Raw genomic sequence first — 72,089 nt, 5'->3', positions numbered from 1 at the left:
TCACTGCAGTTTTTGCCCCACTTTTCCTGGACTATTTGAATCTAATGCATTTAGTCCATTCCCGCTTCCCTGAGGACCTATTTGGCATCAAATCATTGTATCGCCTTCATCTATAGCTATACCAGCTTGTCAGTATCAAGTCTTATGACTTTATTTTTATAGCAGCACTGTCCAACAGAACTTCCTGTGATTATTGGAATGTTCTATAGCTGTGCTGTACAATAAGGAAGCCACAAGCCACATGTGACTGTTGAGCACTTGGAATATGGCTAGTGTGATTAAGGAACTGAATTTTTCATTGTATTTAATTTTAATGAATTTAAACATAAATGTAAATAGTCAAATGTGACACTCTATCAGCTACTGTATTGGATAGAGTAGGTTGAGAATATATTCCCACATCCCAACACTTTGCTGTCTTCATGTTACAACCCACTCTAATAGCTACCAACAGATCCCATGCTTCTTCTCTTACCTCTCCATAAGGTCACTTGAAGAGCTGCTGGAGAGATATTTAAAAACACAAATCAGATTTAGACTCCTGTTCAGAACCCTCCTGTGTTTGTATTTAAATGTGGAATGAAATCTAAACTTCTGTAGCCTACAAGGTCCTACCTGACCTGGGGCTTGCCTATCTTTCCCACACTTTTCTTCCCAACTCCCTCCACCATTCTATCCCATACACACAACCCTTCAGCCTCATTGGCCTTCCTCCTGTCCCTTGAACACTTCAGGGTTACCATAAGCTCAGGATCTTCATTTAATGACTTTTCTGCTTGTAATGTCTTCTCCCACGTCTTGCTATGGCTGGCTCTTTCTCATCATTCAGAACTACTCAGTACATGTGTCATTTTCTCAGAGAGGCATTTCCTTCTGGTCACTTTAGCTAAAAAAAGTTTCTGCAATGCTGCAATGGACCTCTCTATTTCTTTTTAAACACTTTTATTTTTATTCAAAGGACTTATCACTTTTCGGAATTTATTTCACACATATATATCAATCAGTCCATCTGCCCATTCATCTATCCATCCAACCACCCATCACCTCTGTATACCCTCAAAGTAACGAAGGCCCTTAAAGAAAGAGGATTTAGGGATTCCTGGGTGGCTCAGTTGGTTAAGCGTCCAACTCTTGGTTTCGGCTCGGATCATGATCTAGCAGTTTTGTGAGTTTGAGCCCCGTGTCAGGCTCTGCTCTGGCAGTGCAGAGCCTGTTTGGGATTCTCTGTCTCTCTCTCTCTGCCCCTCCCCCATTTGTCTCTCTCAAAATAAATAAACTTAAAAAGAATAAAAGAAATAAAGGAAGATTTATCTCTCTTAGTCACTGCTGCAGACCCAGAGACTAGAACCCTGCCTGGCACATGCTAGTCATTCAAAAATATTGGTTGATGGATTGAATGACTACCCATTCAGGGTTTGGACTCCTTGGGTGTGGTCCTCCCAATATTCCCTTCTCAGCCCAACACTGGACCCACTGGGAAGATCCTGATATGTCAAAATCTGAACTTCTGACCTTTCTCCCCAAACTGACTCCTCTGCACTTGTCTCCCTCACAGTGATACGAACATCCTGGTGATTGTGCAGGCAGAACACATCAGTGTCATCATTGACCCCTCACTTTCTCTCACCCCAATCCTATCCATCATCAAATTGTTGGCTCAAATGACCACTTCCTACTACCTGTACCTCTTCCTCCTGATCAAAACCACTATTATGTCTTCATATTTTGTTCAGATCATAGTAGGCCTCTCCAAACTTCCCTAACTTCTCACCTTAGACCCTTCATCCTAACCTTAACAGAATGCATCTGTTAAAATATCAGTCAAATCATGTCACTCATTTGCTCAAAACCCTCCAGTGCCTTCTCATTTTATTCAGGGTAAAAGCCAAAATTACTTCATAGAGATCCACAAGGCCCTACATATCTGTGGCCCTCCCCTCTCAGACATCACCTCTAAAACTGCTTTCTCTGCCTTGGTCCTTATAGCACAATGGCCTCCTGGTACAACAAAAACACCAGGCACACTCCACCTTGGGCACTTTGCCCATGTTGCCTTTTTAACCGGAAGCTTCTACCCAAGCCATCCTTATCCCCCTCCCCCTTTATTGTTCACCACAGAACTTCCTATTTTTGAATATACTACATGGTTATTTATGTATGCTGTCCATTTTTCATATGTTCCCCTAGCATATAAACTCTATGAGGGCAAGGACTTCTACTTGCTTTTGTGTTTGTTTTATTCATGACTGTATCCCCAGTATGTAGAACAGTACTATGCAGCAGAATTCAATTAATATTTGTTGAATAAATGAATACATGAATGATTAAATGAATGACACATGACAGCCAGAAATTTAACTAAAGGTAATTTAAATAGTAAATGAGGTTTAATTTCCTAGATAAAGTGAATTGATTTTCTAGACAGATCAAGATTACATAAATTTATTAAGGGCCAAAAGTTTGACTTACTCAAACACTTATGTCCCAAAGTCTTGAGGTCACTGAGAGACCAGTGGATTGATCCAATTATCCAATTTCAGAGTAGAACATTCTCTTTTGTCATTGTCACTTAACACTGATGGCTTATTCAGACTTCCTTGGCTAACATATATTAGCTAGCTACAAATGCAGGTAGGAGGAGAAATCTATAAATAAGTTAAGAAAGTGAATTAAAATTTTCTTCTGTCATGGTTTTCTTGTTAGCATCGTTTACAAACTGCAGGCTCTTTAGAACTGCTTGCCATACTAGGAGATTACACCAGGGGCCCAGAAAGAATTAAAAGGGATATTGAGAAAATGTGTACTTTGCTCCAGGGTAGGAATTGGTATTCAGACTGCTCTATTCCAAGAAAAGTACCCCTGGCATGTGGACACAGAGCTGTGAACACCTCCAGAAACTAGAGGTCTACTGTCAAGAAGATAGAGGAAATGCAGACAGACCAAGAGCTACATTGTTAGCCTTTCATATCACCTTAGTTGTACCAACACTTTAATACCCACTTTCAACCTTCTTAGAGGAAACTAACAATAAAGCAAGAAATAAGATATATGCAAGCAAGCATTATGTATTCCATTTAAAAATAATAAATCAAGACTTGGAGAGGCCAAAAGTTTAGTTTTAGGAAATATGATTAGTTTATATAGTAGAGCAGCCACAGAAGAACCCCTCATTCACATCTGTGAATCTCCAAACCTCTAACTCACATCCTTGAGGTGTAATGAACTGAAACACCCATATTTTGACCTTAAGTGAACATCCAAGTAAGCCACTGACTTCTCTGGATCCACTATGCATTCCAGTTCTCCATTAGGGGGAGAAAAGAAAATAAATATTTCCTAGGGATTGATGATTTTGTAAAACATTTTGTGGTCTGACTCTACTCTTTTATGTTTTTATTCAATTGTTCAGTAAATTTGTATGGAATATCTATTTGGATTAGATCTACAAGGACAAAGGACAGGAATCTGGTGGTGGAGTCCAACATGTAAACAGTAAAGATAGAGTGACAGCTTCCTTGTGGCTGAACACATTGGAGAGCCATCCTATTTGAAGAGTGGTTTCTAAAGCCTAAAAACATGATTCAAAATAAAAATTATCTTGAAATCCCAAAGAAAACAGCAATTTACAACTTCTCAATATATTCAACTCAGCCAGTTTTTCCACCAGAGAACTGTTCCTTGGCTGGGTACCAGAGAAGTGGTTGGCTTTTGTTTAGGGGTCATGTGGAATACTAAATACAACTCTTCAAACAGCAAAATCCCAGTCAACATGGGAAGATTCTCACAGAATAAGGGTCATGTGAGAACTAAGACCAGCTTGAGGCAGACACTCATTAAGGGAAATGACTACAGAATCACCAAATTTTATAGATTGTTCTCCCCTCTCCCATTCTCTTCTTCCCTCTACCTTCCTCACTATTTTGGCTAAACACATATATTTGAATTTGAGTAATTCCAATGCCTGAGGAAAGCAGCTGGTTGTTACTGTGTATTGGATGCTTTGTATACTTCTCAAATCCTCAAAATAGTTATATAACATATATGTTATTATGTCCAGAATATGAGATACAGACAGGGCAGATAACTTGGCCAAAATCACAGAGCAAATAAACAAAAGTCCTTGTATCAGTCACAGATGGCACAATAAAATTGGGCATTTGAGGATGGTATAATAAAAGAACTATTGTCAAAGGTGTGGGCAAGGTGCAGTGAACTACAGTGAATAGTGCAACACCCTGGTCTAGTGATAGGGGCTGTACTACCACCTGTCAGCCCTAAAGGAGTAAGGGGGAAGGTTGTGGTTACAAGACGCCTAAGGAGAGAGAATGTTGGGAGCAATGCTAACAGGAGCTATGGCTTTAAGTTGAGAAATGCAGCCAGCATAGGTGACCAAGCAAGGAGGGAGCTGGGGGAATAAATATTCCCCAAGTTCTCTCACTCCCAGTCCACTGCCTCTGCAAGGTTCTGCATAAACGAAACCAATCAGAAGACAGAGAGCAAGAGAACTTGATATGGTCCATACTGCTCAGTCTTCTGGGACACTGAAGAGGGTGGGTGGTGAGTCAGGATGGGTAAATGAAAGCTAACCAGCACAGTTCTCTGCTAGAGAATTGGTAACTCCTCCAAATCAATGACAGCAGTGTCTTACTTGTCTTCATATTCCACTGAACAATGCCTGCCATATCATAAATGATCAATAAAAAATGTATTAATACTTTTTTCTTTCTTTCCTCTCCATCCTTCTATCCTCAAAACCTCAGGCCAAAAGTGAGAATGGCATTGCCAGTCAACTGGGGACAGCTGGTGATTATCTAATAAGAGAAAAGTGTTATGTCTTTCCCCACCCCTCATCAGAGTTCAGGTGGTATGAGTGGAGAACATGCTAGAGGATTCCCTCTTATAAAAGACTCCATGTTCCTTGCTCTTTTGCAGTTGCCCTGGAGGCTGGGAACAGGGAGGGTGGACTGTTTCTTTTTCTGGGGAGGTTTCCAAGCCATTTTGTAGAGCATCAGCAACTTTAATTTGGGTCATAACCAATGTTTGAGAACCAAGCTATTCAGTGAACTTCTTTACAAGATGTTGAAAAAAATAAAACAAAACCCACTGTTTTTCAAGCAACCAAAATTGTTGTCAGAAGCATTTCAGATTTGAATCATATTCACGAGAAAAATGTGGCAGAGGAGGTCTGCATATCTGTTCCTTCAATAGGTACTTATTAACTGTCTATCAAGTGCCCTTATACCATAACAATCAGCTAGAGAGGACAATAAGGAATGAATAAACATAGTTTAAAGGCTAACACCTCTTATGATTTTTTTTTCTCAAATCCCCTCCCAAAAATCCAGTGTCTCATAAACAGGTCAGTCCTGCTCTGAGGAGGTCGTCTTGCTCTAGTTGGAATATTTGTTTCTTACAGACCTTTCATATGGTTTTTGATGATCTTTTAACTATAAGCAGCTGGGATCTTGCTATTTGTTAAAATTTCTCTGGACACATTTTGCTCAATAAGAGAATGTGTTATGGAATCTTCAGGCTTGAAGATACTGGGGAGGTCATCTGGTATGTTCCCCTGTCTTTTTGTACTCAGTCTTTCCCACACTAGTTGATAGGACTCTTCCTGAGGGTGAGGGCCCAGAAAAAGAGAAATTATCCTTTCTTCCAATCTGCCTTGCCTTGCTATAAGAAAGCAAGCTACTCTCTTTAATCTTGCCTGTTCAGAATTAAAAATGGAAAGTACAACAGTTTAATACATTTTATGACCTTCATGTTTTATTAAATTTCATAAAGGCATTCCATTTGAAAGAGGGTCAGATTTTAAATTAAGGCTCTACAACAAATATTTAAACTCAGATTTAATAAAAAAGTTATTGTGTATTCATGCAATTGCAATTGATTATAGAAGACTTAGGTATTGAAATTTTAAAAGGGTAATAGATATTGTAAATGGATAATAATGTTTAACAGGATACTGAATTTGGCATTTATTTGGCCTATTTTATGTACATTTTGAAAATTTATGGAACAATGGTACATTGTTTTTTAGATACAAGTGCTTCACATATAGAAGGAGCATAATAAATATTGATAGAAAGAATATGGGGATTATATGAGTGAAAACATATCTGCAAACTTCACATTCTTTTTTTGTTATGAGGACTAATACATTTAATTAATTCAATGTAACAAAACTTCATAGAGAGTATAATTTATTCTAGTATTGCTAAGCTTTAAAGGAGTTATATGAAATGTTTGTGCATCCTTAAGGAGATATAGAATTCCTAAGGAGCTATGTGAAATGTTCATGCATCCTTAAGGACCTGAGCAGTGGAATGAGGAAGCATGATCACTGAGAGAACAAGAAGAAAGAGATACTTCCTGGTTCTATTCCAGTAATCAGGGGAGCTGAAATGGTTAGGTTTAAGACTTTATGAAAGAAGTAAAATTGAGGCAGCTCTTGAGTAACTTCCAAAGGAGCATATAGTCCAATCTCCTATTTTATCTGAACAGACATTTAAAGAATTGTCAAAGAATTAGCCAAAGATTCTCAGCAATGTGGCATACAAAGGTTATTTAAAGAAATTAAGCTCCCTTCTCTACTCCAGTGTCTATCTCTATTGAAATGTTCTCTTTCATTTTGTTTCTGAAAGTTTAACTATATGGTACTTACCTATGATGTTTTTGTATTTTCCCACTTATGCCTCACTGAGCTGTTAAACCTGTGGGTTGGTATCTTTCATCAGTATTAGAACGTTTTTGGCCATTTTTCTCCAAATATCATTTTTTTCCTATTCCTTCTCCTTTCTTCTCCTATGATTGCAATCACATATATGTTAGATAGTTTATTTCATCTTACACATTTCTTTCCACTCTTTCTTACTGTTTTTTTTTTCTTCTTGTGCTTCAGTTTGGGTATATTCTAACAACCTCTCCAATTATCCTATCTTCTATTGTGTCCAGGCTATTGTTAAACCCATCCGATTTCAGATACTGTATTTTGTACTTCTAGAGTGTTCATGTAATTATTTTTTAAAAATAGATTCTGTGGAAATATTTTTTGTTTTTATCCATTCCATCCATTTTCCACTCTAGTTTTTAAATTTAACATAGTTTTTTGATGTCCTTGTCTGTTAATTCCAATATCTAATTCCCTCTGGATTTGCTTCTGTTCCTTGTCTCATCTCTCTATTGTCAGTCACTTTTTTCTGTTTCATTTTATGTCTAGTAAATTTTGATGATATGCTGGACATTTTAAATAATGTTTTGCAGAGGTTTTGAATTATGTTATCTTCTGTTAAAGGGAGTTGAATTTTATTCTGGTAGGTGATTAAATTATTGGTGAATCTCCTTGATTCTGTTCAGAGCCTGGTAAAAGCTCTGGTAAAGCAGATCTTTTTCAGTTTTCCCCCCTTATTGTCAAGGCATGGGCCTTACATAGTAGGGTTTTTTTAGGATCTCTAATTGTCCAAGGTCTTTCCCAAAGTACCCCCACTCTTCTGCGGGGTCTCTGTGATCTCTGATGAGCTCTCAACTCCCCAGCATCTGCTATCACCCAGCCTTCCTATAGTCTCATGTTGTATCTGCAAAGACTGGAGATTGGCTCAGGACCTGGGGCCTATTTCCACATATATTTTTGAAATGCTCTTCCTATTGTTTACCTTTTTCTGACACCCTACTCCAAAATTCCAGTTATGGTAGTAGATCCAGACTTTGAATTTTCTTGTTTTGCCTATAAAGATCACTATTCATTATTTGGGTTTCTCTTTCCTTCATTACAGCCTAGAAAACATCCTCAGGAAGAAAGTCTGAGTGAATGTGGGTATCGTTTTCTCCGCCTTCATTCTCTTAAAGAGCATAACATTTCATGTGATTGTTTCTAAAAATATTCAAATAATTATTTTATATGATCTATTCTGGTTTGTTTTTTTTTAATTTTTTTTTCAACATTTATTTATTTTTGGGACAGAGAGAGACAGAGCATGAACGGGGGAGGGACAGAGAGAGAGGGAGACACAGAATCGGAAACAGGCTCCAGGCTCTGAGCCATCAGCCCAGAGCCTGACGCGGGGCTCAAACTCACGGACCGCGAGATCGTGACCTGGCTGAAGTCGGACGCTTAACCGACTGCGCCACCCAGGCGCCCTTGATCTATTCTGGTTTTATACTTATTTGGCGGGCAGGTGAGTCTAGTACCAGTTACTCTATCATGGCTGGAGTCTCCCTACTAAAGAGAAGTTCAAACTCATATATACACATGCATAACATATGAGTTTACTTGTATACTCACAATCAAATGTTCATACACAGATACATACTTGCATATAGGCTTGCTTATGTGTGTAGATATGTACACATGTGAACGTGTATATTTATATCTATATGTCACATGCATATAAGTTTGCTTGTGCATATTCACATATATGACTATAACTATGCATACATACACACACACATACATGAATGAGGTTTAATTTATGCATCGGAGTTAGCTTTGGGTGATGACAGGTTTGCCTTCTTACTGCCAGATAGTCTACTGGAGATTTATTTGGTAAATTGAGAATTTTTATGAGGGCTAATTCATTGGCCACTGATTCATTTACTGTAAATTCCTTGAAATAAGCTCTCCTTCTGGTAAAGTCCCACATGGGTAAATGCTAGACCTGGCATTCCTGATCAGGTCTCCAGTGTTTCACCCAGTTCTCTTTCCACTATATCAAACTATCTATTTTTAAAAGTCATTAGTCTTTTCCTGGTATTCTTCATTCCACTAGGTACATGATTTCTTGCTGCATTGAGTATTGGCTACTAATTGAGAGGTTCTTGAGTGGCTCTCTGGAGACTCAACTTTATCTTTCTGTTTTGGTTTTAGGCACAGAGTTTCAGAAATCTTTCTTTTAATTCTTTCCATAAACAAAAGAGACTGTTGCTCACTCAAGCAGGGTGAAGAAAAAGATAACTAACATTCAGACAGAAGAAAAGGGTAGAACAAAGCAAAAGTGAATGGCAGTTGTAGGCAACTTGTCTGTTCAGGGGCTTTTCATTTTGATGTCTCCTCTCATCTACATCTGGTCTTGCCCCATCTTTGTAGATCCAGAGGTCCTCAATGTATATCCCATTGACTTCTCTGGCCCTCAATTTCTAATTGTCTAGTTGAGATGCCAGTGACCAAAGACAATAAGCTCCAAGTTACTCCCCTTAGAGACACGTGTTTAACTAGGGGGTCTTAATCTTACATTAATGAAGTAAAAGGTAGTGTTTCCAGCCTCAGAGAGTAAAGCGGGAAGGATTGGGCCAGGACTTGGGAGTGAGGCAGAAAAGTCCTTGTGTACTTCTAAATTAGATGCCTGAGGGACCAAGAATACAAGATGGCTAAAATCCTAAGCTTCTGCCCTCAGTGCCTCCAGGTATCTTGGAGATGAGCATATTACTACACCCAGAGTGAGGTGATGAAGGACTTTGTTAAGTGACATAAGATGAAACTCACTCTTTTGAGTTTTTTTTTTTTTCAAGCAGATAAAATGAGTGTCCTAATCAAAGTTTAGTTTAAGAAAGCTGTTTATAGATCCTAGGAAGCTGTACATGGCAACAAAATCTATTCTCCATATACAGCCAAACTATATCTTAAAAATGTAAATCATGTCATGCCTTCTTGCAGCTTAAAACCCTCTAGTGTTTCTTATTGTGTGGAGACTGAGCTATCAGTCCCTCTGTGATCTGGCCTCTGCGTTCTCCTTCTCTAAGTTCCAGCCACACTGACCTTCTGTTTCATAAAGAAGCGCAGCTTATTCCTGCCTTGGGAATTTTTTACTTTTTGTTTTCAGTGCCTAAATAGATATTCCCTCATGTATTTGTTCCTTCTTGTCATTCAAGACTCACTTCTAATGCTACCTCCTGGGAGACACTTCCAAGACCTACCACATTCTGTTACATTCCCAGGTTGTACTTTTCTTCAGCAATGATCTTGCTTATTTATTTATGTGTTTGTGGCCTGAGCCCTCCTGTCCCATGAAAATGTCCTTTTTGAGGACAGTGACCATTTTTGTTTTGCTCACCATATATGCACTATATGTTTGACTTCCAGAATAGTGACTGGCTCAGAGCAGGTGTTCAATAAGGTACTGAAAAAGGAATTAATGAATCAATGAACAAGTAGTTTACTCTGGTATGTTTATAAGAATTTCACATATAGATTCATAAAATGTCTAAACTGAGAAGCCCACATAAAGCCTCTAGTCCAATTTCTACTTAATGCAGCTCCCACACCACCTACAGCATTCTTGAAGCTACATGTGTATAAGACAACTTTATGCAGTAGCTCATTTCACTCAGGACAGTCTTCCTAGTCCCTCACTCAGTGCAGATTGACTTTTTTTTTACTACACAATTTTCACATGTTCATATGGATTCTAAGTCCTTAGGAGACCTGCAGAATCAAATCAGAAGAGAAGGGAGGGGACTGTCACAGAGAGAGGAGAAAGACAGGACATCTCATAGTTTGACAGTAGAAGAGGAAGACAAAACTCCCTAGATCACATGTGGAAACTCAAAACTTGGAAGCTGCACCCATTTAGGTAAACAAAAAGTTGTGGATGCACTTCAGTACCTGCAGGGCTTCATAATATCACAGAAGAAAAAAGCTCTGATAAGAACCCAGGCACTGCCATTGAACTGACAGGGTTCAAGTCCAGTAGAATGACCTGAGGTAACAACCTTGTAAGCTCCATATTTCTCACTTGAACATTTGGGAAATAAAGTCTCCTTCAGAGAGATATAGTAGGCATGGATATAATCTTTGTAAAATACTTAGCTCTATATACTGACATGGAATAAACCTTCAATAAATGTGAGCTACCCTTATTATAGTAATAATGTTCAGTGTGATGGCCTTATGTTATAAATAAAAGAATAAATTCTGTGCAATAAATTTTATGAATATATCCAACACTATTACTCTTTTTAAGTTTTAGCATAAAGTAAATAAAACTTCAAATATCCAAACAATCTGGCACAATTCATATCAATGCTAATACAACTTTTATTTTGACAATATTTTTTTTTTATTTTTCAAACCCCTTTCATGGATAATCTCTCATTTGATGATTCACAGCTGCTTATTCACTGAATAATATAAAACTTTAGAAGTATTTTGTAATAAAATCTACCTGTATTCCAGTGCAAGAATCTCCTCAGTCTTAATGTTTTGTTTGGCCAAATCTGATTTCCTATGCCAGAAACTACAGAGCCAATTTGTTCTCTTGAAAGCTCAAATATTAAACGTAGGGAAGAAAAGTCTTTATCTTAAAAAGGCAGCTTGGAGGTGTCAGTTAAATTCGCTGCCGCCCACAGATGCTTAACCTGGAGAAATCAGAAATAATGGAGGATTAAAGATTATGCGCCTACAGTAATTTTGGAAAATGAAGGAGTCCCTCAGGTAGAAACATGATCCATTAGCCCAAAACTTTTCAAGTTACAGCCTATAAATATTTGAAGTGTTTAACTTCTAAGGAGGCAAAGGAATTATTCAACCCAGTACAAGGAAAGGTGATGAGGAGTAATGGCATGACATTAACAAAGAGAGCATTTTTTCAGTAGGGAGAACAGGTAACGCAAAGGCTCCACTGAAAATGGAGACTCCTTGATTTAGCAGTTAAAAACAAGATGGCACTTTATAGCAAGAGCTGATGGCTAGTTCCATTTTAAGTTCCTGTGGCTAGTGACCTGCTCATAGTACACTGAGTGATTTTAATGGTTCATTCAGCACCTTTTAAATTGGTTTGAGTGAACTAGTAAAAAGAATAGTCAGAATAAGTAAAAATGTTGATGATTCCCTGGCATGTTGACACCCACTGTTGCTGTTTTCTTTTTTTTTTTTTTATTATTTAACACTGGCATAATGAATACTCACCATTTTGATATTTTATCTATTTACTTGAATCTTCTCAGTGATAATTAAATAAGGGAAGGAAAAGACAAGAGGTGGGCGTGGGGAGTGGGAGAGGGAAAAAGGAGGCTATTAAACGGATCCTCGTGCACATGCAATCAATTGATGAATATGAACATTGCCCTTGTTCAAGCATGAAGGCAACTGTTCCTGTTTGTACATCTAGACATCTTTCTGGTTCCCTTTCCTGAATTTGTACCAGTCAGCCTGCCTTTTATATTACCAAATACAAGGAGAGAAGAAAACAAATATTAAAAATAAGAGGACTAGGGTCAAGATGTCTCTGACCTCTAATTTATCAATCTTGAAGTTGATAATGAGGATTTCAAATATTTAGATGAAGTAAATGTTGTATTAAACAAATATTGCATGATTCCATTTACATGAGGACAGGCAAATTCTTCGAAACACAAAATATAATAGAGGTTGCAGGGGCTAGGGGAGGGGGAATAGGGAATTATTTTTCCTGTTTGAGATGAAAATGTTCTGGAGATAGATGGTGATAGTTGCACATCATTGTGAATGTTTTTAATGCCACTGAATTGTACACTTACAAATGGCTAAAATAGTCACTTTTATGTATGTCTTACTATAATAAAGCTACTGTTGTTATTATTATTTAACTTAAATAATAATAACTTTTGAAGTCAAGGGATTTTGATTGATTTGCTAGCTACAGGAAATCTTTTTCAAGAGACGTCTGTTTTCCAAATTCCTTAGAGATCCAAATCATTCCCTAGTCCTCCCTCTCCCCACTACCACCATCAATAACTTTCTAATATTTAAAGTAAACTTAAAAACTGCACTCAAATATTTATTATAGCCACATATTGATTTTAAATTTATGGTATATTATAACATATAATAAAAAGAATTAATTCATTTACTATTTCATGCCACGAACACATCTAAGCCCTTACTGGCCAAAATCGTATTCTAGGGAGTAAAATAAATAATGGTGGTAGGTGCAAAGATATTAGTGATATTAGTTTCTACTCTTAATGAGCTTAATATCTATTAGGGACAACAAGACATGTACACCAATAATTGAAAAAAATGTATAAAATAACACATGTTGAAGATACTACAAATGTCTTTAAATTAGTATCTTACATTTGAATAAGTTTTACAGTTTGGCAAATATATTTGCCTAAAAGGAGGCAGATTTGGTTTAACAGTGAGTCTTTGTAGAGGACTGGACTTTTATCCAGGCCATAGAAAATAGCAATTATATTTATTGACATTTTATAGGTTATATAGACTTTGCATACCTACATAAAACTTAACAATTTAATGGAGTATAGATATTACATTTTGAAAGGAAGCACTGAGATTTGGAATCAGACCTAGATTTAATTTCTTTCTTTTTAATGTTTACTTTTGAGAGAGAGAGAGAGAGCGAGGGAAGGGCAGAGAGAGAGGGAGACACAGAATCTGAAACAGGCTCCAGGCTCTGAGCTGTCAGCACAGAGCCCGACGTGGGGCTCAAACCCACAAACCGTGAGATCATGACCTGAGCCGAAGTCAGAAGCTTAACCAACTGAGCCACCCAGGTGCCCCAGACCTAGATTTAATTTCTAACTGTACTGATTACAACTATGGGATTGCGTGTAACTTAATTATTCTCTTAGAGTTTCAGTGTTGTTTCCAGAAAATGGAGGCAGTAACTCCATCATGGTCATGTACTGATAACTGAGATTATACATGTAAGGCACTCAGATGTAGCAGCTGCTCAATAAATAGGAGTTGCCTTTTCTAGTTGCGGATGCCATAGCCTTTAGGCTGTTATGACCAAATGCTGATTGAATACATGATTTACTTAGTGTGATCTCTGGGCCTGGCATACCAGTTCCAATCATAACATTGTTCCTATCTGAAAATATAATTTGGCTCTCAGTGATCTGTGTTTGATAATCCTTTCTGGTGTGGTTTCCAGGAATATGGTTTGATGAAAAACAAGGACTGTCTTATATGAGTGTGTGTGAATACCTATATACATATATAAAATATATTTGTACTATTTTCAAGTACTTTAAGTAATGCAGTCTAGTGTCTAGCAATGTATTACAGAACAGGGTTCCTACCAGATGTGTTTGAATGACTGGCTATCAATCATTTGTAATTAGCACACTGTATGTAAATTTATGCAATTTAAGTGCTTGAAAACAATTTATTCTTGTAAGTAGATTAAATTGTCCTTTTTACAATCCTGTTTACATTGGTAATTTATTTAACAGACCCTCATTTCATTGATGGTAAACTTTACCCCTGCCCAAGTTCAAATTCTCTCATTTTGGCTAAGTGCCATCTGAATTCATGAGGTTATATTGTACTAAGGAAAAAAAAAAAAAAAGGTGGAGTACCAAATTCCATCAATCAAGGGCTGGCTGTCAGTGACAGGAAATTGGCACTTGCACAAGGACCCCTGACCAGATGGTAGACATCTGTGCTTTTCTCATCAGCAGGGCCAGGTCAACTGTGCACCCTCCATAGATAGGCCTCAAAGAGTTAGGGCCCCATAGGTGGAGGGCACCTCAGGGCTATTAAAACATTTGGGTTATGAACAGCAAAGAGGAAACTGACACCTTGGGATGCCTTAAACTTTCTTTTTTTAAATTATGTCTTGGAACTTAGGACAGGTGCCAAGTTTGATCTCCTTGAGAATTTCCAAGACTAAGTCAGTACCTGCATCTTGAGAATACAGAAAAAGAATCAGAGGAGCAGTCTTCCAGTAGAGCATTCTATTAGAAAGTGTCCTGGGAGGGAGATGTGGGGACTCTGGCTCTAACCTGATTTGAGAATGCGGGTTACTTCACAGGTTGGAGTCTCAATTTCTCTGGGAAAAAGAGTTTCAGGGTCCCATGAGCTGAAGGATATGAACGTACTTCTCAAATCCAAACAGAACAGAAGAAAGCATTGCACCACAATCCTCTTCAACTACTTAAATCCAAGTTACCCTTCATGACAAAATTAAGCATTTTGTCCTCCATGAAAACTATCCCCATTCTTGATACCCAGGTCATGCTTTCCAAGTCTAAAGTGCTAGAACCTCTAAGATCTAACAGGTTCTTGTTCTGTTCTTGACTCCGCTCTGAAATGGTAAGAAATCTGAGTGCAGGAGCCATGTCTTCTCATCCTCTTTCACAGGAAGATGCTAAATAAAAATGTGTTAACTGATTCATAGCTCTGACATTTCCACTCATATTCACAGCCCACTAGGCTGCAGTACTTTTCCCTGAAATCTCTGGCTGAAATCCTGTTAAAAGGACAAGCAGGATATTTCCATTCTGGGGCCTTGTCAGTAAGCATCAGCTCTGCCAATGCCCACAGATGAATCTCTGCCTCTTCTGTTCTATGAAAGTAAAGGGACCCTGTCAACAGCCTCTTGCTCTCTGAGAAAGTCATCACTGAGCCTCAAATGCACTTGAAACTCTGACTCTCTTTAAAGACTACTGCTGTTGGATTTTCATCAGAAAAGTGGTAGCAAGGACAATGAGAGAACGGAATAGAGAGATTCCTTATCCTTGTGCTGGTAGGAAAAAAAGCAGTGGGCATAAAGATTATAATTATCTGCTTTTAACCAGCTCTGTAACCTTGAGGAAGTTATTTCATGAGCCTGAGCCTCAGCTTCTGCTCTTCTGAAATGCTCATTTGGACCAGATGGTCTCGTGACCCTTATTGTTCTACTATTTGACGATTTGCAGTAGAAAAGATCACAGATAGTCCTAAGAGGGTATGGAGCAGTCAAGGAGGCATGCGAACTCTTACAATTTTTCTTGAAAACAAACCAAAAAACCTGGGTAGTTACTTATGTGTTAGAATTAGGTTTCTGGTACAACAACTTTTGAACTCTAACAAAGGTAGAATCTCTGTGGATGAGCAAGACAGGAAGTTTATTTATGTGTTTATTTGCCTGTACATTCATTCATTCATTCATTCACATATTAACTTCTTCAACAAATATTTATTGAATATCTAACATGTTCTAGGCAATCTTTTAGGCACTGGGGATACAGCTGTATACAAATAAATAAGAAATCCTGCCCCCCATGAAGTTATAGTCCAATATTCTAGTAGTGGCGGATAACACACAAACAAAGAAATACATAATATGTGGGGCAGGGTTAATAATCTGAGAAAGTAACAAAGTGGGATAAGGATATACAGTAAGGAATGGGGAAGGTGCTATTTTCAATGTACCTGGGATGTTTAAGGAACAACTAAGCAACTAGTGGCTAGGGCCAAGAGAACATTGAGGAGAGTGGTAGGAAATGAGGTCAGAGCAGTAGTGGGGCCAGACAGAATAGTGTCTTATCATAGGAGGATAGGTCTTGACCTTTTACTCTGAGAGGGGAGCCATTGTAGGGCTTTGAGTGGAGGAGTGTTGTAATCTGACTTACGTTTTAGAAGGATTACTCTGCTGTTTTGTGTTGAGCAGACTATGCAAATGCAAGGATGGAAGCAGGGAGACCAGTTTCGAGGCAATTTAAATAATTCAGGAGGAAATGGATGACTGTTAGAATAGGGAAGCAGTAATGGAAATGGAGAGAAGTGGTCTGGAATCTAAATATATTTCCAAGGTTGAGCTTACAGGAGTTGCTGATGGATTGGATTTGTGGCACCAGAGAAAGACAGATGTCAAAGATGACTCATAACCAGGATGACTCTAAGTTTTTCTGGTCTGAGTAGCTAACTGTTAGAATGGAGTTGCCATGTGTGAGACAAGGAATAGAGTGAGAGCATAAGGACTTTGGTGGAAGGCTCTGAATCAAGAGTTTCATTTCAAACACGTAAAGCTTGAGTTGCCTAGCAATATCCAAGTAGGAATGAGAAGTAGGTAGTTAAAGACATGTGTTTGGGGATCAGAAAGAGAGGTCAGAAGTAAAGATATAAATTTGGGCATAATCAATATAAATGGTATTTAAAGCTATGGGACTGAAGGAGTTTACTAGGTAAAAGAAAATAGAGAAGATAATCAAGAACTGAGCCTTAGAGTTCTGTAATATTTATTTATTTATTTATTTATTTATTTATTTATTTATTTTTTAAATTTTTTTTTCAACGTTTATTTATTTTTGGGACAGAGAGAGACAGAGCATGAACGGGGGAGGGGCAGAGAGAGAGGGAGACACAGAATCGGAAACAGGCTCCAGGCTCCGAGCCATCAGCCCAGAGCCCGACGCGGGGCTCGAACTCACGGACCGCGAGATCGTGACCTGGCTGAAGTCGGACGCTTAACCGACTGCGCCACCCAGGCGCCCCGTAAGAGTTCTGTAATATTTAAAGATCAGGATGATAAGAGAATGATAAACTCTGTCAAATACTGCTGGAAAATCCAACAGGATGAGGGATTTTACTTAGAGTTTCCATTGTGACACAGGTGACTTTTTCTCTCTCACATACAATTATGATTCCCACCAATAGCCTTTCTTGCTAATTTGAATATGAAAAATGACCACTAAAATGAAACCAAATCTTCATCCACTACTTGCATCAAGACTCAGGACTAGCTTCTATTTGAGATGAAGTGTGTGTGTGTGTGTGTGTGTGTGTGTGTGTGTGTGTGTGTGTGTGAGAGAGAGAGAGAGAGAGAGAGAGAGAGACAGAGAAACAGAAATATTATTCAGAGAAGCACAATAGAATTAGACATTGTCCCTCGACTTGAAGAGTTTCTCTAGAAAGATAACAGAACCACTAACAAGTCCATGTGGATTCAAAATATACTTAAATAACTGCCTACAGAAAGCCAAAATGGAAAGATTAAGCAATCAGACAGGTGCTATGGGGCTGGAAAGATCTATAATGCCTGAAAATTATTGTGACTGTCTTTGGGAAAACTAAGGAATTAATTTATTTTCAGGAAGTCATGCCTTAGAGTCTTTTCTCAAGTTACATTATTACATTCTAGCTTTTGCTTAAGAATGTCCAAAGGCGTTCCATTGTTTAGAGGATAATCTCTCCCCATAGCCCTGGCTGGCATTCAAGGTTTTTCAAAAACTCATCACAATCAGTCCTTTTAACTATTCTAACTTACAGTGAGCTCTCCCTACAAAGTCTTAGACCACTAATTATCTACCTCACATTCATTAGTTGTCTTTAAAAAATTATTAAGACTTGGGGCGCCTGGGTGGCTCAGTCGGTTAAGGGTCCGACTTCAGCTCAGGTCACGATCTCACAGTTTGTGGGTTTGAGCCTCACGTCAGTCTCTGTGCTGATAGTGCAGAGCCTGGAGCCTGCTTCAGAGTCTGTCTCTCTTTCTCTCTCTCTCTCTCTGCCCCTCCCCTGCTCAAGCTCTGTTTCTCTCTCTCTCAAAAAGTAAACATTAAAAAAATTTAAAATTATTAAGACTTCATTGTTTTAGAGCAGTTTTAGGTTCATGGCAAAATTGGGAGGAAGGTACACAGATTTTCCATATATCTCCTACTCCCACATATGCATAGCTTCCCCCATCATCAACATCCCCTGCCTGAGGGTACATTTGTTACAACTGATGAACCTACATTGACATGTCATAATCAGCCAAAATCCACAGTTCACATTATGTCTCACTCTTGGTATTATATATTCTATTGGTTTGGACAAATGTATAATGATAGTATTCATCATTATAGTAACATACAGAGTATCTGCACTGCCCTAAAAATACTCTGTGCAGAACCTATTCATCCCTCTCCCCCCCCCCAACCCCTAGCAACCACTAATCTTTTCACTGTCTCCATAGTTTTAGAATGTCATATAATTGGAATTATATAGTATGTAACCTTTTCATATTGGCTTCCATCATTTAATAATATGCATTTATGTTTCTTCCATGTCCTTTCATGTATTGGTAGCTCATTTCTTTCTTAGCAGTGAATAATACTCCATTCCCTGGATGTACCAGTTTATTTATTTGCCTACTGATAGACATCTTGGTTGCTTCTAAGTCTTGGCAATTATCAATCAAGCTATAAACACCAGTATACTGATATTTGTATGGATGAGTTTTCAATTCCTATGGGTAAATACTGAGGGACACAATTGATGGATATGTTTAGTTTTGTAAGAAACCACCAAATTATCTTCCATTTTGCATTTCCACCAGCAATAAATGAGAGTTCCTGTTGCTCCATATTCTTGCCAGCATTTGGTGTTATCAGTGTTCCTGCTTTTGGCTATTCTAATAGGTATATGGTAGTATCTTTTTACTATCTTGTTTTTTAATAAGTGTGAGTCTTATTTCCTCCAACAAATTATAAGCTAAGGGACAAATTAGACCATATGTTACTTTTTTTTCCTCTCCAGTACTACAGAACTATTATTAAATGGGTATTTACTAATGCTACTTGAATGAATGCACAAAATAAAAAACAAATATTTTCTTTACCTGCCATTTCTAGTGTTTACCCAGATGTAATGCAAATAAGAAAAAGATGGACAGAAACATTTTGGAGTGGTGGATGAACCACTGGGCAGATATTCGGCTGCTGTGTTTCTAAATTTAAACAGAATATACAATGAGGGAGTTTAAATCAAGAACTGTATTATTTATATTCAGAGAATTTCATGAAACTTCTCTCAAAGCTGCTCCTCCTGACAAGGGGCATTCCACAAAAAGAGAAAAAGCAATGCCTTGACCCATGGACCTTAAAAAGAGTGACCAAATAATTCATCATCTGAGTTGGGACGACTTTGAGAGTGAAAGGAGATTCTAATAAAAATTATGTCAGAGAAACAGGCATAAGCCAGGACTGTCCTGGATACCCTTTGGGGTCACAGACTCCTTGGAAAAAGGATGGAAACTGTAGTTTCTTTCTATGGAAAATTTTTACCTTAAGTTATAGGATATAACCCCTTAGAGCCTGTCTAATACAGTGTCTGAGAACCTCTAACCCATACTATCTTATGTCCATCTGAGTATGCTGCTCCTTCAGTAACTCACAGCCCACATGAAAGGGTTAAAATGAACTTCAAAGTTCCCCAAATTAAAGCAGAACAACAATATACAGTGATTATTTTCTGTAACCGATATACACTTTCAACAGTTATGCCTATACGGTTCATATCTATGGAGAAAATCCTGTTTTCTATAGTTTGCATTTGAAAGTGGGAGATCTGTTCCTATTTAGGGAAACATGTTAAATGTTTTTCTATCTATAAAAAGCATAGTAATTACTTTCGACATAAATTTCTATTTTTTCAGTACTTTCAAAAGGCAACCTAAGCTCTTTGTCCTTGATCTCCTTTGGGCCTCCTTGACACACAGTTATAAAGTCACCTAGCCTCTCGTAATATCTGAGGGAACTTGGTTACTGTACTACATCAGGCCAGTAAGTGCTGCTGGAACATGCTAGGCTTCTCTGGGAAAATCATTCTTAAATTTTGTATTTTTTGTGTTTTCAAATTTTTTAATGTGATTGTAATAATTTTATTTTAAAGCTTAAATAAGGCTTCAGGGGTATGCCTCCACTCTACCTATTCTGTCCTTTCATTTTCCTAAATATGATGAGCAATGAGCAAAAATGTATGTTTGACAAGAAGCGGTCATAGGATGTCACCAGTCACTCATCCCAAAAGATACACACACACACACATATATATGTGCATTTTGGGGACAGACTTTTATGTCTCAAGGACTATTATTTTTAAACAATTTTTTTTTATCTTTATATAATTCCTTTAAAATGTTTACTTATTTATTTATTTTTGAGAGAGAGCAGGGGATGGACAGAGAGGGGAGGGACAGAGAGAGAAGGAGAAAAGGAATCCCACACAGGTTCCACGCTATCAGCACAAAGCCCAATGTGGGGCTCGAATTCACGAACTGCAAGATCATGACCTGAGCCAAAATCAAAAGTCGGGTGCTTAACTGACTGAGTCACCCAGGCACCCCAACAATACTTTTTTTAAATCTAACGTTACTGCAACTTCATTGTACAAAATCTGAAATCACACACAAAAAATATATAGCAGAATATGTTTAAATCACCCGTAATTCTACCTTCTAGAGATAATCGCTAATAACATAAGCCTATGTATTTTTCCATTTACTTTCTTATGTATAGTAAATGCATTTAAAAAGTCCATATAGGGGCGCCTGGGTGGCGCAGTCGGTTAAGCGTCCGACTTCAGCCAGGTCATGATCTCGCGGTCCGTGAGTTCGAGCCCCGCGTCGGGCTCTGGGCTGATGGCTCAGAGCCTGGAGCCTGTTTCCGATTCTGTGTCTCCCTCTCTCTCTGCCCCTCCCCCGTTCATGCTCTGTCTCTCTCTGTCCCAAAAATAAAATAAACGTTGAAAAAAAAAAAAAGTCCATATATACATATATACATATACACATATATACATATATATGTACTTTATACATACACACACAAACACACACACACACAATCTCCTGCTTATATTTTTTAAACTTATATAAAAGCATAGGCATTTTCCAAAAATCTAGAACTTAGAGTCAGACAACACATTAATGATCTCCTTGTTTAATGTTACATTACAGATGAAGAAATTAAGACATGGATTTTGCATCTACTTTTTTATTTTAAATGAATAAATACACAAAGAACCTATATTTTCAGTAAGTAAATATATTTATTGATGTTCTCAAATTTAGATGTCACATTCAATAAATGTATGGGTTCACTATGATAACTACAACTACACTGTTTTTAATAGTACCTGGAAGATTACAAAGAACTTGCTGGTATATTATTTTCTTTAATCCCTATAGTACAAGAAATACTATTATTATTATTCTTCCCATTTTAGACATCAGAGAACTGAAGTTCAAACAGGTCAAACTGTATGCCAAAGTCATACAAGATGCTTTGATTTCAAACTGCATATTGTTTTTAGTATAGTATTATATTCCAGGCAGTAAAGTTAAGAAATAGAACCGATCCTTAGATGATCTTGCAGTTTTGCTGGAGAGACAAGAATATATGAACAGACACAAACAAGCAAAAATACCTAGAATTCATTGAATATTCACTAGGGACCAAGCCCTGTGCTAAAGAATTTTATGCATTATCTGATTTGATCTGTGAATTATTTCCCCAATTTTACATGTGAAAAAAAACGAAGCTTAGAGAGATCAAATGATAAATTGGTTAAAGTAGGATTCAGTCCCAGGCAGCTGGATGGCATAATCATTAAACTGAATAATGATGTAAATACAATGAAACTTCTTCACTGAACATCTTGAAATTGTTTTTGTGCCATTAAATCTGACATATTTCTGAATGTTGGAGTACTGGGAAGAAGCTTCATAGAAGTTGTAGGGTGTTAGATTATTGATAGTCAAGTAGACACTTAAACTGGACTTTGACATTGAGTAGCAACAAATGGATAAAGTGAGAGTAAGAACAGAACTGTTGTCGTTGCAGATGTGGTAAAAGAGAAGGGTAGAAACAAGAATGTGGCATTTCCATTCAGTACAGAATAGTGTAGCAATCTGTGCAGCCAGAATACTGAGACCCCACCTTGAGTAAGTATTTAGAGCCAGATCAGGAAGGGCCAGGAATGCCTAGATGAAGAGTTTGGGCTTTGCCATTAAAGAAATGAGGACCACTGAAAATTTTTAAACATGAAAGTCTAACAATGGTGTGCCACTGGGGAGATGTGCCTGGAAGGAGAGGATGTCTAGGTTAGTATAATTGACACTGAGCAGGAGCAGCTGTCAGGAGCTTCAGCCTAAAAGCTCATCTTTGGTTTTGCCTACCGAGTTAAGAAAAAGAATCCTTGCTGTCCATGGTTCTACTGCAGCTACAGCCTGAGGCAAGGTTGGAAAAAAAATAGATACCAGTCTGATTTCTTTTGTTGAAAAGCAAAAAAAGAGAGCGTAAACTCTGCTCTGCTTTAGCAGTCTGGATTTTAGGATTCACATTTCAATGGTTCTCAGGCCTGTTACCTGGGGCACTATTCAAAGGCACAAATGCTCTGGATCCACCCCTGGAAACTCTGCTTTGATTTCCTGAGGGAGGAGCCCGAGCATTGAGAATTTTGAAATCTCCCAGATTATTCTAATGTGCAGCAATGGGTCAAGAACCATAGCTGCAATGGAGGAAGTTAAAATTAGTACTGTGTGTCTTTCCTTATGGTCTTAAAACAAAAATGCTTTTCTAAATCTGTTTTTTAAACCTGAGCATCCAGCCTCTTATAGCCAGAAGAACATGGTCAAGTATTTTATTTTATCTCATTTTATTATTTAAAAAAAATTTTTTTAACGTTTTATTTATTTTTGAGAGAGACAGAGACAGAGTGCGAGTGGGGGAGGGCAGAGAGAGAGGGAGACACAGAATCTGAAGCAGGCTCCAGACTCTGAGCTGTCAGCACAGAGCCCGACACGGGGCTCGAACTCACGAGCTGTGAGATCATGACCTGAGCTGAAGTCAGACCCTTAACCGACGGGGCCACCCAGGCGCCCCATGGCCAAGTATTTTAGAGGGTATCTTTGAATGCTTTCTTTTTACATCTCTGTATAACTTTGCTGCAGAGACTAAGAGAAGGGATGGGAAAACTTAATTGTCCTGTCAGGGTTTATTTTTCCCCCTGATTCTACCTGTCTTACATTTCTCAATATATAGGGCAGGAGCTAATGTTACATGAGAACATACCATCCAGACCTACCTTTTTGGCTTATCTTTTTATTTTCCCTCCACTAACTTTGTCTACTCATTCACAATTATCATGTTCTTAGCAATTGGTGCCCAACACAAGTAAAACACTCTTCCTTCCAGAAGTCTTTGGTTGAATTATTCTCCAGGGCTCAGCCAAGGCAAGCCTCAACTCACTCATGAGTCTTTCACTGGTGGACTCTATCCTCAGATATCATTTTTCCTCACTTATTGGTACTTATGTCAGAAACAGGGCCTGGAGGCATCAAGCTTTTTGTATGTAAGGGTTCTATCTCTTCCTCCTCAAAATGCAATGCCTTGGGTACCTTTATATCCTGCTCAGAATAGATGCTCCATGTATCTTCCCTGACAGTCTTCTAAGATAAACTTCTATATTCATCATTCCTTATGTCTGCTTGTGGGTCCGAATGCTCAGGTTGTACAATACTCTCTCACTTTTGTTAATTTTCTGTTTTTCATATGCTCATTTTAAATAGAGTTAGTGATTCATGGACCATAGCTTTTTCAGAGGCAGCTTCCACAGGTTCCTGAATTCCTCCTTTTAGGATAGAACCTGGAAACTTGTATGTTTTTACAGCTCCTAGATGGTTTTGATTGTTAGTCAAGTTTGGAAAGAACTTTCTAGAGCAATATTTTAGTCTTATACTGCTATGAATAGTAAGCAATACATTGTTACACTGTGACTCAATATTCTACACACCCATAACTGAAACAAATATATATCTACCTTTAGTATATGAGGTATTCTCGTATTTTCTATTCTATTCTATTCTATTCTATTCTATTCTATTCTATTCTATTCTATTCAATTCATATATTTTTTTTTAAATCCTGATCTTGCAATTCTCTACTGGATTGCAACTCTTACCTTCAAAAGTACTCTTCCAAAATCTAGCACAGAGTTACTCACATAAGTATTAAAAATGCTAGTGGTATTGATTTATATCTTTTTGTTTTACTTCTAGGGAATGGTTTTTACTTAAAAATCTTTCCCTAACCCATTTCTCTCTCTTTTAAACTAAGTTATGAGTGTGAGCCACTTCCCTGAGGCTACTTACTCCATTCCAGTTCTCCGTTTCTTTAAGTCTTCAGAAGTCTTGGTGCTTCCAAGAAGCATTTGTTTGGAGAACCTCAGCTCCAGCCATGGGACAAGCTCCAGCCTAGAAGGACAGGGAAGTGCTTTCATTCAGCACGATAAGGACCTTACCAATATCTTGGTTTGTGTGTATCATATGTCTTCTTTGGTGGACGTTAGCATTCTAAAGAACACAGACTTTTCCTGCCTCTATCTTTATTTCAAGAAATGGTAATACTGCTGTATACCATTTGTTTGTTCAATGCATAGTTGTTGAGTGGTTGTCTTGTGCCTCCTTGCTTGGTCTATGTGTAATAAAACTTGACATCAATTTATTCAGGCAGAGACCTCTTAATACACCAAGCTGTCACTTCTAGCTTCCCAGTTGAGAGACAAGACGGTTGACACTTGCACCAAGATGGATTGTGTCACCTGTTCTCCAAAGTGACAAAGGAAGGATGAGAGCTAAGCCAAAGGTAATCAGCAATACAGAAACTGATTCTTTTCATAATTGCTGACGAAGCCCTAAAAATAACTGACCAGTCAAATCACTTAACTGCAGAAGTAGAGCAATGAACAGCCCTCTCAGTTGTCCATTCTGTGTTAAGTGGACTAAGGATCATGCTAAGAGGACCCCTCTGAGCTTTAAGGTCTTTCAGACACTTGGCAAAAGCTGGTGCAAAGCACCTTACCTTGCATGTTAGATTTCACATGGATGCTACTCAGAGAAAATGTCTAGATTAAAAACTTGGTTTATGAGTAATATACTGTACTCTGGATGAAATTCCTGGGGTTAAACTTGGGCTTACCCTTTTAAATGTTCCATTTTAGCTATCTAGGTTGTGGTAGACTATATCATGACCATATTACAAAAACTATGCAGGAAAATAATAATAGTTAAGACAGATAGAACATCCCCATGCTGAAAGGCTGATTTTTTATTACAATGAAATCTAGGTAAATTTATAGGACCATATTTTATATACATGCAGAGACACACGTATAGACATATATGTACATATACATATATATACACACATACATATATTTATAGACTAACCAACACCATTAAAAAGGTTCAAATTCTGTTGGGCATGTGTAGTTGTGTAAGGAGGGAGAATGAACTCCTCTAAACTGACTATTGATATTTAAGACTGATAACTTCTTTGAATGAATTGGATTAAATAATTGCATGAAGATCATAAGATACAATTTCCTTTTGATTTTTATAAATTTGCTTTACAGATTTCTTTTCATTCATTCAACAATAATTTATTGAGTACTCATGATGTGTCAGGCAAAATGCCAGGTTCCTGACATTAAGAAGCTCTCAATCTAGTCAGAAAGCATGTAAACAAAAAGGTTTTTTGAATGATAAGGTTCAATAGAAAACATAATAAAAGCCTTCTTGGCTAATGCAACTCAAACCTGTATTTTGTATGTTTGGAAAGTTAAAGAGAAGAACTATAAAAAAATACTAATGCTACAAATGCTATCCATTTTGCTTAAAATGTAATTAACTAGTTTTAATGTAAGTCCAAGGACTTTTTTTATGGGTTCACTAATTGGAGTTTCATATGGTCTTCCTTACACAAATCATATCCATAATGCATTATATACAGTTTCCAATTTTATTTTTCTTTTTTTTTAAAGAAAGGAAAAGTTAAAAATACATCAAAACTATCTGAATTTTGAACACCTCTGGAATTTTATGTTTTTGCTCTTACTCATAATTTTTCACCCATCCCTAATTTGACTTGCTTTTATCAATTCTTTCTAAACCAATTAACTTGATTTTCATAGAAACAATATCTCCTTGTATTTCACACTCATATTTCATCAGTTTAAATAATATGTGATTAAATTACATAATTACAATGAAAAGTTTGATTGTCATAAACAAATTCGGAAAGGAACATGGTTGTTTTTTGGGAAGTGTGCCATTTGAAGGCTGGTAGGAACTAAAGTATGAGAACGCACTAGGTAGTACAGTGCCAGCCTCGCACATTCAATGTACCCTATCTGTTATTGTATAGGAGAAGGAAAACACGTTAATGTGACAAATTAATTATTTGAAAAGCTGGGAGAATTCTTAGGATAGTAGGTACTATAATTGAAAGTCCAGCACAATGAAATAAGGGCATAGAAATGTCTAACTGGCTGGGGAAGTTAGAGACAGCTTCATGGAGGTGATGGTATTAGAACTGGATTTTGAGGCTCGAGTAGGAGTTTTCTACATGAAGGAGGAGGCAAGGGATATTCTAGTCTGAGGAAACATTATGCACAAAGGCAGAGAGTCAAGAAGAATATGGGCTATTTGAGGAGGATTTGGAAGTTGGGGCTGAGTGCACATAGGATTCAATGGGCAGAATAGTAAAAGATGAAGGAGAAGGAGGATGGTGTAGATTGTATAGGAGTATACTAATTAATTAGATGCTTAAAATATATTTAGAAAACATGACTTATTAATTTATAAAAGTAAGCAGGGTACTTATTAGGTATATACTAAATGAATGCAAAGGAAAGCAGTGAAGTGCCTGCTACTGTGCATCACTTTTAGCAGAATAACCAGGTTAAGAGTAAATCTTGCCTAGAATGTAAAGTGTGTGTATATATATATATATATATATATATATATATATACACACACCACACACATATATATACAATTTCTACTATATATATATAAAGTATATATATATATAGTAGAAATTGTCTCTCTCTCTCTCTATATATATAAATTGTCTACTTTATATATATAAAGCATATATATAAAGTAGATATATGTATATATATATAAAGTATATATATAAAGTAGAAATTGTCCTCCAAGTAGAAGGCTTGAAGTAATGCTTGTTACATGAAAAAGTCTTGTGTGTCTTAAAACTCAACATTAATAAAAAATCCAACTACAAAATGGGCAAAAACATGCACAGACATTTCAATGAAGAGGATATACAGATGGCAAATAAACACATGAAAAGATGTTCAACATCATCAGCTATTAGAGAAATGCAAATTTCAAATGCAGTGAGATATCACTACACTCCTATCAGAATGGCTAAAATGAAAAATGGTGGTGAGGATGCAGAGAAACTGGATCACTGCTGGTGGGAATGTAGAATGATACAGCTACGTTAGAAAATGGTTTCTTTCAAAACTAAAAAAATCTACTGAACATCTAACCCAGAAATTTCAGTCTTGAGTATTTACTTCAGAGAAAGGAAGACTTATCTTCATGCAACAACGTTATGCAAATGTTTAGAGCATATTTGAGATACTTCCTGACTGGAAACATGGAAACTACCCATGTATCCTTTAATGGGTGCATGGTTAAATAAACTGTGGTAATCCATACCATAGAATACTATTTAGCAATAACAATGAACAAACTATTGGTATATACAAAATGTAGAAGAAGCTCAAGAAAATTATTCTGAATTTAAAAAATCTCAAAAGGAAGTATAACATGATTCCATTTATGTAACACTCATGCAAAAACATAATTACAGAGATGGAGAACAGATTAGTGGTTTCCAGGGATTAGGGGTATTGAGGAGGGCATGGAAAGTATGGCTCTAAAGGGATAGTATCAGAGAAATCTTTGGTCATAATGGTACAGCTGAGTATACTGATTGTGGTGACAGTTATGCAAGGCTACAATGTGATAATATTCCATAGAACTTTAAACACACACCTAAATAAATTATTGTATCTATAATTGGTACAATTTTAATAAACTCAGTGGATTATGCTAATGTCAAATTCCTGGTTTTAATTATGTAGTAGAGTTGTGTAAGATGTTAACACTGAGGGAGCATGACAGAATGGTGCACTACACTTCCCTGCACATTTCCTTGCAGATTCCTGTGAATATAGTTATTTCAAAATAAAAAGTTTCTTAAAACTCTATGCATATGTTATAATTTTGATACGTCCAATCCATTGTGCCAAGTGTCAATGCTCAATGATCTCTGTCACCTGGTAGTAGCTCTGTGTGGGTAATTCTTTGCTAGGATGTGGAAAATCTATTCAGTATTCAATAGTTCAAAGCCATAATACATGTCATGGGTACATCTGTTACCATTGACAAAGTGACAGGTTCTATGATGGTTGGCTTCACAATTCCCTGCATATCTTGTATAGCATGGATCATGGCAAGATAGAATTGTTCATGGGAAATGCACATTGATTATATATATATAATCATACATAATGAATACATAATCAATACATATACATAATCAATGTATATATTAACAATAAATTTTATACGTGTGTGTGTGTGTGTATACACACACACACACACACACACACACACATCCAAGTTAGCATATAGTGCAATAATTATTTCAGTAGATTCCAGTGATTCATCTCCTATGTATAACACCCAGTGCTTATCCCAACAAGTCTTCCTTACCCATCTCCCCCCACAACTTCTCCAGCAACCCTCCGTTTGTTCTCTGTATTTAAGAGTCTCTTATGTTTTGTCCCCCTCCCTGTTTTTATATTATTTTTGCTTCCCTTCCCTTATGTTCATCTGTTTTGTATCTTAAGTTCCACATGTGAGTGAAGTCATATGATACTTGTCTTTCTCTGATTGACTTATTTCACTTAGCATAATACCCTCTAGTGCCATCCACATTGTTGCAAATGGTAAAATTTCATTTTTTTTGATTGCTGAGTGATTCTCCATTCTTTATCCATTCATCCGTCAATGGACATTTGGGGCTCTTTCCATACTTTGGCTACTGTTGATAGTGCTGCTATAAACATTGTGGTGCATGTTCCCCTTCAAAACAGTACACCTGTATCCTTGGATATATAACTAGTAGTGTAATTGCTGGGTTGTAGGGTAGTTCTATTTTTAACTTTTTGAGGAAACTCCATACTGTTTTCCAGAGTGGCTGCACCAGTCTGCATTCCCACCAGCAGTGCAAAAGAGATCCTCTTTCTCCACATCCTCGCCAACAACTGTTGTTGCCTGAGTTGTTAATTTTAGCCATTCTGACTGGTGTGAGGTGGCATCTCATTGTGGTTTTAATTTGTATTTCTCTGATGATGAGTGATGTTGAGCATTTGTGAGATTATTTGTTTTTTGGGTGTTGAGTTTGATAAGTTCTTTATAGATTTTGGATACTAACCCTTTATCTGATATGTCATTTGCAAATATCTTCTCCCATTCTGTAGGTTGACTTTTAGTTTTGCTGACTGTTTCCTTCACTGTGCAGAAGCTTTTTATCTTGATGAAGTCCCAATAGTTCATTTTTGCTTTTGTTTCCCTTGCCTCCAGAGACATGTTGAGGAAGAAGCTGCTGTGGTTGAGGCCAAAGAGGTTTTTGCCTGTTTTCTCCTCTAGGACTTTGATGGCTTCCTGTCTTACATTGAGGTCTTTCATCCATTTTGAGCTTATTTTTGTGTACGGCGTAAGAAAGTGGTCCAGGTTCATTTTTTTGCATGCACATTGATTATATTGAGTGATATATACCATATGTCCAATCTCAACATATTAATGCATCTTTTCTTTAGAAAAGGGAATATAATATAGCATATTCTAAAACAAACCAACTAAAGCCTAGTATCAACAAAGATGCTTCTCTGACCAATATCATGATAAAAGATATCACTTCATATGAATATATATGAATTCAAGAAAATTCTGAAGTCTCCTGGAGTTTCATTCCATATGTAAAATTAGAGCAATCTTCATTTGCAGGCTTATAAGGTGTGGTTTCAGGGTTGTCCTAAAGATGTTTTTACCTACCCTCCCCCACGCCACCCGGCTCCTTTAGATGCCTAAACTTTCATAGAGAAGGCACAATGCTTTTTCTTTCAGATGCAGGAATCAGATGTTCTGCAAGCACCCCCACATCCACCCAGGGGTAGGGGTGGATAAATGATGACTTAAATTTCTCTTAAGACTTAGGTTACTGGTATAAGGCACTTTAATAATTATAGGTTTGATTCGGAAGGTCAACAATCACCTGAAAAGAGAACAGAGACATGGCCTCTGAAGAAAGACTGACACAGAAAGGAGAGGGAAAAAATGGCTCCCAGCAGGATCTGGAAATAGTCTTGGGGTTTAAATTCAAGCTCTGTTGCTTGTTAGCTGTGCCATGTTTCCCTCCTTTAAAAGGCATATTCATAGAATTACCTTATGGTATAGCCATGAAAAGTATGGAGGCCCAGAGTCACATTCATAGGGGCCTACAGTCAATGACGGGCTATGGTAGTGGTGGCAATGATGGCTGTAGAATTGTCAAATCCCAACTTGACACAGGATGCCTCTCATGTACTCTTTACGTTTCCCACCTTGGCTCCCAGTCCTGAAGGTCTATACAGATTGCTGACCCTGAGCTCCGACAAGTCCCGCTTTCAATAAAGAAAGATGCAACTCTATCCAATACTTAGAAAAATCTTTCCAACTCAAGTTATAACTCCCTAAGAAGCAATAACCCCTTCTTTCAGTTTTGAGTGTCTCTGGCAGGATTTAGTGTGCTACATACAGCAAGTGATCAATAAATGTTTGTTGACAATCATGAAGAAACTAGAGTATCTTATAGGTTTCTTGAGTGCATGAAACAGAAATCTACTAAATCCAGGTTAGCAAAAAGATACAGGAAACATGCATAAAATCCAATTGTCAGATATGCAGTGGGTTTTATGCCCAGGACCTGGAAAGCAGACAGGCAGCCATTCTTTCTCCATCTCTCTGAGACAGCTTCTCTCTACACTTTAATCTTTCATTCTCCTTTCTGCATTAGAACATCTTTCACAAGGCTCTTAGATTCTGCTCCCCCGTAATGTGGGCTTGAATGTGGCTTTGGCATTCTGGCACCCACTCCAACTTAAAGGAGTTACAGTTAGGTGCCTAACAATCTCTGACTGGTTCAATCTCCATTCTCCTGAGAATCTGAGTATGCCTGACCCACCTCATTCAGGTATTCATCTCTTCTTCAATGAATGGTGAAAAGGGAGGGGTCATGTGGTTTGAATGCTGCTCCCAGGGGGCTATGGGAGTAGCAGCTTCTCAACTAGAAAGGATGGGAAGTGAGAGTGTAAAGGGTATTTATAGAACATGGACATAAATATTTCAGGTTTTTTCCCCCTAGAAATCAAAGGAATTTTTAAATTGAATATGAATGCAATTTGCTAAGTAATTTCTAGGATAGGTCTTGAGATTGATCCAATGTTAGATTCAGGTTATAAGGATTGTCCTCATTTCTGTGCGGAATAAATGTTCCTTTGCATTTGTGAATTCAGGGCTAGCAGCAAAAGTCCCTGCTTTAAGCACCTGACCTTAAGATAGGCCCTTCATCCTTTGATAATCCAAATGCTACACTTTTGCTACTTTTGCCCCAAATGTCAATGAATGTACACTTTTCCCTGCCACAGGTTAAGATCTCCCTAGTACCCAGCTCTTTCACCTTCAAAGGCACCAAGTGCCTGCAGCAGCCCTAATGCGCCACCGTGTTGTGGATCCTGACTCTTCATCCAATTCCCCTGGTCTTGTTGTCTCAGTCTCTGGTGCCTCAGCTGCTCTCTGTAGCACATTAAAGACTTGCTGTCTCTATTAGCCACCAATAACGCACTAATACATTCGTTCTCCTATTACCTCGGACACTAATTTGGTGGAATTGGATAGTGACAGCACATTGATGTTGTTGAAGTTAATGACCCAGCAATTTACAAGATAAGTCACATTAGTAGTCAAATTGATTGTAATCATTGTTTCACTGAGCAGAATCTGCATTAAGTACAGTATGTTGTGCTCTGTCCTTCACCACCCCATTAATGGAGAGAAAGAGGCAATCAGAATCTTTGCCTTTCATACCTTCCCTCAAATATTTGCAATGAATACACTGGGACTTCTATCTTCTTTTACATCTTTAACAGAAAGATGCTAGGAACACATGGGAAAAATAGAATTCAACTAGGCCACTCAAATAGTTATTGTTATTTATTTCTTCTTTTATTGGGTACTTACTATTTTCTTAGTCTAATGATTTCCACTGAAGGCTCCAGGACAAAATAAGACATGGTTTCTGCTGTCAAAGAGCTCATGTTTAAGTAAGAATCATGCACCTCATGATGAGATAGTAGAAGACTCTGAAATTCCCAGTGAGTGGAATAATCATTTCTGAGGAGGGAAAGGTTGGAATAGATAGGAAGAATATCATGCTGGAGACAGAATTTCAGATGGGGATGAAAATATTGCTAAGATTTTGATAAATACCAATGATCAAGTCTTTATCCTTTAAACTGTAGCTAGAAAGTAATATTTAAAAATATGCTTACCCTTTGTAGTTGTCTAATTCTGGCAGATTATTGAGCCTTGTTTTCCTCCACTATTAAATGGGAATAATATTGTTAGCTCTATATATCTTTGATAATATATGAATGATCAAAGAGGACATAAATGAATCTTCCTGGCAAAATGTTGGCATATAGTAAGTATTTCAACAGAAGCTCTTTGATTCCATATGTGATTTAATTTTTAAAGAAAATTAAAAGCCAATTGATGCCAAAATAGAAATAAGGTAAATAGTCAGACTTAAATACATCATTTGGGTTATAAATTCACAAGAGGTATCGCTGAAATGATTGCCTCATCTGTGGAATGTGTCTGTGTGCACATGTGTGCTTGTATATGTGTATATGTATGTGTGTCCATGCATGTGGCTGTGGAGGCAAATTAGCTCTAAAGGCAATGGAAAGAGAGATATTCTAGAACTGTTTTGACAGTCAGTCGACTAGCATGGTAGGATGTGAGAGGGTAGGGAGGGCTAAGAAACTGTGTGGTACTACCTCTTAATTTTACACATGAAGAAACTGCAACCCGAAGACAGGAAGAAATGGATTGCTCCATGACACACAATTAGATAGGCATGCGGTGTAGATTAGAACCCTGGTGAACTCACCCCTAGAAAAATATTCTTTCTACCTCTTCAAGACCCTAAGGTATCTCCTATGAAGGTTAATACTGATTATATATTCTGGCCTGTTTTCTGAGTAGTTAGTCTCATTTCTTAATCTTTGTGTACCCTTTTGAAAACCTTTCCTCTCCTCTGGGTCTTATTCTCACTCATTTATTTCTCTAAAACACAGGAATCTCCCCACATTCTAGTCTCTGCTCATCTGAGCTTGAAGACCTTACTTTCTCTGATAGTTATATTGCCAGCTGCCTTGACATGGCAGACAAGCATCCTGATCTGGCCTGAGCCTTGTTTTGCCACCAGTCCTGATTAGTCTTCAAGTGACTTCCCTGTCATCAGGAACTGTCCAATTACAAAGTACCCCATGTCCTTATAAATTAAAATGATGATGTTTGATGTTTCCTCATTTGAACTGCTTTTGTGCTTGTCAGAGAGAGTAAGGCCTGCATAAAACCCTCCTTTTGACTGGGATGTCTGCCTGCTTTGCAAGCCCAAGGACCCTTTAATTAATGCCAATGAAAAACTTAAAAGCAAAGGCAGACACAAACAATATCAATAATAATAATAATAATAATAATAATAATAATAAATGGGTTTCTTCTAGTCCAGAGAAGCCAGAGGGAAGGGCATGTCAGCAACTTACACTGTGATGTATTGTGGGAATGCAACCGCCCACCCCTGAGCAGCAGCACATACCAATTATAAATATAAAACATGCTTCACTGACTGCTGCAAAGGCGGCCTGGCAAAATTGAATGGCAAAATTACTGTCCGCCCATGTTATACTTTTCTATAATCTCATCATAATTAAAAGTTTTTGGGATGCTGTGCTTCCCCTAACCCTTTGTTGGTCTCCTTAGAGTATTTTGTGGTTTAGGATTCAAACTGTCAGGACTGGGTTACTGTAGTATAATGGTGACATGAGCCAGAAAGGACCAAAAAAGTCATGTTCAAAAATGCTGGCAAAATATGGAGGAAGATGCGCAGGCAGGAAATCAAAGTTGAGAGTGTGTGGGGAAAGGCTTGGCTCCCAGAGAGGATATCAGGTAATGTGTGAGCATCAGGACAACAGAAATGGGGTCCCTAAGAGTTACAGGATAAAATAGGCAGAGTGAATAATCAGCCTCAGCATTTAGAGACAGAGATGGTTAAATGGGCAAAGGCAGAAGCAGGTGCCTAGAAGGCTTTAGAGCTTTTTATATACGAAGCTAGACTTCAGAGCTGACACTAGGAAAGTGGGGGTCTAGAAAGAAGAGTATAAGTGCCAATGCCATGCTAAGGTGTGACAAGCTAAAAATGTTAATACTAGGACACCAGAGTAAGCTGCCATTTGCCGTCTAGTGCCATATTTTCTTTCTAATCTAGTGATGAAATCGCTATCTCGAAAAGATAATCTGCACTCCCATGTTCACTGAAGAATTATTTACAATAGTCAAGACATGAAAGCAATCTAAGTGTCCACTGATGAGTGAATGGATAAAGAAAATGTGGTATATATACAAAAAGGAATATTATTCAGCTATAAAAATACAGAAACCTTTCCATTTATGAGACATGGATGGAACTTAAGGGCATTATGCTAATTGAATTAAGACAAAGAAAGAAAATACTGTATGATTTCATTTGTATGTGGAATCTAAAAACACTGAACTCGAAGAAACAGAATAGAATGGTTGTTGCTAGGGGCTGAAGGGTTGGGGAATTGGGGACACATTGGTCAAGGGTATAAATTTTCAGTTACAAGATGAATAATTTCCAGGAGGTTCTAATGTACAGCATGGGGACTATAATCAATATTTTATTATATACTTGGAAGTTTCTATGACAGTAGAGCCTTAATATTCTCACCATAGTGGCAACAATAACAAAATGTCAATTATGTAAGGTGAGGGATGTGGTAACTACCCTTATTGTGATAAACATTTTGATATCTGTCAATCATATCTATTATCTATCTATCTAATCACCACATTGTACACGTTAAATTTACACGTTATGTGTCAACTGTATCTCAATAAAGCTGGAATAAGAAAACATAATCAAACCTGGAAAATAAACCCAGAACACGTACAACAAACGTGTAGCCTCCACACTTTGAGTTTGATACTCAATATGTATCCATTAGACCAAAGGAAATAACGGCAATATAAATATCTTTGCTAATATTTTATAATTTCTGAGAGAAATGTATTGAAATTTCCCACACCTCTAATGATGCATCTGTCAATTTCTCGAGAATTATAAAATTTTTGCTTCAGATCTTTTTAGGCTCTTTTAGAGAACACGTATGAATTTAGAATTGTTATATATCTTCCTGGTGAATTAAATATTTTTGAATCTTTTATCATTGAATTGTGACCAACTTTATTTCTAATAATCTTTGTCTTGAAGTCTGTTGACTTCAATATTGTATCAATATTGCTACATCAGCTTTCTTTTGGTTAGTAACTTCTGGACACATCCCTCTTTTCCCCCTTATATCATCTTTCAAACTTTCTATATCCTTATTAAGGTGTATCTTTTGAAAATAGTCAATAACTAGATTTAGTGTTTATAAAAAAAATGCTGTCTGGCAGTCCTTGCATTTTTTTGCTGTTGTTGAAGTAGGCTTCCTGCCCAGCACAAAGCCCAATCCAGGGCTTAAACTCATGACCCTGAGATCAAGACCTGAGCTGAGACCAAGAGTCAGATGCTTAACCAACTGAGCCATTCAGGCACCCCAATCCTTGCCTTTTGAGAATTTAGTGTACCTAAATTTACTGTGATTACTGATAAAACTGGACTTACGTATATCATCTGATCATGGCTTCTATTTGCCTTGCCTTTTCTTCAGTTTTTCCTTCTTTCTTGCTTTCTGTTGATTTTTTCCCCTTTTCCCCTTTATTAGGTCATTTTTTCATTATATTTATAAACTATTTTTCTGGTGTGTATGCATGTGTATGAGTGTACACATGTGCTTACAGTAACTATTTGAACATGCATTTGTAACAAAGTCTGATGACTAAAATGTTTGCCCACTTCCTAAATAATACAAGGGTCTCAGAATATTTTAAATATGATCAACCTTCCTGAACTAATATTCCATTGTTTCATTGTTGTCCAGCATCTTAGTTTTAGCCAGTTTTCCCTCCAAGTAGATATGTTAATTATATTATAAAGTTAATAGTTTTTTTTTTAGCTTTACGCCCATATGTTCCCCTCTGTATTCATCAGTCTTTTCTTGCATTTCATCCCTTCCATCAGGGGTAATTTTCTTCTGGCCTGAAATACAGCAAATCATCTTTTTGGTGTAGCCTACAAAGTTTTTGTCAGTGAAGGGAGATGAGCCTGGAGTTTCCACTGTTTGACAGTTTTTAAACAACAAATTCAATCTCTTTAATGGATAGAGATATGTCATCATTGGGTCAAGTATTCTATAAAATTCAGTTATATCAAGTTGGTTGATAATGTCGTTCATGTCTTCTATATCCTTACTGATTTTCGGTCTGCTTGTTTTAGTTGATACGGAGAGAGAAGTATTAAACTCTCTAGCTTTAATTGTAGATTCATTTATTACCTTATGCATGGGAGAGGAACTGGTTTTGTCAGACTTATTTTCTCCATGTCTGATTCACCATTAGCACTGAGTCTTCTCTTTGTGTCTGAGACTCACAGAGAGAGGGTCATTCTGGATATTCTTATCCTGCCCCCTCCTCATAAACTACTGTTATTTGTTACTCAGTTCTTGCTAGCCTGGTTGGAAGCAGGAGGAGCAGGTAGGAATTCTCTGTTGCCCTGGACCAGCCTCAGTATTAGGCAGATGCTTTGTCCCTGGGTCTCGTGTGTGGGGCTTTCTCCATGACTCTGCCTCTCTCTCAGTGGTGTGGAATCTCTAGTATTCTGGAAACATGTTTTCTTGTCCCCCCTCTCTTCCCCAGAAATAGAGGGTTTTTTTTTTTTTTTTTCTGTTTTCTTCCCCTAGCCATGATGCATGTTCACTTGTACCTTGAGAGTTACAGGGTCTTACGCTATTCTCCTAGCAGCTTAAGCCTTTTGTCCTGTAGGAAAGACACAGGAGCCAAATCTAGGTGGGACTTTTTGCCTTTCCTGCAGTTGGTGCTGCTCTCCCTTCCAGGCCTGCACCACATCAGTGGGGGGGGGGGGGGGGAAGGGGGCTTCCTCTACTCTCTTACCATCTTTTTTTCTCCCATCTTTCTTGTGAGTTAAGCATCTGACTTTGGCCTAGGTCATGATTTCGCCATTCCCAAGTTTGATCCCGTGTCAGGCTTTGTGCTGACAGCTCAGAGCCTGGAGCCTGTTTCAGATTCTGTGTCTCCCTCCCTCTCTCTGCCCCTCTCCCCCTCTTTCTCTCAAAAATAAATAAACATTAAAAAAAAAGCCTGAAAACAAGTACTCATTTTCTTTGTGTCTGAGGCTTCTGGTGTTTCCATATTCTCATGCTATGCCATACTTAGCCTTTTGCAATAGTTGCAGATGTTAGCTGAGTACTTCCTACCAGCTTGTATGATGCTCAGCACCTGCCCCAGATGCATAAGTGCTGGTGCCCTGCTCTTCTTGGATACTTCTCCTTTCCATGGGTTTCAGGCTATGCTAGCCCTGAAACCTTAGCTCTCTAATGGCTTCAAGAAAAATTTTATTTTCATAGTTTACTCAGCTTTTCTTGTTCTAAAGGTGAGAATGATTTTTTTTTGAGCTTTCTACATCCTACACAGATGCCAACTATTTATTTTTATTGTTGTCTAGTTTGCTAACCTACTTTTTATGGTCTGTTCCCTGAAGATATTTTCAAGAGCTTTTAATATTTTTAGATATAGATATAGTAAACACAGTTATTTGATAGTATTTGTGCAATATTTATAAAACATGACATCTTTGTAACTATATTTTTATTGTCTGTTGTTTCTGCCAGTTTGCAAACATATTCGTTTGTTTGTGTTCTTGTTTATACTGACTGTGGGCTGGTCATTTTCCTTGAAAATTTATTTGTAGTGTCTCCCCAAGTTGTAGGATGAAGATATTTTCCTCCAGAAAAAGTTCATATTTATTTTACTACTTTTTAAGTACTAAAATTGACTTGGGATTGAACTGATTCTCTCTCCTTTCTGTCTCTCATTCATTTCCCCTCTTTTCTCTGGTTCTCCTTGATAACAAGGCAATTATCCCCCAGCTTTAGGAAGGTAAGCTGTCAGGATCAAACACTCCAGAAAGTCTCATTCATACTGACACATCAAGACACAGGAATATGAGACACTTGTATCCAAAGAATAAATTTTTTATGATAAAATATCATACCCTCACTGCATATTATTAAAGGAAATAGTCTGTGGAAGACTGGGAGACAAAAAGGGTCTCTTACAAGGGACCCTCCAGTCTGTGATATTAACCATCTCTCTTACACAGACAAGTAACAGCTGGCCCAGAAGACCAATTCCTGCAATGTAGGCTATAGACAGAAGACAGCTCGATGCTGGATCAACAACTTGCTAAGTGGTCTAAGAAATGGAGGGTAGAAACCTGGGCTAGGGACAGCATTATCACTTTGGGGACTAGGCTGGGAGTTTCAATTGGCTGGAATGCATTCTATAGAAAAGGTCATTGAGACTTGGCCTGAGTCCAGCTTCCTGGAGCCAATCAGTGGTTTCCTGGGCTTTTCTGCATGCTGGTTACTGAAGCCTTTTTTTCAATAAGCATACTCTCCATATTCTCCACAGGCCTTCAGCAAAGAACAAATGTTGATCTTACAAATTTTTTTTGACATAAAAATCTATAGCTCTATAGCTTTCCCTAAAGCAAGACAGAGTTCAGAGTTTATCAAAATCGATAAAATTGAAGGAAAAGAATATCATTACAGCTTGGCAAATCAGGAACATAAATAAGGGTCAGCTTTCCCCATTTCCTACCTTCTAGTAGATGAGAACTTCAAGGCCTGAAATTATATTTTTGTTGCTCAGACTTGAAGACTCCAGTATTGGTCTTTGAAATTCACATCTTGGCTTTGTTTCAATTTGTTAAGATCATGAGACAAAAGAAGAGATTTTTCTCTTGTATTCCTTCAGGGGACTCTGCCTACTTGTATAGCAGCAAAACAGGCAAATAGTTCTCAGGAAATTCACCCCTGAAAGCTGTAATGTAACCCTAGCCTCATGCTAACCCTGGGCTACAGGCTTAGATGATAAAAAAGTAGTGTAAACATGATTCTTATTTAATCAGAAGGGATTGTTCAGTCTAGAAGAGACTTAGGTAGCTTACCAAATTATGCAAAATGGTGAGAAATAAAGAGAAGTTAGGTGAGAAGAGAGAAGGAAGGAAGTAAATGGATCCAAACACCCCACAGATGCTTCCTATGAGTTGGCCACCAATTTGGTTATTAAACATTAAGTCTCCCTTAAAAAGGAAAATCTGATGAATTACAGAAATTATATAGTATCATATCAAGTAAAATTAGATGGACTGTTAGGGAGACCCAGAACTCTCCTAATACTAACACCAGCTAGGAATGTCTCTCATGGAGCACCATGAAGAAGACTCTTGGTAAAAAAATAAACAGCACTTTTTCAAAAGTGATGGGTGGTGACACAGTACATAATCCTTGGAGACTTTTCTCGTGGATCCCTTCAGCATTGACCGATGACACTATATGAAAGTACAATCTATATATGTAATACCATAAGGGAACAAAAAGTATATAATGGGAATCCCAGGCATGTAGGAGTATTTCTGAGTCTTGGGAGATTATAGAATGAATTCATGGAAGACATGTTCTTGAAGATGGATATTTGGATAAAGTAAATGATGATGTTGGAAATCAATATCCTGTACATATTTGAAGTCTTCTAAATGTATCAAGCAAATGCATAGCAGACACAGGAAACAAGTTCTCCCAATAACTCTAAGTTCCTTGAGAGCAAGTGTGGTAAGATTTTGTATCCGTGACGTATATCTAGGACATAGTTAATGCTTGACCAGTAGGAGTCATTGAATTAGAGACAGTAGGAGGCAGAAATGCACATGGCTGGCACAAACAACAGTGAGGAGACTGGCCTGGCTGAAAAGGAGGACTTTTGTTGCAGAAACTTTCACACATCTCTCCTTCCAAGAGGCTTTTCTTGACCACACATCTTCCAACTGAGCCAGTTACTTCTCCAAGGAGCTGTCTCTCTGCTTGCCATAGGCTCCTACAAGGGATTTCCCCATAGATTGTGACTATTTGCTTACTGGTCTCCTCCACTGCCAGATGAGGAGTTCCTTGGGTACAAGGCTCAGAATTTTACACTGTTGTATCCCAAGTCTAAATACTCAAAGTAGTGAATTGAATTAATAGGAATATTGGGTCTGATCACTGGAGAGTCCAAAGGAGTTTTAACTCCATCCCACAGGAAGACTTTGTTCTACAGAAAAATCAATTAAGTCCCTTGAAAAACTGAGTTAAATAGAAAACTTTTCTAGGAATATTTATTGCAAGAATGCAGGCCTGAAACAATGCGGGCCAGAATCATAGTAAACAAACACAAAACTAAAACAGTTGTCTCAGTAGGTAATTTTTTACATCCATATAGATCATGGAGATAAAAAACAGTTTGAGAGGAAGTTTTGGTTAAACTATATTTCTTCCTTTCCTTATACACACATAAAAAATTACTTTCACCAATCTAAACATGAATGCTCTTACATGTATTCACATATCTTTAATATCTTTTGGGGAAAACTATAAAAACAGCATTAATAAGGCAGTACTAAAAGCTGCTATGAGGTTTGTCTGTTTTGAAGGAAATAAGGATAAAAGGGAAGTCACATCTCTGAGACACTGAAAAAATTGGACTTTTTCGTACTCCAACACTAGTGTTGGGAAGTCACTTAACATTTCTGTGTCTATTTCCTTATTCATTAAAGGCAGAACATAAAACAATAATAATTTCTATACCTTAGTGATGGGGCCACTGAGGGCAGGGACCTAGTCATACGCCCTGACACTAAGCACAATGTAGATGATCAATAAATATTTGTCCAAAGAATGGATAAATTATATAGTGAATAGTATAAGGTCAGGGCAAGGAATTGACATTATAAAAAATAAAACCACCTACATTTGTGCCATTCCATTTGGAACTTCAGCCACAAAGAGAGAGGCAGTTTTTGCTCATGTCCTGGCATTTGCTAGAACATGGTTAGTTGTGAGGCAGGGACAGAGGGCACTGGTGATGGAGAAATGGTGAGACAATTTAATCCTTTAGCTGGGTGCCTTGGGAGATGTCTACAGAGCCTGGTCATTTCTGTAGAGGATTCTGGATTCCACCCAGCTTGCCAGAGGCCTCATGTCAACAGCCAGAATTAATGTGTGTCTAATTTTAACTCAAGTGGAACAGACATTTATTTTGGGAAGACAGGAGCTTTTTGAGAATGCCTGCAATTGCCCGTGAGCGGGGTCAGAACTGAATTTCTTGATCATCTTCCTTAGCTGGTGGGAAGATTTTATTGAACTTTCACCTTGCTATGATATGATCTCTCCCTCTAACTTTCTAAAGAATGATCAGGAGAATTTATTTTTAACTCTCCAAGATGCCTTACCTGTTGCATACTTCCTGGAGTCCATCTGGTTTAGCCTTCATATATGTCTGAAGGAATGTTCTAGCAGTAACCTTTGATGGCATTTCCCCTCACCCTCCAGGGTACAGCAGCTGTAATGAGAGGAAGGATCACCAGACTGAGGGTTAGAAAGACCAGGAATCCATTCTCTGATCCTTCACTTATCAGAAGCATAACCTAAGGCACCTCAGGCATGAGACTTGTTAGGAGCCTCCATTTATTCTTTTATAAAATATATATTTATGTAAAATAATATTGCTTTTTTTTGACTCCATAAATATGCCTGGAGCTTATGTTGTTCATCTTACACCTAAACCTTTCAAGACATATGTGAATTATTATTCTTGGAATCTCTGAGGCTGATTCCACAGTCATTCTTTAAATCTTTTTATACTGCTTTAGAAGGGAATTGGTATGGGGAAAAAAAAGAGATAAAGGAAATTTCCCAAGAATGCCTTCAAAATAGGGTTGCTTCTATTTAGAAGCCAGTGATATCAGTAAAGACCCAAAGTAGGACAGAATTACTCCTTGGCAGAATGCTACTGGCATATTACTCCCAGCAGGATGAGTACAGATGGGTGTTTTCTCAAAACCAAGTGCTATTGTAGAGGTACTTGCAGGGTCATGGGGCAACTTATTCCATTCAAATTAAGAAACATGTGCTGGAATCTTCTGTATGCCTGAGCATATGGTATATGTTACAAGAATAACTATAAGAAATGGTCCTTGCTCTGAAGCAGTTCACAGTTTACTGTGGGTATATGATACAGACACAAGAAGCATTCAGAGAACAATGATGCATAGTGTATAATAAAATCTAAGTGGAATGCAACCCAAGTAGGGTGGCAGAAAAAGCAATGGAATGTCTGAAATGTCAGCTCAGGTTCTACTAGCTCTGTCAACTTCAAAAAAAACCACTGGTTTTCCTAGGCCTCATTAGTTCATCTTTTAAATAAAAGATGGCATAGTGTAGCCATTACGTGTGGAACCCCACCAACAGGTATGGGGGGCACAACCTTGTCAGGTTCCTAAAGCTGCCAGCCTCCCTCTTGTCAAGGCCAGGTGGGCACATTCAGTTTTCTACTGATCAATCATTTTGGCCCCTGTCTTCCTTCCCTCCATGGGCCTGGAGGACATATTTCACCTAGCAAACCTTCAGTGACAGCTGACAAAACCTGTCTTCACCAAATACTGAGATGTCTCTAACAGAGAAAGCTGTCCTCAAAAATGGGATGGCCTTGGACTCTATCACTGCCTCACAAGGAGGCACCTGTGCCACTGGCAGCAGGACACTGTGTTCACACTCCAGAAGTCGGCTAACGTACCTCATAAAATCCCATGAGGATTCAGGTGACCACCCTGAGTAATCCTACCCCAGCCCAGGGGGCTTAATGAATCAGTGGTTTTAATCATGAGGCTCTTGGTGAAGAAAACTGTTACTTACTTTGGGAATCATTCTCTGGATCCCGTTTTCTCCTGCGTGAGCCTCGATTGCTCCACTGGCGGACGCCTCAGGTGCAGCTGTGTAGCAGCCGAAGGAACCACCTTCACCCGAGGGGAACCTTGCTCACCCCCGGGCATGAGGAGCAGGGCGTGATTGGACTACGAGAGGGTCACGGGGGCTGGAGAGCTGGAGGAGGTCCCGGAGGGGACGCGACTGGCTGACCCCGGATCTGGACCCTTGCAAGCAGAGGCTCCTCACCTCCTCACCCTCTCCCGCAGGTCGGAATGTACGTTCTGCCCGCCGGCCCTCCGCGGAGCCATTTCCAGCACCCAGGGAGCGAGCGCGGGTGCTCAGATCCTCTGGACGCATGCGCGCAGTTACCCAGTCCTGCCTCGTGTGAGCGCCCAGACCCTGCGGTGAGGAGGTGCGTGTCCTGCGGTGCCTGGAGGAGCGAGTCTCCTGGGTGAGTTCCGGGCTCCAGAACCCGCCACACGCTCCTTGGCTGCGGGCTCGTCCTCTCTCTAAGCCCTCCTCGCCCTCCTTCCAAGTGCGGGGATGCAGTTTGCAACCAACACTGAAAGAACACGTGGCAGGCGGGGCTTCCTCAAGGCCAGGGTAGGTGTAGCCTGTGTGAGAGAGCAAGTGAGCAAGTTCCCTTTCTTGGAGTAGAAACTTCTTGTTAGGAGAGCCACGAACAGGGCGTGAGTATTCCGGGAGTATTTAGGTATGAAAACCAGTTATGAGAGGGTCACCGTCGCTACAGAGATTGTGCAGGTGGTGGGCGTTACCATCGTGTCTCCACATTGCAGAGAAGCGAGACGTCCAAATGACCCCTGAAGTTCCGAGGCTAATGTCTATTCCTCCAGAAGAAATGACACTTCCGGTGCAAACGTGCTGCATGATTTCCTAATGAGATGACTGATGTCACTCCATTCCCATCTCTTGTAGGGAGTCTGCCTTTCCTCTCTGGCAGCTTTTAGATATTATTCTTCCCTTGAGTTTCCGAAATGTTATAGCTGTGTGTCCAGGTATGTTGTCGTTGGCAGTTCTCCCCAGGTTTTCAGGTCCGTACAAACCAAGACTCACGTCTCCCCTTCCTCTTAGTTTGGGGACATTTTTCTGCATTATTTCTGTAAATATTCTCTCTTCCCCATCTTTTTTTTTTTTTTTTTTTTTTTTTTTTTTTTTTTTTCTGATTGCAGTTTCTGGAACTCAGATGGATTTGGAATTTCTGGATCAAGTTTTCCTATCACTTAATATTTGTCTTACATTTTTCTATCTCCTTGCCATCTGTCTGTGTGAATTCAACTTTATATTAGCTGTTTGGTTAGACCTTCATCTGTCTTTTTTTTTCTTGCCATTATATTTTTCATTTTAAAAATCCGGTTCCTTGTCATAGTCACTTACTCTTGTTTCATAATCTCCTGTTTTGGTTTCATAGCTTTTCGGGGGAATATGATCATCTTCCTGAGAAAAATTTAAATATTTTTTTTTTTTTTTATTTAAAAAAATTTTTTTTTCAACGTTTATTTATTTTTGGGACAGAGAGAGACAGAGCATGAACAGGGGAGGGGCAGAGAGAGGGAGACACAGAATCGGAAACGGGCTCCAGGCTCTGAGCCATCAGCCCAGAGCCTGACGCGGGGCTCGAACTTACGGACCGCGAGATCGTGACCTGGCTGAAGTCGGACGCTTAACCGACTGCGCCACCCAGGCGCCCCAAAATTTAAATATTTTAAGAGGTTTTCAGATTACTCTGTTTCTCTGATTTCTTTTATAGTGTTAGCTTTCCTCTAATAATTGGTGGCTGTTGATTAAATGCTTGTCATTAAGAAAATTTTTCCACACGACTTTCCCACACAAATTTGCATTATCCATGAGACTCTCTTTGTGGGATGGCAAAGTAGCAGGTATCTGTCCTCATTATCACCATGGCAGTGACTTTTCCTGTCATTCTGTGTTTCTCTTTTATAGATGTGTTTCTTGTTCTTGAATTTGGCTTTGCAGTAATTTATTTATTTTTATACATGTGATGATTTGGTACAAGAAGTATATATATTTATAAAGTGCCCAGTCCACTTTCTTAAAATCAGAAATCCAGAACTGCCTGTTTCTCAGGTCTCTTATAGGTCTGAAATTCTATAATTCTTTAACTTCCCTTTGGTATGTAATTGTATATTGAAAAACATTGTATAGGTTTTAAGTCTTTGTTTTTCATTTCTTAAAAAGGTCAAATCAGTGTTTGCCAAGCAAAACAGAATCTGTAGTAAAATATTACAAGACACTGAATTTTTGTTTCTTTGTGTTTTCACTTTACTTCTGTTTATTTCCAAACAAAACTAAAGCCATGTTTAATTTTTTCATATGATCTAGAACTGTACTATCCAATATGATAGCCACTAAGTACATGTGGCTATTTAAATTTAACTTAATTAAAATGAATAAAAAACTAAAAATTCTGTTTCTCAGCACTAGCCACATTTCAAGTCCTCAGTAGCCATATGTGGATAGTGGTTACCATATAGTACAGCACAAATATAGAACATTTTCATCATCACAGAAATTTCTTTTAGACAGCATATTGATTTAAATCATTGAGGTTCCAGGGATATAAACAGAATTTGTCTTTACAAATATATGTATTTATATTTATGTGGTTGTGTGATTTCACATATAACGTTGAGTTTCTTTGCTGAATGATATTGAGTATGACTAGCAAAGCACCAAGAATATAGTTCTTTAATATATTGAATATATTTATTTAGATCCTTTCGCTAAAAACTTATCCATATGAATAGGCTGTGAGTTCCTCACTGGTAGAATTCCAACTGGAGTGGTCCCAACTCTATTGCTGTCTATGGCTTGTACCTCCCTGTCCTTATAGATAAGGAATCAGGATTGATCACAGTAATGTAAAAGACCTATATATTCCATCTTTCAGGAGAAACAACAACTACATCTTGTAACCATTTTTGTCTGAATAATAAAACTGCTTCCATCTTCCATAAAGATAATGTGTTAGTGTTCTAGGGCTTCCAGAACAAAATAACAGACTGGGTGGCTTAAATCACAGACATATATTTTCTCACAGTTCTTGGAGCTAGAAATCCAAGATTAAGGTGCTGGCAGGGTTGGTTTCTTCTGAGGCCTCTCTCCTTGACTTGCAGATGGCCTCTTCACCTGGTCTTTTCTCTACGTGTGCACATCTCTGCTGTCTCTCTCTATGTCCAAATTGCCTCTTCTTATGAGGACACCAATCATATTGAATTAGGGGCCACACTAACAGCCTCATTTTCACTTAAGCACCTATTTAATGGCCCCATCTCCAAATATAGTTATATACAGTACTGGGGTCAGAGCTTCAACAAATGAATTTTGAAGGAACATAATGCAGCGCATAACAGATAACGTCTATAGAATTGAAAAAAAAAATTATAGTCAATTCCTCATATACTAGGAGGCTAGGAGTTCTGTTAAATTTAATTCTTTGTGTACTTGGAGGACAAGTAGAAATTCCCAGTGGTCTTACCGCATTATTTCCTTATAACTGAAGGCTGTTGTGTATCAGTACTTGTTTTTCCCCACTAATGAGGAGGCATCAGAGTCTGGGAGTAAATATTTCTTCTAAAATAATAGAGAAGGTTAGAGAGTCATCTTGGAATTGTCATTGAAGTTCTTTGAATCCCCATGTCCTCCACTATAAAATAGAAATATCATAACTGTTTTATGATGCTGTTTTCTGAAGCAATGCCTGTGGAAACTGCCTGGCACAAATCCCATTTCATTGCCCATGCCCAGAAATATCTGTTGGAAGCAGAGGAGGCTGAGTCTGTGTTGACTTCCAGACAACCTATACTTAAAAAAAATTTCTTCATCTATAATGTTTTTCTTCCACTTTCTGATAAAATTAAAATATTCAGTCAATGTCATGAGATCCAGTAGTTAAATATTCTAGTTAGATGAACTTTAGCTTATTAAGGTTTAACAAAACCGTAGGAGAATTTGGATGAAATACATAGAAAACATTTTTCTCTTCACCAGAAGATTGGTGGTGATCCCTGCATGCAATTCTTGGGGAATCATCTAGTTGGAAACGGCCACTATTCCTGGCAGTCTTCTCTTGGGAGAGTCCCTGTGCTCTTACAGTCCATCTGGGAGTTTCCTGGAAGAGTTTGCTCCATTATATGTCTTCTTGACTAATTACGTCACTCCAAGAAATAACGGAGAAAAGAACACAAATACTTTTGAATTAAAAGGAAACAGGAGCCAACCTCCCACCCAGTGGAAATATCCTTTCTCCTGCACCTTCAGCCTCCCTTGGACAATTGTCAGCATATTAAGCTTGCTGTCTGACAAGAAGCATCTTCCTCTTCTCAGATCTAATTGTTAAGAATTCCTAATATATAGTGAAAAAACAAAAATAAAAACAAAAACAAAAACCTTCCTGCCTAGCAATTCTAATCCTAGAAGCAATTTCAACACCTCCCAGCCTAGTCTTAAAAAAAAGCCACATATATGGTCTAGAAAGGGAACAAACTCATTGATTTAGTGACAGCATTCACATTTCACTGGCAGTAGTTTTAAAATGCTGCTCTGAGGACCATCCCTGCAGTTCAAGTTTGCCCGTTGTGAATTGAGTCATTAAAGGTGTGTGGGTGAGTGGGTGATGCCAACCTCATGGAGAGTTGGCTGAATGATTAATGGCCTTGCCTTCTGATTGTAGAGGTTCCCATTAATTACAAGGGATTGAGTCTTTTTTGTGAAGAGTCTGTTACAGCTTCTCTTGCCACCTCCTCACTTCCTTTTAAAGTGAGTAAGATGAGTATTTTTAATTTTAAAGTGTGGAAATCATTTCTTGTCATTTCCTTTTGGAACTTTCTGGACCAAATCACCCTAAAAACACATTTCTTAATCTTATAATATCTGAACAGTTCTGGAAAAAGAAGGAAACTGGTAAAGGTGCCAATGAATGTACTTCTCCAGCTTTGTCTGTGACGTCATTACCTTTATCATGGGGAATTTTAAGGACAGCATTTATAGAGATCTTAGCAAAACAAGAATGTCAGTATCACTAGAATCATTAAAATGTTGAAGAAGCTTTCATTTGCCATCATTATCTCTTTACCATGGATGAAGGGTTCTATATGAGAGCATGGTGTGGAGTGGAACTGACCCCAAAATATGGACCAGGAAATCTGGGTTTGAATCCTGGCTCTGAAATGAACTGGTTGTGTTGCATATAACTTTTACTGGCCTCAGTTTTCTCATCAGAAATAACAAATGGAAAATATAGATAAAATAATGTGAAGAACATGTAAAAGTCTATGTAATTATTAGTTAAATTCTTATTTAACACCCACCCATTTCTTGTCTTACTACCCTTTATGATTCCCAGATTTTAGCCATTCTGTGCAAAATTGAGGTTGTCCTTTTGGATAAACTTTCAAGGTCAGCAGCAAACTGACCAATGGAATTGGAAAGGACCATAGTGAGGTGAAAATAATTTGGAGTCATACATTCCAGGATTCAAATTCTAGGTTTATTTGCCCATGTAATCTTAAATAAGCTACTTTACTTTCTTGATTTCATCTCTAAAATGGTAATATGCAATTTATTTAATAGGATTATTATAAGGATAAGAAAGATAATATATGTATATAAAGTAAGTGCCTGGCACCTAGCAGGTACTCTTTAAATATTATAAATACATAAACATCTCTCCTCCCTCCCTCATCCCTCTCTCCTTTCCTTTCTTCATTCCATAAAAATCACTCAATCTCCAACTACCCAGTATGGAACATGTGACAGGGGATTGAGGAGGTGGAATAAATAGTAGATTTGGCTGGATCCAGAGTCAGCAGGGCAAGAAAACAATTTACCATGATCTTGCCCATCTGTTACAGGGTGAGAATTCTGTGAGGAATTTAATATCTTCTTTCATCACAAATCCTGATGGGTCCTCCTTACAATACAGTAGAGGAGCAGCAGATAGGGCAAGGAAAGATCTTTGATCTTAAATATTTCTATAATTGCTCTCCTACAATATCTCATTTCCTAGGCCTGGACACCCTAAAAGTTGCATTTTTGACTTATAATTCACATAGCAAATGAGGGAATCTCAGATTCTGTTTTCACGAAACCAAACTGAGGGTTCCCTTACTGTCAAAATCAAGCTACTTGGAACCTCTTCCCAGTAATACTTCTCTAGTATGAGTAGGTCACAAATACTCAAGTCCATTCCTGCCAATCTAACAAGCCAAGTGGAAGTTGATCCTGGTGGCCATTAATCTCTCAGAGTGCACTGGAGTGGACTGGGTGAGGTCCTAATTATGCTTGCCTCTAAAAGGTTCTGATCAGACCAGAAGCAGCCCAAGGTAATGTAAAGAACTCTGCAGGGTAAGTTCAGAGACAAGGATGCTAGTCCAGACTCCACCAGGACTTGTTTGGGACCTCAGGCAAGTCTTTTGAGCTTTCAAGGACTGATTCCTCATCTTTAAAATGTGGATAACGATCATTATATCTCTTTGCCTCACAATGCTATGATGAAGATTAACATAGATTATAGGTGATTATAGGTGTGAAAGTGTTGTGTAAAAACAAAACACTATTATTATCTTTAATAATAGTCTTCTGAAGTCTTGCCATAGCTGTCCTGGGGCTCTAATCTATGGGAGCACTTTATAATGAGGTCTTTTGGGAATTTCACTAACCAAATTTCCTTGGATGCCATTCAAATTGGACCAGAATCATAGTATTAGAGAGTGTTAGAGCTGGAAGGGATAGTAACACATCTAGTTCAACCCTCTCATTTCACAGATGAAAAAAAAAGGAGTCCTAGATAGAGAGAGGGACTTGCCTCAGGTCACCCAGCTACAAAGTAGAAGGGTTGGTGTAAGAGCCCATTGGCTCTTTACACTCCATACACCGAATTTTACTTTTCCATGGAGAGAGCTTAAAGCAAATCCACTTTTCTCCTTAATTGCTGCCACAGCTATATCTTGACCCCTTCTCATTTCTCATCTGAAGTCTTAACACTAGTTCCTCCTAGCTTGCAATTTACCTGTGCAACTTCATTCTACTTATGTCCACTGGGCGCTTTTTGAAGTATGGATCTGTGTATAATACACATGCATACATATAAACACACTATTTAATTCCTTTAATCTTTTCCATTACCTTCAATATAAAATTAAAGTTTCTTCAAAATAGGGAATACGTGGGGTGCCTGGGTGGCTCAGTCAGTTGATTGTCAACTTTGGCTCAGGTCACGATATCACAGCTTGTGAGTTCGAGCCCACATCAGGCTCTGTTCTAACAGCTCAGAGCCTGGAGCCTGCTTCAGATTCTGTGTCTCTGTCTCTTTCTGCCCTCCCCTGCTCATGCTATGTCTGTCTGTCTCTCTCTCTCTCTCTCTCTCTCTCTCTCTCTCTCTCTCAAAAGTAAATAAATTAAGAAATAAAAATAAAATAGGGAATATGCTATCCCAGGATCAACCATCCTTTTACCTTACCTCCAAACTCACTTTCATGTGGACTTAACATTCTAGACCTCCTGACTTATTTGCCATTAGGTAGATGTTCTGTGCTCTCTGCTTCTTCCTTCACTTTGAGAGTGATCTTCCCTCTACCTGAAGCTCTGTTTCCCCCTTTCTTAATATGGCAAATCCCTCCTAGATACCCATCATGTAAACTTCCCCTCCACTTCCATGCCCCCAGTTGTAAGTGCTTTATTCTCACCCAGACAAACCTTTATGGTAGCATTTCTACATCATGGGAACTGGGAGGCAGAGATTGGGGCTGGTGCAACTGACCTTTAAGTCTGTGCCAATCCCAAGATTCTATCATTCTATGCAATCACTGAGGAATGAAGCTTCAGGGAAGACTGTTTATGTAGAAGTAGGGATTTGAAGGATAAGGGGGTTTGGAAAAAAGGGAGAAAAAAAGATATATCAATTTTTACGTATTTGTATATTATTTTATAAGGCACTTAAAGGTGTCTGTTATCTACATTATATTATTATTCCTTATAGGCAGAGCTCAGATATTTCTAATTCTTGACTCTTGCTCTCTCCATGTCCCCCCACACATCATGCCCAAACAGGGCTTTAGATGAAGAAATGTTGTGGCACAATTTGGCATATTTGTCTTAGAATATTGCAAAGAAAAATTGCTACCCTGTCATTTCTGTGATCAAATGATTCCATTGTCATCTCTCTCCTTTTTCTTCTCCCTCATCCTCTTCTTTTAGGTAGCATCTCAGGGGAACTAGTAGGAAGGATGAAGGGGAACTCTTCCAAGTTACTCAGAAGGAACTGTTTAGCTACCACTGGTGACCCCATTTATCTTAGACAAAGTGAAAAAAAAACTATTCTAAAAATAGGATTCAGTAATTATAGCACAACCCCACAGATTTTTAATTTCTTCAGTATTCTAAAACATTATTATTAGATGTCATAAAAACCTATGAAGCAGGTGGAGACCAATGTTATTATAGCTATTTTCCAGATAGAGAAACCGAGTCTAAGTGGGGTTAAGTAGCATGTCTGATTGGAAATGCTAGGATTGGAATCTAGGGCCCTGACTGTCCATTCTGTGATCACCATGGCCAAAGTTCTGCCACAGATGGAGAGGGCTGAGCCTCTGTTCTGACCACCTCTGGTGAGGGGGGATCCTCCTCCCTAAATAGTACAAGATGTTTGAGCACCTGACACTTTGACACTGAAAAAATGAGGTTGATAGAAGTTAGTTTGTAATATACACTCACAATCTGGGATTGGAGAGAGGGGAGAGGACATTGCACACAATGTGGGGCCACATGGGAGTGGTGCCTAGGATAGAGTGAATAAGCAGAGGCACAGGGAAGCAAGACTTGTTGTAACAAGAGGGTGAGGTGACCTCTGATTCCCAAAGGAGGATATGCTTGGCTCCTTTGAATAAGTCTTCAGTCTGTGAGGGAGGTGAATCCACTAGGTTAAGGGCTGAAGGTGGTATAGTTGGTCCAGCTAATAGGGAAGCTAGCTGGGTGGCCGCTTTGCTATCAGATGGGGGAGTATATTTGGAGAGAGAAAAAGAACTCACAGTTGGGCTTTTTTGGCTTCATGGGGCCCAAATATACCAAGGCAGCACATGAAATTTTGTCTTAACAAAATTTTAGGTCCCATAGCTCCCCTTCTCTGAACACGCTGCATCTGCTTTGCAGAAAATACCCTTATTCACTGGCATTTCCATTAGGGCTTTCACCAAGATTTCCTTTCTCACACAAATGACTGTTCATAAAAGAATTCTGTCAAGGAGCTGGCCTGTCCCTTGATGGCCTGGTAGATAAGGAGGCCTGACATTAATTTATTTGCCTAATGAATAACATGGTAAAATCTTGGTTTGATAAGTGCACCACTTACACCAAGGTTTTTCATTCATATTCAGCTTCGTAAAATGGACATCCCTGTAGAAACTAATTGAATCTTGTTGGTATCTGGGATAATGAACAATGTCAGTACATTTCAGAGATTAAAGACCCACACCAAAGGGATGTGGCAGCAGAAGAGATTAGCTGTGCTTCCTGGAGACATCAGTTGAAGCAGGATGGTCTCCCGTGGTTGGACCATGTTCCCCACTGCAGGCACCAAGATAACCATAACACCCTCTGGTTTTTCCTTCCTAAAAGCCTACACATTTGTATCTCAAGATTTCATTGAAAGCCCCTGACTTCAAAGAATGTTCATGTTCGATGACCTGCACAACAGCTCACAGGAGAATATTGTAGCTGGATTTCCAAACAGGTTTCCAGTTATTATTAGGGTTGGGTTTTGGCTCCTACTCCAAATCTCCTAATGATTATCGCGAGTATAACCAGTGGGGCTAGATGGAAACATTAGATGTCTGTGTCCTCTCTTCCTATGGATGTTGCCTTGTCACTAAACTTGCAAAGACTAGCGTCATTGCAGTGGCCCCATTAACTTGCACCTGAGAACATATAGTTTCCTCTGTTTTTGTCTTTGCTACACTATAATGGGCAAATAGGATTTTGGACTTATGCAGCAATGGGAAAGGGAAAGCCTAAGGAAACCATGACTTAATGTCCAATTAAATGCTTCTTATCCCTGCCTGTGCATGAGAATGATCTATGGGATAATCTCTATACATATACGGGAAACTGTGCTCCTTCTATTTCTGCTAAATCAAAATAACCAGGGCAGAGGCTATGCACCTGACTTCACATGTGATTTACATGTGATTCTCATGCACAGCCAGGCTTGAGAAACCCTCATACCTTTTACATAGAGAGGATTATGCATGACTACACATCCAGGAGAGCCATGATTTCAGATCAGAGGATCCATAAACTGGAGCAGAGCAAATGGGTCCAGAAGAGAGAAAGCAAAGGTGTTACCAGGAAAGTAAGTTGGCATAGTTACCAGGAAAAGAAGTTACCAGGAAAGAAAACTAAATCCAAAATCAAGCAATACAAGAGCAGCTATAATGAGGAGGCTGATATGAATGGCTGTAAATGGGAACATGGGTATGAACTTGGTTTATATGCCACATTTGGTGGAACCAGGGCTCACTGAGGTTGTTGCTAGATGGTAGATTTAGACAGATTCTGATTCCAAGCAAGCCCAAGGGTGGGAGGGGTGGAAGGATGGGGTTGTCAGAATAAGTTCTATAAGGTGACACATAGATTCCAAAAAAATAAATTTAAGAATTAATGCATGTATAGGGGCACCTGGGTGGCTCAGTTGGTTAAGCATCTGACTCTCGGTTTTAGCTCAGGTCATGATCTCACGGTTTCGTGAGAGTGACTGACAGTGCGGAGCCTGCTTGGGATTCTCTGTCTCCCTTTCTGTCTGTCCCTCCCCCACTCATGCTGTCTCTGTCTCTCTCAAAATAAATAAATTAATTAAAAAAAAGAATTAATGCATATATGTACATGTGTATACAACATCCATCCATCCTACAAAGTACTCTTGGCACAATTAGCTACTTTTATTAGTAAATAACTTATGGCAAAATTTTACTAGCTGGCAAAATTTTATGGCAGAATTTACTAGGATACTAAGAGGTAAAAACCACTGTACTGTAATTAAATTCGTCATTGAACTTAAAATCTGGCTTTGAAGGCAAAACTCATTCATATTGATTATTCTAAAGTCAGAAGAAATCAGGATGGGTTGAATTCTTCTCTTAATAAACCTCCACATGCTCCTACACTCTGGAGATAACCAAATGACTTCTAGTTTCCTAACATGCCAGGCAGTTTCACATCTTCTTGCTTTTACTGGTGTGCCCCCCTCTGTTTGAACTAATCCTAACCCACCAGTGCCTTTGCCTCATTTAAGACCCAACTTCAGTGTCAGTCCTTCTTGCAGTCTTTTCCCCACTTCACCTGTCTTCAGAGAACTACACCTCCTCATTTACAAGTCTGTCTGCCTTTTTGAATGAGCGCTTTTGGTTATGACTTGTTACAGGGTTCACCATTGAACCATGTCTTGATTTTTACTTGTTTCCTGGGGGTTGCCTTCTTCATGGTTTTGCAAGCAGATGGGAAAGAAACACACAATGCTTAAAACAATATATTTTTGTTTCAATTGATGTAAATGTGCATTGTATAGCAGAAATGTTGAGAAGTGTCAAGGCCATTTCATAGTCAGTAGGAAGAAAAACTAGGATTGTAGTGAATGAATGGCAGGCAAAGGACTTTGACTGCATTCATCTTTTGAAGCAAGCCCCTTAACTATCTCATTGTCTTGAAAGCAGGTATCTGTACATGACTACTTTCTGACTTTAATGGTGTATGACAATATAGATTTAGTTAATATTTATTGAGAACTCACTGTACCAGGAGAAGTTCTAGATGTTTTTACCCATTTTAGCCCACATCATCCACACAATAGTACTATGAGATAGGTCTTTTTGCAGCTGAAGATGCTGAGGTTCAAAGCAACATAGCCAAGGAAAAGCAGAGATGGGTTTTAAACCTAGGTTTTCTGGATCTGGAGCCTATGCACTTAACCATTAGGTTGATTTTCAGTGGTAAATCTGGGAAAATCCTGGGCAAATTGGAGCACGTTGGTCACTCTAGCTATGCTCCAGGATCAGGGCAATTGCAGTGCCGTCTTGAGGGATATGTTAGTTTCCTGGGGCTCCCATACGAAGTACCACAAACTGAGAGACTTAAACAACAGAAATTTGTTGTTTCATGGTTCTGGCAGCTAGGAATCTGCAATCAAGGTGTTTTCTCCCTCTGAAGGTGCTAGGCCTTCACATCTGCTCCAGGCCTCTCTCCTTGGCTAATAGATGACCATCCTCACATTCACATGGTATCCTCCCTGTATATGTGTTTATCTCCAAATTTCCCCTTTTTTTATAAGGACACCAATTCTATTTGGTTCGGTTCTACTCTAATAACCTCATTTTAACTTGATTATCTCTGTAAAGACCTTATCTCTAAATAAGGACTGGAAGTTAAAACCTTGGCATATGAATTTGGGGGGATATGATTAAGCCCATAACAAAGACCATCCAGTAACCAGGGGTCACAGGTTAACATCAGGCCATGGAGTAGATCAAGGGTTTCTCTGTTTTATTACATCATTTAGGTGATGTAAAACACGCACACACACACACACACACACACACACACACACACACACTACCTTCGGCCCCTATAGCGGCCCAATTAAGTAAGAATTTTGATGGTGAGCCAAGGCATTAGAAGAAATTTTAAAGTTCTCCAGGTTATTCTCATATACATCCAGGACTCAGAATCCCTAATCTATCTGAGCTGAGGACCTTTCAAGTAGCAAGACCAGGAGGAAGAAAGTTGGGCGAAAGGGTAAGACAAAAGCGGAGGCAAAGGTATGACAAAGGAGCTGTATCAATAGCAAAATTTGCAACTTGGGCTGAACATGGGCCACGGGAGGTCAGGAGACAGAGAACGGTGAGACAGGTTGAGGCAAAGAGGTAATGGACAAAAGCAAGGTGCAGACTTGGGCCTAGATGTTCGATACTTCAGTCCTGGTAAGAGCAGTTTTCGAGACAGAAAATGGGAAGTAGCTAACCAATGGTCAAATTCAGGGGCTAGATTTGCTCAAGTGTCTGTAGGGAATTTGCCCCTTCTGATGTTGCCTTTTACTCACATTATGGACTCTGCCAGCCTGTGTACTACCTCTTGCCAGGAGAAACTCCAAGTAAGATTCAGTACCCTGAAATGTTCAGGCTCACACTTACCCCACTTTCAGCAAGTATATGTTGTTTACAAATCCAGATTTGTAAAATAGATGCACTAGAGAATATTTGCTTTACAAGATGACTCACAATGGGTCTCTTTTAAATAGCGAGTTTCCCCTGGGCCAACTGATTTTATTTTCCAGAAATCATTTCACACGATAGTTTTCCATAAGCACATCTAAATTGTGAACTAAGTTTCAGGAGACGGTATCTTCTGATGCTTAGCAGTTTTGAGCTTAAACACATAATTTACCTCTCTGGGACTTAGTTTACTCATTTACAAAATAGGAATAATACCAGTCCTAATTAACTCAGTATTTTCAGTTAATGAATGTGTGAAATTAATTAGAAAATGCTAAATGTCTTAACAAAAGATAATATTTAAGGAAGTTACCAACAGCACTAAAAAGTGACTTGAGGAAACCTCATGTTTCCATTGACATTTATCATTGACATGGTATTGCATATAAGATGGAGGTGGCTTGCCCAATGGATAACTTCAGGAAAGATGCTTAATGCTGCTCCAAATCAGGAGCTGGATCCCCTGCCTTTACCACAGTGAAGGATTGAGGAAGAGCTCAGCAGAGAGAATCCAGGCAGGGCAGGATGCTGAAGCTGGAGAGGGAACTGCAGACCCATCAAGTCATTTCTGGAATTTACAAGCAAAGCAGGCAGCTAACATCTTGTAAAACATAGGAAGGCAATTCATGGCTCCAGAAGTACACGTTCACATGGAAGCTTGGGCATTTGCAGATGGAAAGACTGAAAACTTAATAATAAGGGCTCTGGAATAAACAACAAAAGTCAGTGCAGTGAAGATCGGCTGTGATGGCTCACAGAAGTGGGGTTAGCAGAAGGGCATTGTGGGGTGTTCCAGAGAGGAGGGGAGTGTTATTGAGTGCTTTACCAAAGTGTTCTTTATGGGGAAGAACTAGGAGGTAATATTGGAAACTTACTGGACAGTATTTATAGCTAATTATTTAAAAGCTTAAGATAACTTTTAATGAAATGTATACCTCTCATTAGCCATTCATTTTTCAACATTTATTTATTTTTGGGACAGAGAGAGGCAGAGCATGAATGGGGGAGGGGCAGAGAGAGAGGGAGACACAGAATCGGAAACAGGCTCCAGGCTCTGAGCCATCAGCCCAGAGCCCGACGCGGGGCTCGAACCCACGGACCGCGAGATCGTGACCTGGCTGAAGTCGGACGCTTAACCGACTGCGCCACCCAGGCGCCCCAGCCATTCATTTTTGACAGTCTTTTTGCCTAAATAATGAAATCCTACAAATAATCTCTCTGAGCCCTGCTATATACAGAATGGTCCTGCCTCACTCTGAGGCAAGCTGCCGATGGTGTAGTGGACACAAGCAATGAGCAGCATCCTTACAAGATGGTGACCGGATGGATTTGAGTCTGGCCAGCCGGCATGTTACACACAGGCCCCTTCCCTCCACCCTGAGCCACACCCTCTCCTGGCCACTTCTGGGGGATGTTATCAACTGACAACCAGACACATTTTCACTTCTGTCTCTGGCTGTCCCTCCTTAGCAGCAACACAAACACAGGAGTAGATCCCAGAGCCAGAAGGTCCAGCAGATACAAAGCGCAAACAAAGCATGTGGAAGGTGTGATGGGATGACTGTCATCTGAAGAACTAATATTTCATAAAGGCAGTTGGGAATAGATTTTTATAAAGAGGAGGAAAGGGAATTAAAATAGGAAGCATGTGTCTGAAGGCAAACGCTGAAGATCTTAAAGAAGGCTTGTCAGCAGGCTTGCTTCAGCACTGGCTAATTGTTCTTTTCTGAGTCTAGCTATTTCTCATCCTGTATTTGCTGTATTTGGGAGAAGATTCCAGAGATAAAGCAGGACTGAGCCACATCTGGGAATTTGAGTGGGGAACTGAATTTCTTTCATGAGTTGCATGGAAGGTAAAATAGGCAATCAGGGAAATAGCTTTTGAGAAAGAGTCTTTCAAATTCCTGAAACCATAAAGCATGTTGAACAGTTACTAAGGTCTAAGGTCATGATCTGGGTCAGCTGGAAAAACTTCTTTAGAACACACAGCATTTGGTGGTATACATATCTAGAAAGTGTCTAAACATTATACCTGGAGTCAAGGTAAATGAATTGTCAGACTAACACTATCTGATTTCTTCCAGCAGGTGAGAATATATGTTTTTGAAGGTCTCTAGTGGGCTTGCCTAAGAAGTTTAAAATACTGTGCAAATGGGGGCACCTGGGTGGCTCAGTTGGTTAAGTGGCCAACTCTTGATTTCGGCCCAGGTCATGATCTCAGTTTGTGAGTTCAAGCCCAGCATTGGGCTCTGCTCTGACAGCATGGATCCTGCTTGGGATTCTCTCTCTCACTTTCTTTCTGCCTCTCTGCCCCACCCCTCTCTCTCAAATAAGTAAACGTTAAAAAAAATTTTTTAAAATACTGTGCAAATTAATCTGAAAGCAGATTCAGTACAGCAGCTCTGGCGTGGATTGATTCCTCTCACCAGGATTGGAACACGCTCTGGACAATGTCAAGCCCCTGTTGTAATGCTCATCATGTCTGAGGAGAAGGTTTCCTAAGTCTGAAGGTGATAGGATTTATTATCTGACCCACAGTATATATGACCAAATGTTTTGTAATTACTTTCTCTCTTCTTGTAAACTGGGTTTTAAAAGTGATCTGCTGTACTACAAACATTACTCAACATAAGCACGTGGTCTTAAGATCTTTCTGAATCTGCCCCAGATTCTACTCTTGAGTTTAATTGGCTGGACCTGGTATAGATGCCAATCTGCTCTGATAACCACAGACTGAGTTTGAATTTTAGTTCCATGACTCATAGGTTTGTGCCATCAGGCAGTTCACATAAGCCCCCCACCCCGCCCCGCCAAGCCCCGTTTGTACCAGTCACCTTGAAAGCAATACAAACATTCCCTAACACCTGGGATGAATAAATGAACTAATGCATATGGGTGCTCTGTGAAGAGAGTCTTTCTCAGTATACAGTCCTGTTCTCCCTAGATGAGATGTGGTTACTTACTCCTGTTCTCTGAGGCCTCTGGCCTTGGTCCTGTCCCCAAACTGATTTGGCTAAAGGCCCAAAGAGGGCAGCATCAGCCTGTCTGTCTCTGTGGGGTTCTGTTACTCTCTGTTCTGACTCATAACCCTCTGAATGTGGTGAATTAGGATAGTGTCAGTAACTCAGGGTTGTCCCTTATGGTTCCCAGGGGAATGTTATACTCACTGAGGAAAAATAGGTAGCCACACCTGGCCCTACATCATGACAATTCCACAGAGTATCCCTATTTGTACTTCCTACTGCTCCACTAGGAGGGGTTACTTCTTTGATAGGCCACTTGATATATTTTATGTTGACAGCATGAGATGTAATGACTTTCAAACATACTGACAGTTTCTTGTTTACTATATGCTACATGCTACTGAATAATTTCACTATCTTTGTTAATCTTCATGTGCTGTTGGGTCAATGTCAAGCCTGGGCGCAGCCCTGGATGTCAGTCCCCCCACAAACTGTTGATCATGCCTCTCAATAGCCACTGAACTGACCACAACCACAAAGAAGGAGAACCATGAATTTAAGAGCTAATGCTTTTCTCCTAGAAGCTCAAAACAGGAAGGCACAGATAAGACAGAGCTGACAAACACTTGTATGCAGACTGTGTTAAGCATTGGGGCTGTAACCTGACTTCAGTTGTGTTCTGCCCCTTGTCACTACTTTTATGGAAGTGGTGAGGCATGTTTATTAATAAATCTACACTCTCCATTCTCCACAATAGACCAGTCTAAGTGTACAGCCAGTGGGTGGTTTCTGGCTGAGGAGCTCGCCAGTGGAACTTGGGGACCCTAGGCCCTCTTTCTCCAAGTCTCACCTTTCACTGAAGCGCCCCAAGCAACCCACCTTCCTGCCTTCCCTCCTGGCAGCAGCTAGCCTACCCGTCTGATGACTCCAGCTAGTGCTGATTCAGGGTTTCCAGGTAGTGTCTGGTTTTGTACCAGGTGGGATGTTATCTGAGCTCTCTGCATGGGAAACAAGCTAAGACAAAAGCCTTTGTCATTTTCCAGCTAAGTTCTGCTGTCCTATGTCATAACCTGATTTGAGCTCAGATTTTCTGTGTAGGCTTCCCTTACATGCTGTTGTGCTCCTTTGTCATTTGTATAACTAAATGAGCCTGACTGAGGTGTTATTGCAGATCCACCTCTACTGAGCATGGATAGCTCAACAAACAGCCAGTTTGTTGAGTAGCTTGGTAGAGAGTTCATGCACTCTTGGTATTGCCCTGGATCTGCTACTTCATAATAATGCTGAATAGTTCCCTTTCATAATTGTATGGTTCATGACAGTGTCATTCTTGTTAAGCTTTATCTTTCTCATTTATTGCAACTTTGTTTAAGGTAATGCATAATCGATAGAAGAAAAATGAGCTATTTTGCCTTAAAGCTTTTTATTTACTTCCTACATTGCTCTAGGGCAAAGAAAAAAAAACCCTAATATGACTTCTAGTATTTATGGTTAAGGCAAACTACTTATCACGTTGTATAGCCAATAGCATGTCATCTGTGAAGCCGAATTTTTTAGTTGAATTCTGGGTGAACCACATAGTAGCTTTGTGTCTATGAGCAAGTTATTAATCTCTCAGTGCCTCATCTACCCCATCTGTAAGATGGAAATAATAATTAATGCCTACCTCTTATAGTTTGTATAGATTGAATTCAACCAAAACCAAGAAGGGTTAGAACAGTACTAGCCATACAAGAAGCACTCAGTAAATTATAGTTTTTAATAATATTTTTGACATGGACTTACATTTGAAGCACAAAACCTACACATGTAAGTCCTTACATCTTGGTAAAAGTGACTTCCTTTAGAAATTTACCCTATTGTGATTTCAGTGCTTGGAATATAATTGATCATGAGAAATCTTCTTTTGTTGAAGTACTTTATTTTATTTTTATTTATTTTTATCCCTTTCACCCATTTTGCCTGTCTTCCCACTCTCCACTTTGGCAACCACAAACTTCTTCTCTATATTTATGAATATCTTTCTCTTTTATGTTATTATTTGTTTTGTTTTTTATATTTCACACATAAGCGAAATCATATGGTATTTATCTTTCTCTGTCTGACTTATTTCACTTAGCATAATACCCTCTAGGCCTAGCCATGTCATCATGAATGGCAAGATTTCATTCTTTTTTTATGGCTGAGTAATATTCTATTATGTATATATGCCACATTTTCTTTATGCATTCATCTATTGATGGAAACTTAGGTTGCTTCCATGTTTGGCTATTTTAAGTAATGCTGCAATAAACATAGGGGTATATGTATCTTTCCAAATTAGTGTTTTTGTTTTCTTTGGGTAAATACCTAGAAGTGGAATACTGGATCATATGGTAGTTCTAATTTTAGTTTTTTGAAGAACTTGCATAGTGTTATTCATAGTGACTACATCAACTTGCATTCCCAGTAACAGTTCTCCTCACCAACACTTATTTGTTTTTTTGATACTAACCATTCTGACTGGTATGAGGTGATACCTCATTGTGCTTTTGATTTTCATGTCCCTAATGATTAGTGATGTTGAGGATTTTTTCATGTGTCTGTTGGCCATCTGTATGTCTTCTTTGGAAAAATGTCTATTCTTCTGTCCATTTTTAATTTGATTATTTGGTTTTTCACTGTTGATGATGAAGCATTTTAATCAGGGTATTGTATTGGGAAAAAAGAGCTGTCTTTTTATGAGGCATTCAGTGCCTTGGAAAAGGCTTCTGGTGATAGAATGGACTTAAAAATGAAGAAATGTATTTTCGGCATAAATCTGCTGCTCCACATTTATTAAAACTTACTATATATTTTAAGTCCTGTGTCAAATGGTGTATAAATAGTATGTTATGGTGTTGGATCACAGGACCAAGTTCACTAAGAATAGAGGTCATGCCTGTTTTGTTTACTGTTCTATATGGGCCACTGCTCAGGTCTGGACACATAGTAGCTGGCCCATAAATGGTTAGTAGGTAGATATACAACCAGTGAAGGTTTGAGTTTGAGTCACTAAGAAATTAACCATATGTAGTTTCTCTGTTTATGCACATTCCTCTTATTCTAAAATTCTGGGGGAAAAAAAGAGTTTTCTGAAAGAAAATGGCATTGATAAAAAGCCATATGCTTTAAAGTCAATTATTTGCCAAAAGGTTGGTTGTTGATGAACTTCCCATATGAAATATAATATATATATCATATTTTAAGTTCTACCAAGTTTAATTTAGTGTTCTATGGAATTTTTGTTGAAACTATTTGGTAGCTCAGTCCATTCTGACATTGAGACCTGTGACTGCCACATGTCACCTTCTGCAGCTGATTCCATCATTGATCTGGCAGCCAACATTGACATGCCTGGTCCTCATTCAGCCCTCTCCCTCTGCTCACTGATTCACCCCATTTTTAAGGTTGCTCCCACTGGTGTCACCTCTAAAGCTCTTTGGTAGGGTTGTAATCACAGTGTCACAGTTACATGAGTTTTTTAAAATGCCCCTAGCATAATAATGCCTCTTTCATGTGTCTCTCTTAACCTGTTTATGACAAGTTACTCTGATGGAGTAGGAATACAACAAGATACAGTGAAGTTCTTCACAAGGCCATCTCTTTTCTATCATTTTTAGCCTGTGTCCCTGGAATAATCCAGGGCATTCCTTCTCCCTTTTTCCACAGATGCTTCTCTGTGCTGAACGCTTTCCCTAGAGTGAAGTACAGCCATACTTCCTTGCTTATGAAAGCCTCAGTCCTTGGGTACAGCAAATGGGTGACACCATTTATCCATTTTTCTTCCCAACAGAACCCTCAGGCATTTAGGAAAATAGTACTCCAGAGGGACACCCAATCTCCTCTTAGCAAAAGGAATAGTTTTATTTTAGAAACTTGCCAACAATAAAAACACAACCTAAAAAGGATGAAGTACTTTAAGAGAGCTACAAATAAAATGCTGTCAGTAGTTAAAGGAGAGAGAAAGAATATTTCTGGTTGGGATGATAAGGAAAGCCTTTAAAAAAGAGGTGGTAGCTAAAGGTGGTTCTTGTTTTAACAGAGAATCCCAAGCAGGCATTAGCATAGAGCCTGATGCAGGGCCTGAACTCAAGAATTATGACATTATGGCTTGAGCAAAAGTCAGCTGCTTAACCGACTGAACCACCAAGGCACCCCAAGGTGGTTCTTGAAGAAAGAACTTAGAAAAGGTAGAAATAGGGGCGCCTGGGTGGCTCAGTCAGTTGAGCGTCCGGCTTCGGCTCAGGTCATGATCTCGCAGTTTGTGAGTTCGAGCCCTGCATTGGGCTCTGTGCTTATAGCTCAGAGCCTGGAGCCTGCTTCAGATTCTGTGTCCCCCTCTCTCTCTGCCCCTCCCCCACTCATGCTCTGTCTCTCTCTGTCTCAGAAATAAACATTAAAAAAAATTAAAAAAAAAAAGAAAAGGCAGAAATAAAAGACTGGGGACATTTTTGAGCCTTGGCTCTGTCACTCTGCTACAGAGTATTGAATAGATAGATCCAAGGTCCATCTTTTTTTCATATCTAAAGCGATAGTGTCACACTAGATTCCTAGGTCTTCACAAAGCAGGGACTATGAATAAGTAGGATTTAGAAAGGTGAGCATTAGAGATGGAGACAGAAGAGCAAACAAAGGTTCAGGGTGTGGTGAAGTGGTGTGGGAAGTGGTGAGTGCTCCATGCAAGTAGGTAAGACTTGAAAGAGAACAGAACCAGCATGGAAATGAAGTTAAAGTAAAGAACTTTATTTTACGGAGAGAAGTCGGTTGGTACCCTTGGTTTTTCTAGGGGCAGGAATACACAATATTGAATGTTTTTATATGGACACAAAAGGAACTCACTATCATATGAGACGTTCAAAAGCATTAGGAAGTTTGGTGCCTTGCAAAATGGATCTTTTAAGTTAAGAGAAGGTAAGACCAAACTGGCAAATAAGAATTCAGCTTTGCAAGTGACTTTATAGTAATTTTCAATTCACTAGAAGAAATTTGATCAATTTATATTTTTCATTATCATTGGTAACAACTGATCAACTGTTGTGGACCTTAATGTTAATTTTCATTGAGTCCCATCCTATTTTCTTGTGGGCCCGGGCTAATGTGGTATGATTCTGTTATCTTAGCTTGAAGAAGAAGCAGACTGTGACTTAATAATTGGGAGCAAGTACATGGATTGTGAAGGAGTCTCAAAGGAATCAGCCAATTTTGAAATAATAAGAAGCACCACTTGGGGTAGGAGGAGATGTAAAATGTGTAGCATCTAGCTCTGTCTCTCACAGGACTAATAATCTAGTTAGGGAAATCGGATGGACCCATACAGTCAAAATGTTGGATGATAACATAAGTAAGTGTACATAAAATGGTTCAAATGAAGTTCTGTGGGACTTTGGGAATGAGGAGAAAGAACTCTGGTCAAAGGTAAGGTTACTATAGTTAAAAAATAAAAATATAAGATGCCCAGTTAAATTTGAATTTCATAAAATTACTGAATAATTTTTACCATAAGCATATCCTAAATATTGCATGAAATATACTTACACTAAAATATTCAAATTCAAATTTAAGTGGATGTAGTGCATTTTATCAGTCAACTTAAAAAAAAAAAAGTCTGTTTTTCCTATGGCTTGATGGATGTGAAAACCTGCAGAAATAATTGGATATTTGGAGAAATGAAGAAATGTATAATTTTAAAAAGAGGCCACCATTTGCAAAGGGATGGTGAGTAAAACAGGTAGTCTAGAATTAAGAGCTTATATAGAAGAGAAAGGTGGACCAGCAGAATCCACCACTGTAATTACATGGGAATTTAAAACTGATAGGTCCAATGACCTCAGAGTTGAAGATATAAAAGTCAGATAGATATAATCTTTATTTTTTATAAATGTAAAAAGTTCATGGACAATTAATGCTGGAAGAAATCTTAACAGTCATCTCTCCCCTCGTTTACAGATAACAAAAGCACAGCCCAAATTTATAAAGCTGAGACTATAATTCTGATCTCTTAATTCTCAGGCCAATGTTCTTTTCACTTCACCATGCTATAGTTTCTTATTTCTCAAATAAACCAGTAGTTCCAAACCACCAGTGGGCCCAAACCAACAATCTATTGGGACATAGTGGTGAAAGCTAAATAATGAAATTTTTTGCAAAATTCCACCATGAATCCCTCAAATCATCTTAAACAGTTTTGGAAACCTTTCTCTGGTGTTCAGATTTCTCTAGGGTACAGCTTCTTTTATTAGCCCTCAGGGGGCAAATTGCCACTGACGTCCTAAATTTAGAGAAGCTGTTTTCCTTCAGAGTTCTTGTGGTTGTTATTTTCCATAGACAACTAAATTCTCCACACACAAATTTGTGCCAGAAAATAATCTTCCATGTGTATCAATGTCGTAAGCAGTGATTGGCTTGGGTTGAGCATGTAAATAAGTCTTGACTTCACTCAAAGAATTATTCCCTTAGTTACTCACTCCCTCCCTAACCTTTGTCTTGCATTCCCTTCACACTAAGCTGGCACTGGAGATTTGGCTCAGGCTATCTCCCAAGTTGGCCTCCTCCCTTCTGTATGCCAGCCAATATGTCCAGCCACCATCAAAATAATTTATAGAAAAGAGCCCAATCATCCATAAAGTTAATTCAGAGTTCCCCTTTTAGGTGAGATGATATTTCTTAGGAGCCAATGTCCTTAATGCAGTAAAATAATAAAGAGTCTAAGTGGAATTGCCATCTCAGTAGTCATCAAGCATGTGGAAATCCTGTTTTATCTTAATTTTCACGGATATTGGTAATAACTGGAGCTTTTCTGGCAAGCCTGAGCTATATCTACTGGATTATCTACCTTGTCTACATATTCACTTAGTCATAGAAATTCGTGCTTTCATTTATTTACCAGTTTTGGTATCTTCCATTTGCAAAGCAATGTCGTGGCCTATTAAAAGTTATAGCTGGGAAAGGAAGGTAGGTATTTAGAAACTGTCCATGTTCTTCTCCTTATTTTACATATTAGGAAATCGAGAACCAGAAAGAGAGCTGGTTTTTCCCTAACGTCTCCACTTATGAACAAAACTGTGACAAAGTCCTAGTTCTTCTGCTTTCTAATCCTGATTCGCTCGTAGATTGCTTCAACCCTAATGGAAATGACTTCATAAAATATAATTGTTAGAATTGTATCACCAACACAAAAACAGCTACTAAAGATTACAGCTGGCATTTGGAACTTTTACTATTAAATAAACACTAAATTGGTACTATCAAACTGCCAAATGCTCTCTCCTAACTTAGAATGAGTAAAGACAAGAGGAGCAATGGATCAATGTCACATCTCTTCTAAAAGGGCAAAGGGGAAGCCACTTAATGTCATTGTTAAGATGCTAATGCGATTAGCTGTCAGGTAGTGAGTTCTCTGTCAGCAGGAGTGTTAAGCAACTAGATGGCCCTTTGGCAGGAATGCTGCATAAGGAATTTTGAAATGGGTGAGAGACAACTGATATTTTTAATGTTTCTTCCATCTCTAAGATTCTGTAATCAAGTTTAGGAAGTCTTAAAGTAAAACCCATTTCTCGTCATTTAAATCTAGAAGCAATGACAATAATAATAATGAGGCATTGCATAGGATGCCTAGCAGTAGTCCCTGCTCAACATAGAAGGCCAATATCAATTTGTTTTATCTCTTGTTGGCATGCAGTTGAGAGCTAAAGTGTCAAGAGTAGAGATCACCTGAGAAAGTATTTGTAAAGGAAAATGAAAGCAAGGCAAAATTTCATGGATGGGTGTGGGAAGATGACTCAGCCAAATGTCCTGATATTTAACACCGCTAGGTCTGCTGTGAACATAGGTGTTTAGGGCCTGGAGGGTTGTAGAAGAGATGAGGGCCTTTGGCCTGTGGCAGCTGGGAAGACTTTAGTAACTGACTGGCAACTTGAAGCATGAGCAGAGTACCACAAATAATTGTCAATTATTTTCAATCAGTGATAAGTATCACTTAAGTATAAATTTTCTTTAAATTCTTGGAAACTAAATTCATGGCCCTGTTTGATAGCACCCTAGTTCTGTGCCCCAGCAGGGAATCATAGTATAATAAAGTTGACAAAGGGTCCTGAGATGCCCCATCCTCCTCCCACCCCATTTTACAGAACCGGAAACTGAGCCCAGGAATACTTTAACAATTTGTTCTGGGACACATAAGCTCTGACAGAGCTTAGTCTGCTGGTTTTACTCTGTTAAGTTGGTGGTCATTTTTCAAATCATTTTCTGAGTTTCACCTTTAATGATATTATGGAGTAAACTCTGTTACCTCATGGATGTGTTACCAGGGCAATTCTTGCATTTGATTATGCTTCCTTCCCACCCTGAGCCGCTCCTCAACTGGGCTCACTGTTTCTATTTTTAAAGCACAGGGTAGATCAGATATGTACACCTAGGGAATGAGTTTTCTTCGTGGCAGTGAGCATGTCATAGCAGATCTCTCCCACCACATCAGCATCTCTATTAAGAATGACACTCACTCTACCTTCCCCCTAGCGATGACAGAGTCCTGGCCATTTTTCTTCTTTGCTACTGGATCTCCAGGTGACTGACAGGTGGTTGTAAAGGTGATTCCTCCTGGACAAGTTCCCTCAAATCCCATTCTTTGCTCCACCATTTTCCTAACTACTATCTTGAGAGTAATTGTTCTAGGAAGACCACTCTGGGGAGGTTACACATATTCTTTAATTTGCACGTTTCTTTCAGAACTGGGAAGAAATGAAACCTTGCTATAAGTGGAGAGAGTCTGCCAGAATCACCATTAAAAAAAAGAGTCAGAGCTTGAATGTCAATCATAAATTGCCATTCCTCATTTCTTTCCACTTCTAATAATAGTCTCATGTACCCCTTCACCACATACATACACTTACATGTTTATTAGTAGGGAATTAAGGCAGGAAAGGGCCCTGACCAAAAACAAAAGGATTGAGTCCCAGGGTTGTATGTTAAAAATTATGAAGAAGGGGCTATACATGTTTAAAATCGGAGAAAAAGAACAACCCGATGGATGGATACATATGAACAGAAATGAAAATGCAAAAGGCTCTTATATGAAATGATGCACAACTCATGCATAATAAGAGAAATGGAAATTAAAATTAGACTGTGATCCCATTTTTTACTTATCAGATTGGCAAAAATCCAAAGATCAAAAACATACCCTGTTGGCAAAGCTGTGGGGAAATAGACCCTTTTCAGACATTGCTGGTGGGAATTTATATTAGTACAACCCCTATGGAGGGCAATTTGGTGATATCTGTCAAAATTAAAATGCAAATATGCTTTGACCTAGTAATACCACTTCTGGGAATTTATCCCACAGATATTCTTGCACAGGTGCAAAATAATATACTTACAAGGTTATTAATTGCAGCCTTGTTTGTAATAGCAAAAGACTGGAAACAAACCACTAGTCTGTCAATAGGGCCTTTAAAATAAATCATCATATATCCATATAATGACATAATATGGAGCTTTAAAAAAGAAAAGAGCTCTCTGTATTTTGATATATAAAGATACCCAAGATATATTAAATTTAAAAAGAAAGGAAGGTTGAGGTGCCTGTGTGGCTCAGTCAGTTAAGTGTCCAACTCTTGATTTCGGCTCAGGTCATGATCTCACGATTTGTGAGATCAAGCCCCAAGCCCCACATTGGGCTCCGCAGAGTCTGCTTGGGATTCTCTGTCTCACTCTTTCTCTGCCCCTTACGTGCTCATGCACACATGCACATACACACACACACTCTCTCTCTCTCTCTGTCAAAATTAAAACAAAAAAAAGGTGAAAAAGTTATCTACATTTGATAATTAATAAATGGGTATAGAGGAACAATAGTACAAACTGACAACTCCAGAAGATTCCTGACAGACTGTAGCTTTGGTTGCCTGTGGTAATACTGAGACCTTTGTGTGTGATAGCTGGGTAGGCAGGGAAGAGGAATGAGCCTCTTCACAGTGTTTGACTTTTGTGACTTAGAATATGTTGTGTTACATGGAAAACAGAACCACAGACCTAAATTCTTGAGTAAGCTGTTCTCTAAGGTGACAGACAAGAAGGAATAAGACTTGGGTTCAATAAGTCACACTGCGAGCTGTTCATTGTGATGGGTTACAACATTATGGAATATTCTATGGTGTTGACTTATGATTGGACCACAGGGTTAGCAACCTTGATGAGCCTGCTGTAAAGGGTGCTGACAGTGTACTTTTGAAAGGGGTCACACTCTTTGAACACTTATTTGTTCAGGGGAGTAAAACATAAGGGTCTTAACAGTTTGCTGAGCCATTAATTGTTGTTAGTCTATGTGACAAGTAATTCTATTAAAAGGAGCTGATTTCTTCTTCAAATACCTGTTGAAATAAATAAAAAAGAAAAATTATAGCATAAAAGAGTCTCTGACTAATAACCTACTATTTTCTCCATATAAAATTCATATAAGAGCCAGAGTAGATAATATATCTTAGCAACCTGGTGAAGCAGGTTGTGAGCCTGGCAGTGTAGACTGCTAGGGAGACTGTCAGACTGGTGTGCAGAACTGGTTGTCTACCTCTGCTACCCCCTGGAAAGAGAATAAGCTTGTTCTCTTGAACTAAAAATTGTAGCTGATGCCCACTGTGTATTCCAAAGTGCTAGGCACTGTCAGGAGTACTGTGCAAATATTAATTCATTTAATGCTCACAACCACAACAGGTGGTAAGTCATATTTTGATTCCCATTTGGCAGATGGAGAAGAGCACAGGAAACTTGCTCAAGATTCCTTAGTTAGTGAAGAAGCAGAACTAGGATTTGAACTCAGTCTAACTCCAGAACCAGTGTGATGATTTTGCCACATCACCATTACCTCCCAGTCCCCAAACCCTGCCTCCCCATCCCCGTAGAACCCGCCCCCCTTCCCTAGTTCAGATACACAGGATCTGCATCATACAAAAAGCTTCCACACAGTAACTACTAGTTGTCCAGCCTAGATTTTTCCTTTCACTTCCTCCCTCTCCCAGCTAGTACTTCCATTTCCATATGTACTCACAGATGGAAACCCCCAGAATAACATTTTTATAATCCTAGCTAGAAAGATAAGAAAACTAAGGTGACAAATTTCTTATTTGGCATTGTTGGCCATTAGTCCTTCTGGAAACCCTTCCTTCCCTCAGTTCCTTTCACATCTACTCTCCTGATTTTCCTTCTACATTATGGACATTGTAGTCTGATTTGCTTTTTTATTCTCTTCCCGCAGCTCGTAAATGTGGAGTTGGTTTCACAAGGCCCAGTCCTAACCTGCTTCTTTGTGCACACCAGTTCCTCTTCCTTAGAAATCTCTTGGGCATCGGGGCCCCTGGGTGGCTCAGTCGGTTAAGTGTCCAACTTCGGCTCAGGTCATGATCTCACAGTCCGTGAGTTCAAGCCCCACGTCGGGCTTTGTGCTGACAGCTCAGAGCCTGGAGCCTGTTTCAGATTCTGTGTCTCCCTCTCTCTCTGCCCCTCCCCTGTTCATGCTCTGTCTCTCTCTGTCTCAAAAACAAATAAATGTTAAAAAAAATTAAAAAAAAATCTCTTGGGCATCTACAGCATTGGCTGCTGCCTATTCACCAAAGACTCACGAAGCTTACAAAATAAGCCTAAACCTTTATTTTGAGCTCGAGATCTGCACTTTAGTTGTTTTCTTGAAATTGTTGCTTAGATGTCTCTATAGCTTCTCAAACTTAAATATTATCAACAATAATCTCAAGCTTTTTCTTTCAAGCCTATTTTAAAATATGATCTCAGTGAAAAACTCTACCATCTAGCCAAATTGCACAAATTAGGATGTAGGGGACATCCTTGACCTCCTTTCTCCTTCTACCCCATTCTTTCACCAAGTTCTGTTACTTTTGCCCTTCATATGTCTCTCTAATCTACCCATCTCTGTCCCTATACAACTAACCTGCCATTCTTTCTTACTTAGGACACTAAAATAACCCTAGCTGGTTTTACTGAGTCCATGATAAGTTCTCTAATTCAATTTTTACTCTCCAAGCAGGGAGATTTTCTAAAGACCATATCAGTAGCATATCACTACAATGCTTAAAATCTGGTTAGTGGTATTCCATTGCTTTTAAAATAGAGACCAGTGTCCTTAATAAGATGTGCAGACTCTACCTACGCTGGCCCCTGGCTGTTTTCACAGAGCACTGCATTCCACACACCCCTTGC

Source organism: Lynx canadensis, chromosome D3 (assembly GCF_007474595.2).
Source record: "Lynx canadensis isolate LIC74 chromosome D3, mLynCan4.pri.v2, whole genome shotgun sequence".
In the NCBI taxonomy this organism is placed as follows: domain Eukaryota; kingdom Metazoa; phylum Chordata; class Mammalia; order Carnivora; family Felidae; genus Lynx; species Lynx canadensis.
This window is presented reverse-complemented; position numbering follows the sequence as displayed.